Below are 72089 nucleotides of genomic sequence, written 5' to 3'. Positions count from 1 at the left end.
TTTGTTGTTGTAAAGGGGAACAGAAGAATGGGGACAAGAAGGTAACTCTTTCAGATTGCAGGAATTACAATATGTTTGTATAGAAAGATCCAGGAGAGGAAAAAAAAGTTGATGATGCAGGGGTTGGGGGTGTGGGAGATTGCTGGAGGATGTAGATGAGGGGCTGGACTCCAGTGCTGAAGTAACAGGGCTGCCTTGTGTAGATTCCCTGTAGTAACGGGAGAAGGTACAACAGATACATACGAATACAGGTGGGCGGTGCATACAGTGTGGGGGCTTGAGGCAGTTCTCTTCCAAGTGCCCTCCTTCAGACAGCTCAGTCTGTTTTCCTTGAGCATCGTGCTTACAGGCTCCTCTCTCTACACATGCCTTCAAAGAAAGCAAACTGGCCTCAAAGAAAATAAACAAGGAAGCAAGCAAACCAATCCCAATCATCTACCCCAGTTGCTTTTTAAAATAAATTCCACTCCAAACTGGTCATTCTTTTACTCTGAATTCTTTCAATGATGTTATTTATTTCTACGTTATTTTAAACTCTTTCTTAGATTTTATTATTGAAGAGTAATACCTGCACAAATAAAATTCAAAAGGTACAGAAAGCAAATCTCTCTCCTTCCTCTGTCCCTAGTCCTCCTCGAGGCCAGTTACTTTTATATCCTCTGAGATAATTTATGTATATGAAAGTGTATGTACATTTGCATATATATCCCTCATCAATTTTTTAAACCACAAATGGTATCCAAACTTACTCACTGCTCTGCATCTTGCTGTTTTCACTGAATATATATCTTGGAGACTGTTTCGTATCAGTACATATAGCACTGACTCATTCTTTTTCATAACTGCAATGATGTGACAGTTTTAAAATATGTTCACAAAGTCTTGATATTCCCTCCTTCAAGAAGTGGAACTTGATTCTCTTCCCTTTAAGTGTGGGCTGGACTTAGTGATTCACTCCTAATAGAATATGACAGAAACAATGTGTGTCCTCTTGGACTAGGTCATAAAAGGAGAACAGCTTCCTCCTTGTTCTCTATCTCTTTGATCACTTGCTCTTGGGTGAAGTGAGCTGCCATGTCACTCAGGCAGCCCTATGGGGAGAGGAACTGAGGCCTCCTGCCAAGAGCGATGTGAGTGAGCCGTCTTGGAAAGAGATCCTCAAGCCCTAGTCAAGCCTTCAGATGACTACAACCTAATTACAGATCCTGACCCAGAACCACTCAACCAAACTGCTCCCAAATTTCTGACCCACCAAAACTGTGAGATAACAAATACACGCGTTTGAGACAAATGTGTTCAATCTCCATCATCCCATTTCAATATGAAAAGTCTCTTGCCAGCCATAAAGCATATCACGAATATAAAGTATAATGCTTTCTTGTCCTATTGTCTCTCCCCATCTTTCCAACGGTGATCAGCATACCTCTGAACCTGCTCAAACCACGTTGCTCTGCAGTAAGATGGTGTGGTATGTGGGGCTTTGAACCAGATCTGTGCTGGCCCATCTCTTGTGTTCTCAGGTGATGATTTCCCCTAGAGCAGTTAGTATTTTCATCAGTGCTTCCACCAGCAATTCTCTGGGTCAGTGTGAGAGCCATACAATTTTAAGTTTTTAAAATGTTTCCACTTTGTTCAGAAAGTGAAGTCAGCTAAGAAACAAATCCGACTCTTGGGCTTTCCTGCCTCTGCTCCTGATCCGGGCAGGCCTCCCTGCAGTGCAGAGAGGACCTGTCAAGTGTACTCTGAGGATGAAGATGAAAAAAAGAATCTAGTCTTTTCCCTGGAGTGGGAAAGCAGCTAATAGCGTTCAGATATTTTGAGATGAAACTGTTACCATGGGAATGTTTCCATATCTCTCCCTTATTAATGATGGGTAGAAACAATGAACAGTACAGCACTCAGAATTCTAGAAATAAAGGAAACAAGGAAAGGACAATGAGGATGGAAGAACAGGTCCCAAAGAAAGGATTGATTAGTTGAGTCAAAACTGTGTCCTGGCTGCATTCCAGAATGGGGGGAGTTCATAGGTCAGCAGTTTTTCTCCAAGGGTCAGGGTTCCCATAAAGGCCGGATGTGGGTGATCCTAAGGTGGGTGGAGGGTGATTCTTCAGCAATGCTGTCAAGGGGGCTAAGTTGCTCTTTCCTTCTGGGGCTTTGTGTGGTGGGGACAGGAGATGGGAAATGAAAACTGGAGACCTAACAAATCCTGATGCTTCTTAAACTTTTCCATCTCTGTCCTGACAAGAGGTCAAAGTGTTTGAGATCCCTCCATCCCCAGGGCCTCAGATGGTACCCTGAAAGCAGAAGCATGCTGGCGTATAGACATTTTCATCTTGCAACCCAGAACTGCCTATGCTGTACTGCCCTCTGCAAGGGTTCAGGAATCATTTCCTAACCAAGAAGGGACCACTGCCTTGCCCTCCACCCTAAACTACCCACTGCTGGAAGCACATGCCAGCTGGGCTCCTGTTTCTCCAGGACCTTGAAAAGTCAAAGGACAGATGACTCACTGATGACCAAAATAGGTTATCTTTTGTGACAGGCATTTTACGCTGATCTGCTATAACGCCATACTCTCTCAGAAGGATCTGTTGCTTTTTTTGTTGTTTCTATCTTTTGAGAAGGGGCTCCCTAATAGAGCCATCCTACCTACAAAATGAATGGGAATCCAATCTGCTAGCTGAGAATTTAAGAACTCACATTGTAAGCACCTCTTAAAGATGGCACAAAAAACAAAGAAATGGATTACCCCCCCAAGCACCCCTGTACATGTGAAACTGACGTAGGGTGAGACAGGATGCCAATGGATGGCTGCTCACCTAAATCCTTATCTGTCAATTCCCCCCTAGACCTACGTTTGCTTAGAGTGTCAGAATCTAGGGATTTCCTCTCTGTTCTTGAGATCTCCAGTTAAAATACAACTTCAGCAGCATTTGAACTGTTCCTTGGGGGGAACAAGTGGAAGCTAATCCTCAGAGGAATGCAGCTTACGCACCAGAAACCATATTGGGCTGGATGAACAACCAGAGGACAGTGTCTTTCTTCTCTAAACAAGCAGCCAGTAAAGCAACACATACAGCTGTCCCTGTCTCTCACACCTTCTAGAACCAGAGATTGTCTCTTCTAAAATTCATGTTTCACAAAGAGAAAATCAGTTTAACAATTTGATCTAGCATAAACAGAAGCTCAGCAGAGAGTGCAGAGGATCTAAGGATGGGTGCCTCCATTGGCATGGAAACTAGCCAGAAGACACCCAAAGGTAAGCTTCCTTCACCGACTTCCCAGGTCCCCTGGTTCTGGGATCTCCATAGTCCTGGCCGCAGAAGGCAGGCTGTCTCTGGCAGGTGACATGCTCTCTCATTCCTTCTCCCTGACTGCTGGGCAGGCCAGGCCTCTTCACTGGGGTTTGGAAGGTCATTTCTGGTAAACAGTAACTCTAACTCCCCAAATGTGAATTCTAAAATGTGGCAGAATCCTGATGGCAACGTAAGATGCTACATCTGCACTTGGCTTATAATCTGGTACAAGTTTCAGCTGCCACTTATACCTAACAGGTGAACACAGCTCTCACACCGCTTGAGACGAAGACCTATTTTGTTCCAAGTATGTTATTACACAGTATATTTTTCAAATTCAGCTGCTACTTTGACATTTTTACAGAAGTGTGTGTCTAAATTTTCACATACCACGCTGGAAGAAATTCCTCCGAAGCAGGGACTGCTGGTCTCCAGCCCCAGAAGTCTGAGGCACACAAGCACTTGAACTCCTTCAGCCTAAGTGAAGCTAACTACTTCTTACGGATGAATTGTTCCCCTTTGCTTGAATAACCGTTGCACTTTTCTAGTTCTTATCATTTCTCTACCTGCAGTAGACACTGATTTATATAATACCTCTCCCCAAAATCTTCTAATCATGGAAGTACCCCTCCCCCCATAACTATTTCACCTTTATGTTTCTTAACACTCACCCCAGCACTTTATACACAGGAGCCTCCAAACACACGTTTCTGAACCAATGGATGAATGACCAAGCAGTGTGGAACCCCTCCTGATAAACTGAGCGCAGCAGCAGGAGAGATCGCTGAGCTCAGGCCAAGGAGCCTCGTTGACCAGGTAACTTGAAGAAAAGCTCAGAACCCAATTCTGAGGCCTACGACCACTGGATCCGAGTCCCTGCCATTCTGTAGTCGATTTTGCTGAGGCCTCTCCCAAAAGCTTGGTTGTCAGAGCCACCTCAGCAGGAAATATCTGGGTTTCCCTTTCGTTTTATTTCTTCACTCAGTCCAGTAAGCTGCAATGACTTCCATAGAGTTTTAAGGCAAATAGCCTCAAGTTTGCCTGTTCTTTCATTCATTCAAAAAATACTGAGCACTGACTACGTGCCAAGTCTTGTTCTAGGCCCTGAGTGTACAGTGGTGATTAAGACAGACAGGGCCCTACTCTCACAGAGCTCACAAGCAAGCAATGAGGAGACATTCAACAAATGAAGGAACACACCAGAGGAAAAAAAAAAAAAAACACGGGTGGTGAGATGGTGAGAATTCAGGGTGATGTTAGAGTAAGTTTCTGTGAGCTTTTTTAGATTAGATGGTCTGGAAAGGTTCCTCTGTGGGGAGGTGACATTTAAACTGAGATGTGAATGACAAGAATGAGGCAGCTTTGCAAAAACCAGAGGAAAGAGCATTCCAAGCAGAGAACAGCCAGTGCAAAGGCTCTGAATGAGGCACATGATAGGTCTAGAAACAGAATGAGGTCAGGAAGCAGCTCAGGGAGGCTTTACAAGGAGGGCAAGGAGTCTGGGTTTTAAGTGTGACAAGAAGACACTCAAAGAATTTAAGCACAGTCATGGCAAGATGGCTGCTGTAAAGAAAATGGATGTTAGAAGGAAAAGAACACAAGTGGGAAACCAACAGTCAGGAAGTTAACATCCATTTAATCCAGGTGGGAAGTTGTGGTGGCCTGGACCACGTGGTAGCAGAGGAGAGGGAGATAAGTGGACAGATGGATGTTTTGGAAGTAGAGTCAACAAGACTTGTTGACAGATTACATGGGTGGGGAGAGCAGACGATAACTTCCCAATTTTTGCCTTAGGCAATTATGTAGATGGTGGTGCACTCTGCTAAAATGAGAAAACTGGGAATGGGGCAGTTAGTGCTGGATATTGAGGGCTCTTTTTAAGGTGCCTCAGATATCCAAGAGGAAACAACAGGCAGGAAACTGGGAATAGCAGTGGATTTCTGGAATGAGGTCAGGACTGGTAATACTGATGTGGGAGTCACTGGAGGATTTAAAGTCGAGGAGCTGCTAGTACTGATGAGCTCTACCTAGTGCCAAGATCTTGGTTTCTCAACACCATTCTCCAACAAAAAGGACTAAGGGTTCCTTGCAGAAATGGTTGGGTCAGGACTAGGACAGGGAAAGTACAGGATGACGCCTGGGAAGTACCCAAGTACACAGGCGCCTGGAACATCGCCTGGGGCCAGAAAGTAAGGAGCGCTCAGAAAATAATGGGCACATGCTGAAAGGGCACATAAGCCACACTGAAGGAACTCCCAATGGCCAAATCTGGGATAACAACAGATGAGCAACAAAATAAACAATGAAAAGAATGGATTATGACCCATAGAGTAAATATCCATGTGTCCATACTGATGTACATAAATAACTGAATCAATAAATGAGGGAAAAGGCATTGTTCTCCCTTATAGCCCAATTCCAATTAATAAATGCAGAAGAAATGATAGAAGTAGAAAATATGGCAAATACCAAAGTAATAACTATTCTGGGCAAGATCGGTAATAGTCAAAATCAAGAGATACCATTTCACACTCACTAGAATGGGTACAATAAAGACAGACAGAAAACAAGTGTTGACAAACTTGTGGAGAAACTAGAACCCTCATACACTGCTGGTGAGAATGTAAAATGTTGCAGCCACTTTGGAAAACATTTTGGCACTTCCTCAAAATATCAAACAGAGTTACCAAATGATCCAGCAATCCCATTCCAGGTATATGACCCAAGGGAAGTGAAAACATATGTGCATACAAAAACTTGTACCCAAATGTTCGTAGGAGCATTATTCATACTAGCCGAAAAGCAGAAACAATCCAAATGTCCATCAACTGATGAGTAAACAAAATGTGGTCTATACATACAATCGAACATTATTCAGCTCCTCCACCCAAAAAGAATGAAGTACTGATACACGCAACATGGATGAACCCTGAAAACATTATGCTCCCTGAAAGAAGCCAGTCACAAAAGACCACATATTGTATGATTCCATTCATAAGAAATGTCCGGATAGGCAAATCCTATTATTATTTTTGCAATTTTAAAAATGTCTCAAATTATTTCAAAATAAAAAGCTAAACAATGAAATCAAGGTGTTCAATGAGATCACCTAGAGACAGAGTACAGATAAAGAAGATAAGGAAACAAGACAGAACCTTGGGGTACTCTAACATTTTAGAGGTTAGCAGAGGTCGAATAGTCAGCAAAAGATTGAGAAAGAGAAAGTAACCAGCAAGATGGGAAATTCAGCTATTTGTGCCTCCTGCCAAGCCAACAGCAGTGAGGGACATTTTGTTGGCCCCAGTACCCAAGACAGCTTAATCAAGACATTTCTCAGATACATGCAGAAAAAAAATTTGCTGTCACCTATGCCTCTCCAGCTCGCCCAGTTGCAGTGGTTCAGCTCTGCTCAAGTGCAGGGGCTGAGGCTGGGCCAGCAGCAGGGGCTTGCCACCTAGTGGTGCTTGCTGTGGGGACACGGACCTCCTATTCTCCTGGGGAAAGAGAAAGGTGAAATACCCACCAGACACAAATCTCAGTGAACTTGCACAAGAATCCTAACATTCACTTCATAGAGGGGGAAACAGAACCAGAAAAGTAATGTAATTTGCATAATGAATGTGGCAAAGTCAGGATTCAAGCTTGGGTCTTAGCTCTTAAATCCATGCTTTTTCACTCCTCCACCCACAATCTAGTGAATTCCCAATACCACTAAGAGATCATTTAGTTTCCGGGGTTGCTAATCAGTGTTTCCAAAAGGGCTGTAGTGACTGAATAAAGTTGCTTCTCAAGAAAGGGTTGCATAAATCAAGAATATTAAGTTGGAGAGATAAGCAGATTGACATGCGTCCCCTGGGTACTTTAAGAGAAGGCGGGCATAGCAAAGATCCGGGACTCAGTTCACTGTCAGGAAGGCACAGCCAGGCAGGATGGAGACTGGTCAGCTACCCCAAGTTCAGTTCCTCACGGGCAGGGGAAAGGGCAATTTGCTGAGACTTGCCTAGCACATCATTTCCCTGCTTAAAACCTTTGCGGGCCGGCCCAGTGGCCTAGTGGTTAAGTTCACACACACTGCTTCAGTGGCCCGCGTTTGTGGGTTCAGATCCTGGGTGCAGACCTACACCACTTATAAAGCCATGCTGTGGCAGCATCCCACATACAAAATAGAGGAAGATGGGCACAAATGTTAGCTCAGGGCCACTCCTCCTCAAACAAAAAGAGGAAGACTGGCAACAGGTGTTAGCTCAGTGCCAATCCTCCTCAGCAAAAACACCCCAAAAACCTTTTAATGGAATTTGTAGAGAGGGTAAAACAGAGGGTCTCTGGACAAAGCACAGGTGAGGACAGGGGTGCCACGCTGCAAACAGGGCGATGAGGTGGACAGAGCCCGCTGAACACCAAGGCTCACTCCTGGACCCTGGCAGCCTGGCCTTGACCCTCCTGAGACCTGAAGGATGAGGAGCTGGGAGGACGGAGCTTTAGAGAGAGGGAGGATCTGCAAAGCACCCAACAGAGAGTGAGCAAGGTGCCTTCTCAGAATGAAAGCAGATCGCTATGACTGGAGTGTGGTTGGAGGGAGGGCTGCAGATTTGGCTGCAAAGTTCTGGAGGCAGGTCTACAGGGCCTTGCCAACCACCTTAAGGTTTGAATTTTATAAGAGGAAAGGAAAGACATTAAAGAGTTTGTTCTTTTTTGACCAAAATTATGCTTACGCATAATTTTTGTTTTAAAAAAATTAACCACTGTTAACTTAGTTATCCAAACAGATTGTGACCTCTTTGAGGGCCAAGACTGTGTATTGAACTACTTCGACCCCCCCTCCCCCTCAATGTCTACTGCAGTGGTTCTCAAATGTGGGCATGCATCAGAACTATGGGGTGGGGGGTTGTTAACACAGATTTTGCTGGGCCCCAACCTCCAAGTTTCTGATTCAATAGGTCTGGGGTGCGGCTTGAAAACTAGTCCTTACAAGTTCCCAGGTATTGTGACTACACTTTGAGAAGAAGGGGAAAAGTAAGAGATCTGAGAGGGAATCAGGAAAAAGAATAAGTGGATGTGTGAAGACACAATCAGCCACTTATGCTCTACAGTCTACAGAAGAGGCTGGGATGGAGGGGGCTGAAATGACAGAAATCCCAAAGGCAGATTAGAGAGCTGGGATAGAGGGGGCTGAAATGATAGAAATCCTAGAGGCAGATTAGAGAAGCAGAGATAAAACGGTTAAGTTAGTAACCAAACTTTATTCTAGAAGTTTTCCCCTCTATTTAAGTCTCTGTTCCAAGGCATTTTTCCATTTATAAATAAAAAGTGAAAGGTTTTTTTTTTTCAAAATTAACAATTTTGGAACAATTAAACAAAAATCATAAAGAATGCTTTTAAAAGAATAGTTATATTTTACTTCCTTCGATGATCTATATCTGAAATAAACATAACCACAGAGCCTGCATTCCTCTAAATAGACACCATCAATTACCTAGTGACAGCCACCAGAAGCGAAGGCAAAATGCCTTGGAGGAAGTGAAAGTCTTCCAGAAAATTTGCTTTGCCAACTTTAACCCTTTTTAGCAATAGAAATGTCAAACTTTTTAGTGTTTTTTCCCCCTTTTTTTCTTCTCTTTTTTCCTAAGCCAGGCTTTTAAAACTGAATGTACTGTGAATTTACCAAAAGTATAAAATCAAGTCAAGTCACTAAGGGCTGACCCCTGCAGTGGCAGGAGTACTGAGCTGGAGTTAGGACACCTGGGTTCCAGTCCCGGCTCAGGTACAGACTAATAGTGTGGCTTCAGACAAGTCACTTCTACTTTTTGTGCTGTTTATGCTATGAGAGTATGCAGTTGGACAGATGACCTTTGTGGTCTATTTACGCTCTGAATTTTCACTTTAAAATCTAAAGAAATAAGAACCATTATCACACTGTCATGGCACAAGGGGGTAGATTCTCCAGATAACTAGAGTCCAAACCAAACATTCTTGTGGGAGTCTCTCACCCTCCAGGTGTGTCAATTACACAAGTGGACAAAAACCAAAAACCAACATGGATGAAGTACCAAAAGAAGAGCTCCAGGCGAATGCTCAGAGGAAGCTGGAATTAATGTGAGCCACAGCTTGGCCAGGGCACCATGTTCGGGTGAACACCACCATCAGTAAAAGTGGAACAAATCCAACACCTCCTGCAGGTCTGGCCTTAGTCTCCCTGCATACAACACATGACTACAGCAGTTGTAAGTCCTTCCTAGTTATTATACTTTTTCAAATTCCAAAACAATCAGGTAAAACTTTTTAACCACTAGTAAATGCTGCTATGCATTTGCTACTATAATTTCATCAGTTATCCCAGAGGTTGGTCAAATCCAGCCTGTTTTCGTACAGTCCGTGAACTAAGAATAGTTTCTACATTTTTAAATGGTTAAAAACATCAAATAAGAATGCTTTGTGACGTGAAAATTAAATTCACATTTCAGTGCCTACAAATAAAGTTTCATTGGAATGCAGTCATGCTCATTTGTTTACATATTGTCTACGACTACTTTCTCACTATGATGGAGTAGCTGCAAAAGTCTCAAATATTTACTATCTGGCCTGTTACAGAAAAGTCTGTGACCCATGAGTTACACTACTGCATATATACCCATATCATTCTAATAATAAACACTTCCAAAGGCTATCTATTTATAAAAGACTCATATGTAAACTATGAATACGAAAATACTGAAAGAGAGTAAGTGTTCTTGTGGAATCCGGATTTTTCAACCTATGAAGATAACACTGGCAATGCCTCCTTGTGTGCATGCATCCAACAAGCAGCTTTCAAACCCAGAGGGAACGACAATCTCTCAATTTCACTGTCCAGCTTCTGTAACTGTCTGCACTAAAGGAGAAGATAAAATCTACAGAGCTGAACCCTATCATTGGAAAAAATCCAGCTAGGAATCAGAATGGCACTATGAAGTTCAGAAGTGTTTCCTAATGATGTCAAAATCTCACCCTCTAGTAAGGTGCCCACACTCTGAACCACAAATAACTGGGACAAATGGTCTGACAAGGGCGAGTGTGCCATGGGAGCAAGGGGACCAAGTTTCTGAACTTGGGATGCACTAGAGAAATCTGAGGTACGTAACTACGATCCTCACAGGTCAGAGGAATCCACAGAGCAGAGGGCCAGACGAGTTAACAGACATTTGCTCTCACTGATGGAGACTTTTGATAAACACAGTTACAAGACGAGAATCATTTGCAAGCTGAGGGGAAGTGGGTTACTGGGACTATGAATCTGGGGATCAAGGTTTTGGAAAGGTCAGCCTACCTGCCTGGAGCATTCTCATACTGTAAACATCATATAAATTTAGCATCTTGATGTATGTTTTCTCAATAACTACCTAGTCCAGAATCAGCTTCCTAAAACACAAGGACTATTAAAAATTAAAGGATGATGTCAAATAAATAAATGTATCAACGAAAATTAGATCACATACTTATTTCTAAGATTTGCACATATATTTCAACGACGCTTTTATACTGACTTTTACTAAAACAAGTCAGACAAAAGGAGCATCAAAGCTAACATCAGTTGCCTTCTTACTGCCTGTTGCAGGAAGGATTTATGCTCTACACAGAGTTTGAGCACTTACCTCTATTTTCCCTCTGCTATTCATTATTCAGGTGCCTTCTCTCAGGTCAGAAAAGCTCTCATTTCATTCAGGACTAGCTCATCAGTATACTTTCTCTTTGGTGGCTTCCCCTGACAGGTGATGTACAGATATGCACAGATATCCAGTCCTCCTAGCTCTTCTTCCATAGGCCATTTCAGAGTGGTTACGTGCTTCCCAAACTCCTAACATCAGAGCCCACTCCTACTGTACCATTTAAAAGCTCCAACAATGCGGGACATTGCTCATTTTTCAGTCAGACATGAAAGAGAAATATGCAAATGGCAAGAAGCAAGAGACCCTTGATGTGCTAAGTAGGACTAAGTTACTACACTACGCCTTAGGCCTTCAAACCTTCCAGTGATGTTTCTTCACATGGCTGTCTCACCATTCATTAAAACATTGCAGCAAGCAGCCTCAGAATTGTCCATTTAAAAGATAATGCAATTGGGGCAAAGTGAAAGAGTTCCTTTTAATCCTCAGGTTGCTATTTTCCTCATTTTTCCTTACTACTCTTATAGCTTGCACCTTCTGAATAAATTGTAAAGCCAGAAGAAGCCTATTACTGTATTCATTCACATATTTCCCTACATTAACTAGTCCCTAAGGTGGATGTGAAATAAAGAAAAACATCTGCATGTGCCCGTAGGTTAAAGAGGAGAAATCAGTGAGCACTCCCTCTGCTAACCAGCCTGCCTGGACTGACTGACAGTTGAGAAGGCTGCTGGGCTTGGCGAGAGAGATGTGCCAAGAGCAGGTGAGAAACAGGGCAGCTGCCAGTCTGTCTTCTTGTGAATCAGACACGTAAGCTTCAAATGAAAAGAGAGAAAATCTAAATATATAGACACACCACTTTTCACCTCTTGACAAGTTACCTTCTTTCCTCTGTTTCTCACAAACACAACAATCTATAAGGCAGATTCATTTAAAATAATATTTTCGTCTGAACAGCGAAGAACTAGGAAGGAAAGAATTTACTGTCATTAGAATCTGTATATCGACAGATTTATTTGGTAAATTGGAAAAATCTAAGAAAATAATGGCAATGAAGAGTCCCCAGATTTCTGCTTACTTATCATTTTCCTCAAATTTAGAATGAAAAAGTGGGGAGGGAGACAGGGAAGTATGCAAGTAAATATGGCACATAACATTTTACAAGCTTATTGCTGGTAAGTTACGCTATTAGAGCTGCTAAAGGAGTACAATCTTATGAGAAAACGTCCCTCAGAACAGCAAAGGGGAAAAAGCCACGTTAAAAGAGAAAATAAACATGTAATCATTGAGAAGCCACATTAGTTAGGTAGGTGTAGGGGAAAACAACCGGCCTTTTCTAAGAATAGACTTCCTCACAACTTTAAAATAGATTTCCTCATATATACAAATCACACTTGTCTTCTTTCCTAATGAGTACTATCTTTTTGTATAAAAAATAATTTTCAAGGTAGAAAGATAGAAACCAGAGGATTTCACTCACATATGTACAGAAATATTTACTTTGTAAGACAAAAAACTCAAGATCACAGTATACAGTAGTTATTTATTTTAATACTTGAAAAGGTCGATGATGGAAAAAATAGGTTTATCATGAGAGTTTATATTGATTAGATTTATTTTACCATTTAAAAAAGTGCTGCTTCTAGGTTATCCTAGCCAGATATAGAACACTTCATGACACATGCAGCTACTGTAATGTACTATAATAAACACGGCCATTATAGACAGATTTACGCTTGGGAGGAAATTCAATAGTAGCAATGGTGACTGTTTATTTAAACTAAAAACATTGATAATATACAAATCTTTTTTCTCATTTAATTGAAAGGGCTATAAAATTCAACATACTGACCAAGGAAGCAACATAATCACTTAGGTCACGCCTCTGCTAATTGCCTTTAGTTTACTCTTTCCTTAAAGGAGAGACTCACGCTCAGCTATACAATTCTCTAGACTGCACGATGGCTTCAGGGCTGGCCTACCACAAGTGACTGAAGTTGTGTTGGTAAGCTGACACTGACTCGTTTTGTTTTTAAAAACGGAGAGAAAATGGCAAATTGTGCCTCATGTACTTAAAGAACCCAAGGATCATTCAGAGTAAATGAAATAAATAAGTGATCCATGGGTAAACACAATCTCTGCGCTGACGTAAACCTAGGAGAGTGAGCCAACTGAGCACTAACAATACCACGGAGAAACGTCTAGAGACATCATTTCTAGAACTCAGTTTGGGAGACCATGTCTTGCCTGAATATGTACATTATTTACAAAATATTCCCTTTTGGCCTCTGAAATTTAGCCATTTTAGTTTGGCTGTTAAGCTGTTTCCATATGCTAGCCAATACTGCAGTTATAACTATCATTAAAATACTCTTATGCATGAATTACAAATATTAATAAAGTAACTCTGCATGTATAAATATCTTAATATTTCTAGCAGAATTTAAAGCATTCAGAATGTACATAAAAGTATTTGTTTTTGGTAGGGTCAGTATTTTTGTATTTTTAATCATCGTTGTTTCAATAATGCTTTGTACATAGCAAAGCCCAAAACTGCAAAAACAGTAGCACCAAAACTTGCTCGAAGCCAAAACGTGGAGCTCTTGAGGTCAGCTTGTGTCACGTGCCTGTAGTCAGAAAATATAATTAATGTTTAAAACATGATTAGTATGAAAATACCAGCTATATTAACAGTCTACTTTTAGGGAAGTATTAGCACACTTGTCAGGCTAATTGCATACAGTAATGCTTACCAAAAACATTTATCAATAAAGCCACATGTACAATGCTTAGATAATCATTATCTTAAGTCAGAATGCAGAAACTAATAAAGACAAATGTCTTTAAAATTAGCTACTATTTGAGAGTAAACAACATCTGAAATTTTATACATTTTCTTCACATGGGAAACGGAGAACTTAGACAAATCAACCTACCACTTTTTTAATACCACCACAGTCCTTCAAATGAGAGGTAACAGATATCTCACAATTTTGAGAGTCAATTTCATGGAACTTCATGTGCAATCTCCTGTCCCCAGGAACCGAAAGCTATCTTGTAAGCAGTTAAGCGACAAGTGACAATACTTTTCTAAGAGCAATGCTAAAATTCCACTTTGGAAACATTCAGCCCCATAAAAATTTACCAAAAAATTCCAAAGGGGGAGGGGAAGGTTTACCAATTTGCATTAATTTGGTTACTGTTGATTCAAGAAGGAAAGAAAAAAAAAAACCAAACCCTGGTATTAGTCAGACAGACAGGCAGTGACAATGGTACCAACTAAAGGACATAATGTAACATGATGGACTGAAAGGCAGATGACATAAAAGAAGCTGTATTATGCATGACAAGAACAGGGACAGCCTGTACCACAAACTGAGTTTGTGAGCATGCTCAGTTAATAACACTGCTAAGCACCCTTGAGAGTCTCAAGTATGACAGCTTACCATGAAGAGGATAAAGCTTTAAAGCAAAGGTTGGAACGTTTTAGTCAAGCGTCACTGAAGTTTTAGTTACGTGAATACAATTGAGGAGTTGTAGAAAACTTACAGAATTAACAGCTTAGAGAGACTGTCCAGTTTAGGTTATTTTACAGCTAAGTTAAACAAACAGATTTGAAACAAAAGTCAGACATCATTAAAAGACCAAGACACTGCCATATGCAAAAGAGTTAAGGGCCAAGAATATAAATTGTACAAAACTACTCGCCTCAGTAATAGTCGAAAGAGTGAACAATCAGATTAGTTATCACAAAATGCAATGTGCACATCCCTAGAAACAAGTCGACAATGCAAGCCAGGGTGCTCCATGCTTACCACCACGGCAAAACCACACACGGCACTCCAGTTTCTTATCTTCCTTGAGCTATTTTTTTAAAAAATCACTCCTTACATAATTGCTATTTTACAAAGCAAAGTGATAACACAGGCTCATTCCACCTTGCGAGTTAGTTCTTCCAACAGGCAATGTTTTATTTTTTTCAAAGTTAGGGAAGGGAATACTTAAGTTTCAGTTTTTCCAGCTGGAAAAACTCCAACAAGGCCAACCTACTGGTTGTGAGAAGTGTTACCTGGCTTCAAGAAAAAGTGGCCCATGAGATGACTCCATGAAGATGGAATCTTCTACAGAGTGGACGGCGTGCACCTGGTGGGTAATACTGCCTTCGTCGTCTGCCAACAGCATGGCACCCCACTCAGCTACCCGGGCTCTTAACCTTTATGCACATGCACACAGTTTGCAGTTCATAGCAGAGCTCACAAAAGAAGGGGACTGAAAATAACATCTCTCAATTAAATATCCCACACACAAACTGAGCTGCCACCTTATACGATGCATCTCATGCTTTCTATATTTAAAATAAATGTATTCTATAGCAAGCTTCCAAACTTAAAAAAAATCTCTCTCTATGTACTCTTTTAAGACTCACATACAGGCAAGGAAACCTAAGGCTCCTACATACATTCTCTATGCATCCCTCAGAGGCTGGTCTTGGTATATCCGAAACACTAAGAGAAGCCCTTGAAACCAATACCACAAGCAGCCCTAACAATATGTGGTGACCGTAGTATTCATTCAAAATGAGGCTAACAACTATTAGCATGAAGTTTATAGATGCTTCTAATTTCAGACTACCAAAAACTACAACAGACATCTGTAAAAACTTAAGTCCGACACCCCAAACTCCTAGACTGTCATGGACCTATGATGCGAGTCTCAAAGTTTACAACACCAAGTCATTAGAGACATACAGAATTTAAAGTGAGAACACAGCCTAAAAGTGTGTAAGAGGTTTTGCCTCAGCTTTGGTTTCTCTGTGATTTTCATGCGTATTCACTGACAAGATTTTTTTTTAAATTTTTAACATTTATTTTTCAATTTAGGGGAAGGAGAAGGTTAGGACTAAACTAGCTGTAACCACATTAAAATCAGGCAAAACGATTTCTCATAAATATTCTTCAAGTATGGAATCTGTTTCACACAGCTCCCTCTGTTGTATTTTATTAAGTATTACCATCACGAAATAATATATTCTGACTGACTTTACTGCTTACTTTTCTTTTGCATTTCCAGATAGTAATAATTATTTTCCCCAAGCTATAGTACAGCCTTCAATAGGCAAAACAACAGTTCCCATTTATCTAATACATGAGAAATAATATAGACACATGCTCAACATAGAGCTAGTTTAAAACTTAAGGCAACTATTAACTCATAAAATACATTTCAATGACTCCATCAACATTACAGTAGTTGTTTAAGACACTTTTAGACACGGAAAGCTACCTAGAGAACTATTTTATGTCTTCACCATGAGCATTTAAAAGCTGCACTGACCAGGCTCCATTTATAACAGAGAAAGCATCTATAAGGGACGGCTCATTTGCCCGTCCTTGGCTAAGCCACATTTGCTAATTAGCTAACTGACAACACCTGAAGAGAGAATAGTGCAATCTTAGGACCCTGTTGTCTGTAAGTATCAGGAACTAAGCAATGTTTGTCATTTCAGGTCTCAAGCAGAAGCAGAGTAACAGTTTCATAAAGCTGCTCCTGAGTTCATTTCTAAACCTCAAGCAAAAATAATTCTTCTACAGTTCAAAGTATAATTCTTTCAAAATGACTCATAAAATATCATCTTAGAATAAATTATAATATTTGACTGCATACTTTTTTGTTCCTCTTAAAGTTTATTTTTCTGACCATTAAAAAGGTAATATATGTTCATTATAAGACGTGGAAAATAAAAGCAGGAAGGAAAAAAAATCACCTAAAGTTCTATCACCTAAGGCAACTAATTAAAATTTGGGATACTTCCTTTTAGACTTTTTCTATGTATTTCTTACATACCTGCAAACAACATGCACAGTTTATATCATTTTACATCCTTTCAAAAACTTACTATTACATAAAGGCTTTTCCATAAATTATGGAAACATCATTTTAAATAGCTGCATTCCATTTCATTCTTCTATTGGTGGCTATCTCCATTTCCTGGTGACTATAATGAAAGTGATGAATATCTTTCTTCATAGGATTTTTCTCTGTGTTTAGCATAGTTTCCTTAAGACAGACTTCTCCAAAATGAATATTACAGGGTGAAAGATGTGTGTGTAAATTTTTTTTAATCTATTGATATACCAGAATCACCATATTTTCCCACTCTATATGGAAAGATAACTTAGTTCAGCAGTATCTCTTTTTAGAACATAAGACACAATGACTAAATACTAGAATATAACCTTAATTAAGCTTTTGAAGCTTTTTAGAACTTTTCAAGTTCCTAGGTGGAAAATTCCTGTGTGTTGGATGCTGGCTTTCCTTCTTAGGAGTGCTGAGGGCCCATATGTCAATCAGATGACAAGTGCTTCTCGACACAAGTGTGGGTGCCAACCAACATATTTGGACTTGGGTATTATTAAGGCTGCTCCTTAATAAGGCAGAGAGAAGGAGATGTTTCAAAATTCAGGCAATAAAGAGTTAAACTAAAAACTGTTCACGTGAACAGTTACACAAGGTGTATAACAGACTGACCAAAATTCCTATGAACCTTTGCACAGAATGCCTTAAAAGAAGGCATACAAGATGCTTTTGATTAACTCTGCAATTTATGGTGAAGATAAGAACAATGAACTAAAATATTTATTGGTTCAATGTATTTCACCAATAATAAGGAAATGTTACCAATCACAATATTTAGAAATATAAAATAATCAAATTCTAAAAGGCTCACTGGAATTAAACCTATTCTAGCTATTACCAAATAGGGTATTTTTAATATTGTTTTTTATGTGTCACAGGACTTTATATCTGGGGTATAAAACTACATTGCAGAGGCCTAAAAGTTTGCAAAACTTAGAATTTGAGGAAGGGGGAGAATTCAGAAAGGTCCAGACAGAAATTAACCTTGACTTCGACTGCAGGCTATTATGCAGAGGAAAGAAAAGTTCAGTAGAGCATACTCAAAAAGAGCGAGACTAAGAGACTGGAGAAAGAGTAGCTCCACCCACACAGTCACTTCCCACACTTTTCAGAAATAAACTTGAATTTCCTATTTTTCATTCTTCTCCTCTCACCGTTTCATCCTTTTCAAACACAACTCAGAAGTGTACAAATGCACTAATACAGTCTTCTAATTTTATAATTCTATCTATATATGTATCTCAGGTATGAATTTTTAAGTTAACACTTTGAAACAGCTTATTTTACTGTAATGCATGTAACCTAAAGTTACAAGGGCTTATAGATATTATATATAGCTTTTTCCTATTTGCAGTTACATATCTCAAGTTGAAAACTGTACTGAGGTCACCAAAACTATAGTTAAGTTTTCTGGTTTTAAATATCTCATTTTTTAAAAAGTCTCCTGGATCTCCCTGCTTTTATTCCTCAGTGTTTCAGCCTGGTGAAGTATTTTTTTATATTTATTTCTAATAAAAATGCCATTACTCCTAATAAAAATTTTACTAATAATTCTCCTAACTGAACTAGTAGGCATATTTTAAATAGATATTTCTCAAAATGGGCAAAGAAATCAAAATACAGTGTCCAAAAAAGATGAACTGTCACACAAATCATAAGAAAGCTGTTAACTGAGCATGCCTAACTAGTAGCATGATTTGGAAAAGGACACAGGTGCACATCAATGTCAAGAAATGCTTCACCAAACATTAGAAGATCAAAATTTCTAGATGATCGTAGCTACATGGGAAACACATAATATCTACATGTTAACCACTGATACTTAAAGATCTGAATAGGCAAACTTCACCTTGTCATGTCCTTTAATATACTAATATACTAACCAAATGGCAAAAATTTTTCAATTATAAGCAGCAGCAGCTTACTTAATGAGAATCTATAACACAAGCTCTTATATAATTTTAAACGTATGACTATGTATCCAAATTCAAAGAAAAGCCTTGTAAGGACCTTTATATAAGAGAACATAGCAGTTTCATATGAAATTAAAACACGGGACAGACTTCCGCGGATACAATATTTTACTATAACACAGTATCAGAATCTCTATAACATTAAGATTTCTAGGAACCTATCCTCTTCATAAGGCGATCCTATGAAAAGGCAGTTCATTTAGGTGTGATGATAGTAAAATCCTTTCTTCAAAAAAAGGGCTCCTATATTAAGTAACATGATTTAAAACTATGTAAAGGAGCAGCTTAGGTGATCATTAAAGCACTACGGGCAAAGGAAGTAAGTCATTAATGAATGGCTTAAAATAAATGTCACATACACCCAATTTTAAAAATACGTTTAAAAACACAATGGGTATGATGACTGTCCATCACCTTTGGGTCTCTGCAAACACTCAGTGTGAACTATGCACATGCTTGCCAAAGTAAAATGCAGCTACCAAACTTAAGAAGTAACATGAACAAATAGTTTATATGGTTAATGCAAATAATACAAATGGGATGAAAGAAATCCTAAAACTAAAATATGCATCAAAGAAAATCACACCAAAATAATAAATTATAAAATAAACATCCAGATTAAATTATAGGTTAGGAGAAGTGGGAGGATTATACACAGAAACCTAGCTGGGAAAAGGATGGAGAGGAGTTAAAAAAATGACTAAGCGGCACAGACAAACAAATGAAAATGAACACCTAAAGGAGGAGACAAATTAAATTTCACAGCACACTACAGTATAGCGACATCCTCATGCAAAGTAGGAGTACTCTAAGGTCAGAATAATAAATACTTAATAAACCAAAATCCTGGGTAGTTCAAACCAACAATCAAGCTCACTCCTACATAATCATTTTAACACTTTCAGATTAAAAAGTATTTACATATTAAAAAAGTTATTTTCCCCAGCAACATGATTTACACTATTTGAAATAAAACATTGCCAAAGATTAAAATCATCTGACCACGTTAATCATCTTCCAAATGTATTTAATTCAAATAATTCCAGTTATTCAGAAATTATTCTCAAGAAGAACATAAACCTATCCAGATCTGAAAGGTTAAGCGATAATTACTAAAGAACAAAAAGCTACATGTCAGATACAGAGTTTCTCTCTCACATGTTGAAATCAATATACATTCAATTAAATTGGAAAGAAAAAAAATTTTATTACTGCTTTCTACCTAAACTATGTAGTGTCAGCAAATATGCTCAAAAAAAGGGACAATCTTTTCTGGTGAAAGACAGATAGCTAGGGAAAAAAGGAAAATTTCAGGAATGAATCTGCTGTAACTGCCTAAGTATAACTTAATTAATTAGGCTTAAATTTTCTCATGATCAGGTTATAGCACTTCCTTTTTTAGCACAAGGGACTACAGTAGTTGAAAATATAACCAAAGTTTAAAGAAAAATCTTTAACAACAACACATTTAGAAAGATACTTAAAGGGAGGTCCATATCTTCCTCATCTTCACTATTTTGCCCCAGCTCACAGCAGGATCCTATCTAAAGCAGGTACTTAAATTAAGTATTTGAGTGAATAAATCAAAGGGGGCGGGAGAGGTAAAGGGAGAATGTGGTCTCAAACATGTATTATCTCTGGAAGTAGTTTCTAATTCAGTGACAAAAATGTTTACAAGCACACAAAAACAATGTGCTAATTTGAGACCAACATGTGTGCACCAACATTTGTCTATTAATATCCTTGCAGATATTTAATAAAATGTTTTGCTTAAATAAAAATTTTAAAACTGCTGTTTTAACAAACAGTTCTAAATCGAGAATTAAATAAGTTCTAAGTCACTAGGCATGACAGATTTCTAAAACCAAAGACTTCAGAGCTAGTGTTGAGTGAGAATTCTCCCCAGTGAATTACAGTGAAAATTTCTTAAACGCCTCTTAATCAATCAATCCTTTTTCTGCTTACATAACAGCAAGATATCCCCAGCATGGCAAACCAAAGGTCCAACCAGCAAAGGCTGCCAAGCCCGAAAAACAGGAGGGAAAGGTGGTTCCAGCCTTATCCAGCCACTCCGTAACTTTTTCAAATTTTTCAGGAGAAAGGAGTAAAATTGGAGGGGCAAAGGGTCTAAGAGACATTTTCATTGCTTAGGTATACTTTTTTTTCCTTCATTTTCACAACTCTACACTATATCTAAAGACGGAGGTTGCAAACTGGTGGCCTGTAAACACGCTTTGTTTGTTCTGATTAGTACTTTAAAATTTAATTGCCATTACTCAAATATCAGGAAATTTCACATAAAAATCCTGATTTCTAGCGTCTCATAGAATCAGAAGATGTGGTAACACCAGGCCTGGACAACAACAAATGGCCAAAGCCGAGTTGTGGCTGCGTCTTTCGGGCAGGGCCTATCATAGTCCCCACCTCCCTTACTTCTTATCGTTAGCCACCTTCATTCATTTACACTATTCATTCAGACCTGGCAGGCACGTAAGTTTTGGGCCTCCACTCCACCCACCTTATCTACATCCTTTTGTAAACCAGAAGAAACTTCAATATAGAACTCCTAAATTTCTACTGTACTTCTACAAAATAAATTATTGAAATACTCCCAGGGATCAGGAAGGAGTCCTTTGAAAGGTACACTAGTTTCCCTCCTCTGTTTCATTCTTTCCATTCTTGATTACCAGATGTCAGTGATGCATGCTGACATTACGATTACATTACTTCTAGCTTACAAATGGATATGACAAAATGTACTGATTTCGAGGATCACTGTACAGAGTAATTCACTATGAACAAGCTCATCCATTAATGCACACCCAACCTATTTCATTGGGAAGCTGACTAAATCAACCCAAGAATAAAATTATCAAAGATGCAGACAATGAATCAATCTGCAATTATGGACAATTAAGAGCTTCTAGAATAAATTAAATAGTTCATGATCAGCAATTACTAGGAGCCAAGGTGGGTTCACCAAGAATAAGACATCAAATAGATACCACTTCCTCATTAGGTAAAATTACTACATTAGCACATCAGAGGAATGTGGTAATAATTATATATTGATTTCAAAAAAGCCCTCCATGAAATCTCTTGTAAGATAACAAGGTAAAATATGGGCTGGATAATAAAATATTCTTAATTGACAGAATAATCTTTCCCCAAGAATCCTGAACCCGTGTCACCGGGAAAAGGGTTCTCCAGTGGAGAAGAGTAGGGCTTCCTCACTTTAGTTCTCTCTCTCTCCAATCTCTGAGTGTTTAATATTATTTTTTATCAATAACTTGAAAGATACAGAAGACAGATCTACCAAATTTGCAAATAACACAATGCTGAGAGAGAGAGATAATGGGACAAATGACAGAAATAATGTTTGAAATGACTGAGCTAGAACAAATGGATCAAAAAGAAGAATATGACATTTAATAGAGATACATACGTATCTGCATTTAGATTCAGAGAGTCAACTAAAAATGTTAAATACACAACTAGAGAGGAAGGGACACTGCCTTAACAGCACTTCATATGAAAAAATTTGATTTCAATTAACCCCAAGATTAATATACATCAACAGTGGGAGGGGGCTGCTGAAAAGTTAATTCATACAGTAGACAGGTGCCGTCCTAACTGTGGAACATGACTGCCCACCGTTCCAGGCTAGTCAGACCACACTTGGAGCACTGTTCTACATTCTCAGTGGCACCTTTTAAGAGGTACTCTGAAAACCTACGGGGCTTTCAGATGAGGACAACCAGGAATGATGAGGTCACTAAACCATCTAATTTAAGAAAAGGCTGGAAGAAATGGGGATGTTCTACCTGGAGAAGAGAAAATTAGGGGAGACATGATGGCCGTCTTCAAATGTCTGAAGGATTGCTATGTTGAAGAGGGAGTAGAATAGTCGTGTGTTGTTCTAAAGGGCAGGACTAAAACTAAAGGAGAGAAAGTTACAGGGAAATCATTTTAGTTAAAAAAAAATAATGAAAAGCAAAGCAGAAGCAAAACCCCTCTCCAACGAGGAAAGCTATCAGCAGATACAGAGCACTCTCTCAGAACAGCTTGAGGAAGGCAATCGAACGGGAGGTCAGGCCAGATGAATTCCAGAATCTCTTCCAACTCTACCATTTCCGACACCAGAGCTCCTGAGTGTTGTTTGGTTTGAACTAGCCTTACATTTTCTCAGACAGTTGTCATGAGAGAATCTGCCTGTGTCACACTACTTTATAAGATGCCATTCAAAGGACAGAGGCAGAGCTGTACAACCAAATGAGCGTGGTGATCCCCTCAAAGCAGTCACCTGAGATGGCTGCATTCTTATTCCAGAGCTGCTAGTGCTCAAAACGTCACTGAAACTCTTTTAGAATGCCTTCAAAGTCAGTTTCTGACTCATGGACGACAGAGTCTCATTGTTTCATAGCCACATCTGCTATACTGCTGGTGGATACAAACGACTCTACTCAGGTGGTATAGTCGGAGCCTAGCCCTCAGTGAGAGTCCAACGGTAAACCAAATAACTGAGCCATTTCTAATCAAAACCTATTTAGCTTGATCATCTGTCTTAATCAAGCCTAGCTCCCAATGACATCTGAATGAGTTTAAAAAACTAATTTATCCTTAGACACATAAAAATTTGACATCAGGTACAAATTAATATTACATAAGTTCTTAAATGCTCACAAAATGTAAAATCAATTTGAACAAAGGTAGCATGACCAGAATAAAAATATAACCTTCCAAGCTCATTGCTTTGAGGGGATATATACCTCCTATTTCTCTGTTTTTCTTTCTTTTTGAAAAACATATTATTTTCTAGGCATATTTCATGTTTTGGCTCAATCATAAAAACCTCAAAAACTAGGACTACAGATCTTTTTTCTTTTCCATATTCCTTTGAATCTTTAAAGTTGCTTATTATCCTCATTTCCAGAACCTAGTTTCTTTCAAATAAACATTCCAGGTCCTTATAATAGAGAATGTTTTCAAACCTAAGATACTGTTCACATTGGTATGGTTTTAATTAGCTGTATTATGTGAATGTCAGCTGAGTATACTATAACATTTGGGATCAACATTTCTTTTCCTTACTACCAAAGTCCTAATTTGGTTTTATAAGTTTCAGCCAAAAGATTTTAATCTCCCTACACATATTATCCTCTAATACGAAAGATACCTTAACTCCTTTAATGAAAAAAAAAATCCAAAAGCTTATTTCATAGTCCCCTAAATATATCTATTAATTTAAAAACATTATCAAGGATGATTCCCAAACTAAACATTGTCACCACAGTGAGAATTTTAGTGGAAGTTAGTTGGGCATCAGTCAGCTTGTTGTCTTTGTAGTGAGTATCTGTATAATAAACAGTTATCCACTTTTTTCTTTTGTATTTTAACAGAATGCCTGGTACCCAGTAAATAAAGTTAAGAACCTGTTAAGAACTGCAGTGAAGATTTTGTTCTTTACAGATTGCAGCAAGTCTGAGTTGAGGAAGTTCTGACAGATGCAAAATGTACACCTGTTGCAGGTGCACATACAGCGTAACCGGGCATGGCTGCGAAAACACACAGAAGGACAGGAGTTGAGTTCTTACTTACAAATATGGCACAAGTCAGGGTGTGCCAACTTAAAAAAATAAATTTAGGCATAAGCAACACTAAGGAAAAGGATAGTGTGGGGCATGCTAAAGTTGTGCAGAATTCCACATTTACTAGAAACAAACAGCAATAGCTCCCTCATCCCTCCCTACAGAAAATCTAAGGAAAATTAGCTAATACTTTTGCTATTTTGGAGGGGGGATGGAATTACTAATATAAAAGTGGAATTTCAGTGGAATAAATATGCACAGCAATAGATGGCACCCTCATCTAAATTAATGAAAAGAAAAACTGAGTAAGCCATAGCACCCACCAAAAGGACAAGGTTTGCCAGCATTTAAATCATCATTCCCTCTTCCTCCTCCTCCCTCAGCATACACACATGCCTGAAAACCAGGAAGGAGAAGAGTGACAAATACACAAAAGAGTCAAAAGACAAGTATACTCAACCCTGAGAAGATATGGACATCGTGTTTAATTCATTAAGCACCCTGGCTCCCAAAGGAAAACAAAGTGCTTCAGAAATTTCCACTTGAATAAATTATGGGGTTAATTTCATCTGCTATTATAACACAGCAGCCAAGTATGATAGTATGAAACTCTGGGTAAGGATGCAAAAATCAACAATGGATCCAATTGATAGTAGACAGGAAATTTAGGGAGGCTTTCTGACTCCTTTCTGGTTGAGCGGAGTTGCACTAAGTTGGTACAGGCACACGGGCAACCCACTTCACCTCCACCCTAACAAACAAAGTAGGGGTCTCCAATGACTGCTCAGTGGTCAGAACCACTCAGACATACAAAGCCATCACACCACCCCTGAAGGGGTACTGGCGCAGAACCCATTCAGAAGAGCGCCACCTGATGAATCAATGCCATCACTTCCTGTAACACCTGAACATTTTTTAGAGGCTTCTCAGTCAAAGGACTGGCCCAATCTGACTTGGCTTAGCTTGTGAGATCTGATGAGACCACAGCGCACAGTGGCACGGTTGTGGAGATTAGCAGCATCCCAATAATGCCTAATCCCAACATGAAGAAAAACAAGAATTAATTTTTTAAAAATACTCTTATTGGCTTAAGACATTCCTTTTTAAAACTTGACTTGTGATGATGAACATTTCACTGCTACTAAATCACTGCCAGCTGTCATACTGGAATCCATCTGCTATTTTATAAATTGAATCTGACTCTTCAACATACACAGGCTCCACCCACCAAAAAGGAGGGATGCAAAGTATGCTTAGCAACAGGGAGATGCTTCATGAGAAGTCGTTTGGGATTAACCATATAAACAAGTGTTCATGTATGTACATTTATTATATACACACACACACATACACACACACAAATTGCAGTAAAATGTTTTAAAGATGCAGATCTAAAAACACTGCTGCAGTTATTTACAAGATCAAAATAGTGCACTTACATAGTAAAAATAGACACCATAATATACAGTTAGGCAGTAAGCCTGACCAAGCAGTGCGTTTCTGGATAGTTACTAAATGTTAATTATGGCAAGAAAGGAGATTTGGTCATCTATAAGAAAACGTCAGCAAAATCCCACAGAAGCCATAAAGAAAAAGTAACTTACAAAGCAGTTTTTAGAAAGACCCAGATTTTTCTCAAATTCTCTATTCTATCAGTGTGGCCCATGTCTCGGGAGAGTCTGTCTCTGTATTGATCCTCTCTGTAGATAACATACATGAGAGTTTTAAAGCAACAGTAAAACATAAATCAGGTTTTGCTTATCTTATAGTAACAGGAATGACCTGTCTTCCGATACAAACAATTTCAAGAGTGTGCTGCATTTTTTAAGAAATATTAGTTAATGGAATAGCAGTCAAGTTAACCCTGATTTGAAAAATCTGTACAAATTAACAGCTTTCTGAAAAACCTGTCAGTTTACAGCAATGTGTGATTATTACCCTAATTTATACTGTAATTTTCATAAGAAAAATAATTTAGAGACTAATATAATAATAAATAAACTATAAAGTTCTGAGAAACGCACTGCCTGAAAAACTACCTTGTTACAAAACAGAATTTATACAAACACAGTACTCGAGGAGAACGCCATTAAGAAGCATGCAATTTTAAGGCAGTTAGTAAATCAGGAAGATGGCCACAGTTACGTGCTTGTGCATATGCATGTATAGATATACAATAAATGTACATAAAAGTTGTGGCTCAAAACACAATGTAAAACATTTATATAGTGAGAATTCCAATTACGACTGCTTTTTACAGCGCTTAAAGACAGTTTATCCTAAACTCAAACATACCAATAATCTAAACATAAATTCCTAAAAGATTTTAGAATCCCTCATATACTCAAGATCAATTAATCAACAGGAAAATATAAAAGTGAACTTTTTTTCATATGGAACGCCTTGTAAGCACAAAGCAACATGATGCTAACCCCATTTTATTGAAATGAGACTATCTTTTTTAACGTTGAATGGGAGGCTGAGTTTTACTGTACTATCCTATTAAGATAGTTACAGCCTCATCAAAAATATATAAATATTATCAGAAGCACTGTTTATATAACTTTATTATGGCACCCAAACCAAACTTGCAGTTACTCATAAATTTGTACCTTCTCATTACAAAGTGTCTTTCTGTTGCTGAACAACTTCTATGTGACATAGAGTCCACCCGCATGGCTAAGAATGGCATGCAATGTTATTATGAACCATGCAACATGAAAATGACGGCAGAGTAAGTACTTACGGGTACATGGCCATTGTTGTCAATTTAACAAAGATATCTTTACTGGGTGCATCAGCAGTATTGCAAGTAAAGGCTTGTGGTGGAGGCATTTTGTGTTTCCTGCAGAAATCAGCAGGTGAAATACTATATTCTTGTTTAACTTCATGCAGGTCTGACTTTGCAGCTATGATTAAGCAAGGTATTCTGCTGTCCATAAAGTGTTGCTATGGAATAAAAAATGAAACAACAATCTGATAAGTTCAAAAATGACTAAATTTAATTAAATGTGCACTAAACATTTTCTCTAGATAGGCAAAGCATCAACAACTTCAAAGAGAAAGTAAACTAAGAGGCAAAGACTGGAAGAGGTCCAGGTCAGTCTCCTAAGACCAGGACCACTTTTCTAATGCTGGTAACAATACAAACCTATGATAATTCTTCAGATTACTAGAATTTGAAAAAAAATGTGTTTTTATAACAAAGACAATATTTTGAAATAAAAAGAAATCCACTTAAACTTCTCTATCCTAAAGCACACTATTTTCATACTACCTCCAGTCTTCAAGTACATGCATTTATATATATATATATACTTATATAGTTGTAGTCATGCTCGACACTACCATTTAAAAATATAATACTGACTCTTTCATGTTTTCAGAATTCCAATCATTACTTTTAGGGGGTACAGCTCAGTGGTAGAGCATTTGACTGCAAAATCATTACTTTTAATTGCTGGCTAATATTCCACTGGATTATTTTATCTTAATTTGGTAAATCATCCTCCTATTCTTACACATTTGGATTATTTCCAGTTTTTTGCTATTAAAAATAATGCTAGATGGGCTGGCCCAGCAGTGTAGCAGTTAAGTCTGCACACTCTACTTTGTCAGCCTGGGGTTTGCCAGTTCAGATCCCGGGCACAGACCTACGCACCGCTTATCAAGCCATGCTGTGGCAAGCATCCCACATGAAAAATAAAGGAAGATAGGCAGAGATGTTAGCTCAGGGCTAATCCTCCTCAAAAAACAAACAAAAAATGCTAGAATAAATTCCTTTGTACATATAATTTTTTTACTCCTATTGAATCTTGTTGATAATCTCAAAGTGACTGATAAATTTTCAAGCCTCTAGTTTCTTCCCTTGCTCTGGCTATTATTATTCTTGGTGTAACTGGCAATGTATAATCCATGAACATTCGTAACAGCCAAGAAGACCTTCCATTAATGCAGAGGTTCTTAACCAGGAATGTACATGAGAGTCACATGTGGAAAAAAATGCTTTTAAAAATACAGACGCCTGGGACTCTACCCTCCCAGAATGAAACTAGAACCTTCAGGGACAGGACACAGATGCACCTACTTTTAAAAAGTTCCACAAGTGATAGTCTTGCATTTCCCTGGTTAGAAAACACCACATTACAATTCCATTAAACTCCATATAAAGTTAAACTTAGTTATAGACCAAAAGAGCAACAAACCTTAAAAATCCTGGCACAGTATTCAAAGGATTTGGGGTTACTGACGTCATATACCAGGCACACAACATCACAAATGATCTCAGCCTCAGTTAAAAATTCCGATTCTGAGATATCATGCAACTTGTGCAAAGAAAAAGATAATGAGAAACATAAGTATCATAACATTGATGTATAATTAAAGTCATGATGTTTTATCATTGCTTAACTTGACTTCCTAATAAAAAATACTAGTTAAGTATAACTTTTCAGACCATTTTGAAAAGTGAGAAGTGTAGATAAACAAGTAGCTTCTGATTTTTTGGATTAAAAATGGTGATTAAGGGCCAGCCCGGTGGGCTAGTGGTTACGTCCAGCACGTTCCACTTCAGCAGCCTGGGTTCGGTTCCCAGGTGTGCACCTACATCACTCTGTTAGCTGGCAGCTCACATAGTAAAAAACAGTGGAAAACTGACACGGATGTTAGCTCAGGGAGAATGTTCCTGAGCAAAAAAGAAAGGTGATTAAGGTTCTACAGAAGCTAACATTTAGTGAGTGACTAAAGTGCTGGGCAGGCCCCTTACATGCATTCTCTACAATCTAAAGGTGAGATGGTAGGCTAAAGAGATTAAGTCAACTGCCTAAGATAACACATCTAATAGGTCATCAGACGAAAACCGGAACTCAGATATGATTCCAAGTCTATTTTCTTTCTACCACACCATCTCTTCTCCCATCAATCAGAAACACAAAGCAAAGGATTCTTTATACGAAGGTCATTCTGTTTTACTTCACTGCCTACTCTTTTTCAATGTTTATTATAAAACCTCTAATGAAATATCCCATCTATGATATGCTAATGATCCAACAAGAGTAAAATTCAGTACTGAGTTATATAAGACAGCGCATCCTTGTTGAAGAGAACAAAGGGGAAGTGTAGAGTCAGAAGTGACTCAATATATTCCAAAAAGAACACTATTACAGCATGGATATTCAGAGACATGAAAGACATCAATTTATAAAGAATGTATACAGAGTAAGAATAAAAAGAGGAAAACTAACAGTCAGCAATATTTACTCAGTATTCAATAAGTAGAATTATACTTATAGGAGAAGACTGGGAGATAAACAAGGTTTAATTAGAAACTAACAAAGAACTTTAATCATAAAGAGTGAACTAAGTATAAAATTCAACGTGATCATCTGTCCGGCAGAAAAAACTATTTCCAAAAAGAAAGCGAATAAACTTCTCCTAGTAGCTATTATTTGTTAGGAATTTCTCATATTAGCTAACCTAATAAGAAATAGACTCAGAGAGACTAAGCTACTTGCCTGAGGTCACACAGCTCATCAACGGTGGACCACGTTCAAACTAAAATCTGACTGAATCCAAGAAGAATATATGATCTCTTTCTATTGTATTTCATAGTATCTTTTCAGGCATACCCTTCTTTCATTCATTTTTTACGCTAACATTTCTTAACTATACTCCTCCCTGCTAAATAGATAAAACTCGATTCAGATTATAGATAAATTACCAAGCACCGGCACTAAGGTTTCATATTAATTTCTAGTCAACAGTAAAGGACATCATTTATTTAAATAAAAGTAGAAGAAAGAGTAAAGAGGAGTTAATTTTTTTTCTTTCTTATTGTGGTATAACATAATTAAGCACACAAATAGGAATTTTTACACATATCTATAGCTGTGTAATCACCACACAAATCAAGGGAATTAAATTAATTCCAATGAATAAACCACTGAAAAAAAAAATCACACAAAAGTTACACATACAGCCATTAAACTAAACCCAACTGTGTTTTCAAAGAGTCACTTGAAAGTGTACCTAATAATTAATAACTTTTATATGCCAGAGATTTTCTTACCAACAAGTATTTCTCTTGTCCATATACATAAACAGTGTTAATCGCATAGTAGGACTTATGATCATCACGAATTTTCTTCTGCCTCTGAAAACAACCAGAAATCTCAATATTTACAGTAAGAAATTACAGTAACTAGTTTTCATCAACACACATACTCTGCATGTATTTGTGGGTGTGTTATAAATAAAGGGGCATTCATCTCTACACTATGTATTATTTATCAGTACAAAGGGGATATTGATTTTATGTTTCTAAGTTCTTAAAGTCTAAGACAAAAGACACATTTGTTCTGCACAAAGTGGAAGCTGCAGCTGAAGAGGACTATATCCTTGAAAGCACGTACTCCAGAGCCACCTGCTGGCAGTTCTCATTATACTATAATTTGGTCTGATATGAGACTCATCTGGAAATATGTCAATCTCCCTACTCAAGGCAGCACTCAGAATTAGTATTCAATTTGAAATATTTACTGTACATTTACTTCATGCCAAGAAATGAGATAGATGCTTTCACGTATGTATTCATTTAATCCCCATCTGAACGCTGGTTAAAAAAGAAAGACAAACGATAGCTAACATCAGTGAGGCAAAGATAAAGCCAGTTCAACGGGATTATTGTTACACTTGAGATTGTACTTTACTAATATACAGAGGTCACTGAGTTCTAGTAAGCATCTAAAAAGGTGAACGACTATGAGAAAACTATGTAAACTCATGACTATAAAAACTTGTTGGATAAGGTTTATTTTCTGAGAACTCTCACCGATAAGTTTCTTCCAAGAAGAGCCTGAAGAACTCCACTTTTCCCACAGTTTTTCACCCCAATTACATTACATCTGAAGACATTTCTTTGAGTCTGTTTTTTCTGAAGGTCTATCTTTTTATCTCTTGTTACTAAAAAGAAAAAGAAAACTAATTGTGTACCACTTAAACTCACTGAGCCTCCATTTCACCTTCTGCAAAGTAGGGTAGTGCTGCTTATCACATTTATTAAGTGTTTCATTGACAAACAAACATACTGTGTAACAGTCAAGCTGTACGTGAAATAAAGTACTAAATATAATACAGAAGGGCCTCACTTAGTGGAAAAGATGCATTTCGGAAAGTTGGCTCTAAAGTGAATTTCTAGTAATCAAATAATACTTATTTCATCATAAAATAAGTAGTACATTTTCCTAAGAAAAATGATGTCCTAAAAATGAATGAAAATTACAATAAATGTAGGCGACACTATAGCCCATCTATTTTGTTCCGTGATAAATCACTGTCATAACAAATTACAAACTAAAAGAAGCTATCTCAAATCTGTATTCTTGGATCAGTAAATAGGAAAGGGATAGGCACTCTGGGGTTAACCGGCCTTCCAAAGGTAACTCTGTAAAAGAGGCAGGCCAGAAAACAGTGCTGTGTCAGCAGAGCAAGGGGGCATCTCGTCCTGAAGTGAACAGCCTCCTTAAGCTGCTCCCAAAGATTCAACTACAACAAAGCTCACCAGAGGCACTATTTATGGTAGCAAAAATCTGAAAGTGATAAAACACACACAATAATCATGGCATAGTTAAATTACAGAACATCCATATGATGACACATTATTTAACATTAAAGATGTATAAAAGTACACATATTGATATAGAAAGATGTCCACGATATATCTTGTTGAGTGAAAGAACCTCACGCTGGCTAGCAATTAGTTCCTTACTCTTTGGTGCTGAATTAAATGCTGTCTGAGTTGTTAAGTAGTTTAAAAGATACTTGCTCTGTCAATTTAAGACTGGTTGTCTTCTTGCGCTGGGGCTTCCTATAAGATATGGCATTTTTTCCCACCAATTAGGATTTAAGAAACTCTTGAAACGATCAGTTCCCTAATTTGTTAATTCCATACCTATGGGTTTTCTTTAAGCGGAGCACATTGCTTGGCAAGAATTACAAGATCTGTGAAAAATTTATTAACGTGGAAAACGGTTACGAAGTCGAGAGACATACAATTAATTCAATATGAGGATCACGTTTTCATCAACATTGTTCTCAATGTTTGAAGAAAATTAAAACACAAGATAGGCTGGTAAATAAATACTTTTAATGCCCATAGCCCTCCGTGATTTTCATCAGTTGAGTACCCACAGTAAACTAGAAGTAAGACCTCTACACTTCCTTTATTGATAAACAATAAAATGAAGCATCTCAATTCAAAAGAAATTGCCAAATCATGGGGAAAACTAATAGAGTGTAGACATGGAATAATAATGAATATGAATTTATTTTCACATATGAAACTGGAATCTTAAAATATTTTTCTAATCATGAACTGAAGAGTATTCAAATACTTACCTGTAATGGCTGAAGCCTGAGACTCTTGTTCAGTCAATATTGAATAGCCCAAATAGCCCAAATACTCTAGGCACCGCTGTACATCTAAATAGGTCGTGAGCCTAGGAAAGAGTAGAGTTTAAAATGTGGAAAGTTCCTAAATGAGCATTTATAGAAAAAAAATTCCAACAGCTCAAATAATTTCACCACCAGATCCAGGTAATTTTTGTCAGACTGCTTTAATTTCCCATGCGCCCAACCATGATTTTTCCTACACTACCATTCTTAAGACAGAGAAGAAAGGGAGAAGGCAAGATGCGGGGGGATTCCTATAACTCCTCCACCTGCCCAGAAAGAGCAAGGCCACAAGATGAGCAACAAACTGCTGATAAAATCTAGAGCCGGAATATTTTCTATTCTCTGCTCCCCAGTCACAGAGTGTACTGCAAACATAGGCTAGCTGAGGACTTAATGATAATTAAGTCTGAAGAACTTTGTGAAAGGTGCAAAAATAACTCAAAGGCACTTGAAATTAGTCAGCCTTTCTTACGATTTGAAAAACTAAATCCTGGTGTTGAGAAAGTTAATCTCACTAAGGTTAAAGTAATTATGTCATCAGGTGTGACCAGAGGATTTCCTCAGCACCCAAATACAACATCAACTGTGCTGCAACTAGATTTAGACAAACCCTCCCTGAGTCTGACTAAGACTGCATTAAAAACAAACAAGCCTCAAAATAAGTCTTCAGTGTCAAGCAAAATATGCTTTCCCCATATTCTGAAGGTCTAAGAACTGTGCAACAGCAATGACGTTTCTACTTCCCTTAATCAAAAATATTAAAATTTAGCTCAGTTTTGATGTAAGACTTATTACTTAAGTCTTTGATGCAAGACTTATTCTTCTTTGGATGATGTCCCTGTACATCCTCCAAAAGCAAACACATCTCTTCCTGATAGATTTAGAGAACATCTCAAGTTCATCTTAGAGATAGCAGCAGTATTGTAAATCCTGCTTACAGGCAGTTACGACTGAAGCATTTTGTAAGATCTGGCAAACTTACAAAATGAGGAATGTGATGCACCATAATTTTAAACCAGCTGTGACTCTAGAGGAAACAGGCAAGCTCTATACTCACGTCCACTGGGAAAGGAAGCCCTGGTAGGTTATCCAGCCTCTTTCATTTGTACAAACTGTGTTATTCACATCTGGCCCCCAAGGTATGTAAGGGAAAACTTTAAACAAATCTTTAAGCTCATCAGGTGACAAAGCACAGTCTCTATCCTGAAAATACACAAGGAAATATACAAAGTGTCTAGATTATCTAAGAGAATAATCCCAAACACAAGAGCCCACCAAGTTTAGTAAAGCTATGCTTGTAAAAACTAATGACTGAAAAGAAATTTTACACTTTGATAAAAATTCCTTACCTGTGTATAAAAAAATGTACACAAGAGTCTATCAGAAACTAGACTTTTCCTTCTTGAGAAAGCAATAAAAGTAAATAAATAAAAGAAAGTATGTTTGCTAATTTAATTAAGAGAGTTTGGGTAATTTGGGCTATGTCTCATAAGCACCCCATAGCAAAGGGAACAGAGTTAAATCATTCACAGAAAAATATTTTATCATATATCGTGGAAAACTGCAGCTAAAAGCTTACCAAATCATGCTTGTCAAAGGTGCTTTGGAGAAACAAATATGCATGATGATTTAATTCAGTAGTGCAATCAGGAGGTATTTTTAGCCTGTTGATGAAAAAAATTTAAGAGTAAAATAAAGCATTAATCAAATATTAAAATTTAATTTAAGAAATGAATACAAAATTGCAACAAGTCTTTTTGTGGGATGACATCCTTTACAAAATATCTTTGCTGGAGCCATTTAGACTTTCCCAGGGAAAGTCACTGGAGTGGTATGGCGATCCTCAGAAGAGGCATCATAATGGTCATTTCGAGCTGACATATAAAGTTTTTCTAAATATCTGAAGGGCAGGTTGAAAAAAAATTTACAAATAATACTGATTAAACTTTAATGGGTTTGTTCTTCCTATAAACAAGTTCTAAGTCATAATTATGAGCTTTGTACAATGTCAACACTGCAATGAGTTGAAAATAATGTGAAGAGATGTTATTTCTGCCTAAGTTGACCTTTTTGACTCACCCTAAATTCAGTTCAATGAACATTTATCAAATGCATGAGCTAGGTATTAGGGACACAAAAACAAGACAGGCTCCCTATCTCTAAGGAACCACACACAAGTGGGAGACGAACCACACACAGATAACCTCACTATCGCAACAGAATGAGGTGAGTGTTGAGTACGCATAAGCTAAGGATGCTGGGGGGCTTTCCATGAAAGGGAACATCCCTGGCCTGGGGATGGAACCGTGTGAGTGCTGCTGAGAGAGACTGTCACCTGAATTGAGACTAGAAGAATAAAAGGCATTAATTAGGTTGGGGGCAGAGGGAAGGAGAGAGTGAAAATACCATGGGCAAAAGCCTAGAGTGAGAAACAACATATGACTGGTGGACTATAAATAATTTAGTATTTACTAGAATGAAGGCAAGGAGCGAGCATGAGGAGAGCAGATCATGAATGACCTCACAGACCACGTAAGAAGCTTGCACCCGGAGCCAGCCCCAGTGGTCTAGTGGTTAAGTCTGGCGTGCTCCACTTCAGCAGCCCAGGCTCGATTCCTGGGTGTGGACCTACAACCACTCATCTGTGGCTGCGGCCCACATACCAAAAGAGTAAGATTGGCAGCAGATGTTAGCTCAGGGCGAAGCCTCCTAACCCAAAACAAAAAGAAGGTTGGGCTTTATCTTGCCTTGAAGGGAAGTAACATGGCCAAATCTGTATTTATATATCTATTAATCCAGCAGCAGTGTGAAGGACAGAGGCAGAGTTTAATAAGAAGGCTAGAGAGATTCAAGTGGTGGCTCTAAAGGGCTATTTTGCAGAAAATTAAAGGCAGAGAGCATAAAGAAATTGAAAGAGATGTTAGTGAAGTTACAAAGCTGTAAGAGATGGAGGTTCCTCACTGTCATACTTAAGCAAGTGATAAGCAACCTCCTGTACAATTTATCTACTCATATAAATGGCACAAAAAAGAAAACTCGACGAAAAGGTCCCAGGACAAATTCATTCATTCAATATATATTTATTGAAAAATCTGGGAAATTACTTGAGCCAGGATTTAATAACTTTGACAAGAGAAGTTTTAACTTAGAACTGATTAATGGACCAGGAATCCAACCAGAAAGAACTCTCCTTCCTCAATGATGGGGAAGGAAAAAAACAAGTCTTTTTGATCCTTTACATAGATATGAGGGGTGCTTTGCTAAAATAAAAAGGGACAACATGAAGATAATGTGCTACTGAAAAAGTGAAGAAAGGCTGAAGACTCAAAGGCCAGATCTCGGGAAGTCACGTCCCTGAAAAGCCCACTTTCCTGGGGTACAGGAGAGGCATCCTACAGCAAGGCGGCCTTCTATTTTAGGGCGATACTGGGTCCATTTTTAAACAAAGAAAACTTAAACACAGAATTATCTAAAGGAAAATAACCATAAAGAGACTGGTTGTTGCGGAAAAATACTTATTTCATCCTGACCTAAGAACAGTCTTTAAAAGTTAGGGAGGAAAAGGACTAATGAAAGGAAAAGAAAAACGCTAACCAATATATTTCTGATCTCTTGACTCTAAAAGCCAGTTTGTCTAGCATCTTTTATCTCCCTCCTCAATAAAGTGAATTTAAAAAGATACTTGTATTTGCCACGAGAAGAACAAGAAAAGTTTGAGCCATCCTATAAATCAGTGGCTCTCAGCTGGGAATGATTTCACTCCTGAGGGAACATTTGGCAATTTCTAGAGATAATTAGACATTTTCGGCTGACATAACTGGGGGAGGAGGTGTTACTGGCATCTAAGGATGTGCTAAATATCCTATAATGCGTGGGACAGACTCTACAACAAAGAATTATCCAGTCCAAATTGTCAATAGTGCCAAGGTTGAGAAACCCTGCTAGAAACCTCTCTATAAATCTAATTTATTCCTGAGTAGCTCAAAGCCTACCCAACTATGTGCTAAACAAAACTTAAAAATACTTGGCAAGTGAAATCAATTAGAAAGCCAAAGGTACATACAAGGGGAATAAATATTCAGGTGTCAAGTCCAGATCATCATCATAACCAAATCGCCGAAGCACAGTCCAAGTAGTTTCGTGTCTCCCTCTCTGGATAAAAAGCGTGTGTAAAAAAAGAAAACCTGAAATAAAACAAATTAGTAAATACAGTTGATGTGGAAAAGGGTACAGAGTCACATGGGAGATAAGCACGTAAGCTAATGGTAAGAGCTAGGTTCACGGACACAGGCACACTAGCTCTGCATACTGAAGATCAAATCAAAACAAAGTTCACAAGTGTCTCAATGAAACAGAGCTGCTTTCAGAACCATTTCACATATACACCCAGGGCAGCAAGAGACAGCACTACATGAAAGGGCCAAAAACACATCTCAAGGAATCAACACACCAACAGTCACAAAGTTATACAATACCAAGTAAAACCACTTTATAGATCTCTGTGCAGAATGGAAAATTCTGGTGTTCAATTCCACCTCTTATTTCACCGTGGCTCTATAATGTATTCTACAGGGAACATTCTGTACTTGGTAAATTTGACTGGTAGACAAAATGTCTTCCCTAAAAATAATTTCTATTTAAAGAAGGCTTATGAAAATGAAGAATTTTAAGATAAATTTGTTCGCTCCAGAAATCTTTCCCTCAGATGGACCTCTGCATTCCTGAGATCCAACCAATTTCCTTATCTGGAATTTATGCTGGCAGTCAGGACAATCATCCCCACCGATGGCCTCTCTCTTCCAACTCTTAAATATCCAAGTTGGATTTATACTACCATTCCCTTAAAGTATAAATAATGCTCTAGAGACCTTCACCTTCTGTCAAATTTTGAAAATATTAAGTTCAAAGGGGGAAAAACACCCTTCACCTACCTTTCAGTGTCAATCCACTATCAGCCACACCATCACTTATGTGTTTTCTGACTACATTCTTGACATCTTCCAGAGCTTGAGGAGCTAATGGAGTGTTGAAACAAATTCTCTAGCAAAAACCATAAAAATAAATTTAAAATCAAATCAGCATTAAAGCCACAAATAATATAAAACATTAATCTACAAAACAACATTAAACGAAAGAGTTGCAACCAAAAGAAACAAATTCTAAATTAGGATAGTGCCCGCTGTGTCTTACTTGAGTAAAACATGGCACACAGAGAAGGAAAGAAACTTTTCCTATCCACTCCTTGGAGTTTCTAAAACAAAGAGCTCTTTGTGTAGCTAGGTTACACAAAAGCAAGAAAGAAAAATAATTCAGAGTTCAGACTTCAAGTCATCCTTAATACACCCACCGTGCACCATGAAATGACACTCTCAGAGTCCCCTCAATTCCTATGGGTAAGAGAGTTTCATACACTAGGTAAAAACTTAAATAGCTTGATGTGAAAGATAGTTTTACACAAAAGAGACACGTTTATCAATGTCATTGTTTAAGCTAATAAATTTTTTATAGCTTTTCTCAGCCAAAAAAAAAAAAAAAACCCAAGATTTGCAAACATCTGAAAATGAAGAGGGCTACCTGAAAGAAGTTGAGTTCAGCATCATTGAGAGTACCATCATTATCTTGATCAGATATTTTAAATATACGAGTAAGGGCTTTTATACAGGCTGGTTTCATCTATAAATCATTAAGAAAAGAAACAACTGTTTTAATTAAAATTGTTGGGATTTTTAAATATGATTTTCCTAAGTAATGCTAAAGATAGTTCTGATCATTTTTACTGTCAAATACGTAACATCCAATACAACCCACATGAAAAGTGAACTAAGGCAAAGACATTTACTTTTATACTCAACTCTTTTTAAGTAAATGAGGCAATATTTACTTGGACCAATATTTGGAATGGTCATACTCCCCTCATGACCATGAATCCTCCAAGAATGGGCAAAAGAGAAGTTCATCTTTAGAGAAGATTCGTTCATCCAGTCATATAAAGAAGAAATATTTATTTATTTAAGCCCTCCTTCATTCCATAAAGAATTGGAGCTGACTTATAAAACGACTAAGGACTTTGCTTCCCAACTTCTGATTTTTTAAAAACATTTCAGCTCTCTTGAGGTATAATCAACTGCTGATTTTTGATCATCAATCTTCTGGTACCAGAATGGGACTAAATGTTTTGATCTGTCACTTGTGTATGTGTGTATGTCAAAGTTGGGATATGAAACGTGCTTATTCACAAAAAGGTGGCAAAATGGCACTGGTTGGCAAGTGTAAACGCTTTTTACTAATTTCCTATTATGAGATAAGAACTACTTACATTTAAAAAAGAACCTTGCCTTTTGTGACTCTAAAATTTTCCTAAGTAATGCTGCTGGAAATATATTTTGACAACTTCCTTAATTTTTATTTCAGGATTTATAACGGATAGAACAAATATTTGACTATTTAAAAATAAGGCCCACAGGCTTCTAACTTGCATAATTGCTATAGGATAATCACTGTCAAGAATTTTGAGAAAATAAAACTTTCAGGAAGATCTTTGAACATTGTGTACACTTGGAGGTAGATCTCTTATGGCACAACTGAAGCAGAGAAATGAGACAGCAAAGGGAGGAAATGTGCACTTATTAACTTCTTAACTTCAGTCACATGGCTATCCAGAGCAAACAGCAGTGATGAGTTTTGATCATACGGAAAAGCAATTCTTTAAAAAGTTGAAAAGGAAACTGTTATTTTCCCAAAATACACACAGATAATCCCTTCTTTTTTTGTTTTAAAGGGGTCTCCACGAGACTAATTTGATCTAGTGAGAAAAAGATAAAACCTAAGATATGAAGAGATTAGAAAGAACTGAAAAAAATAAGTCAAACATTTAGAGAGCACTGGCTAGGGCTTCCTTTACATAAAATGGTACTAAATGGTCTATAACCTATAACATCTACAATCATGGGTGATTTTTTTTAAAAATAAAGAACAGTAAGATACTGTTTCTATAAATGTGATCCTAATATTAGATAGTCAAGATTAATAAATAAAAATTACATTGTTATATTTTATTTACTTTCCTTTTAAAATCTGTTATATAAGTTAAATGTTTCAAAAAGTAGTAACATCTAGGATGGAAAAACAGAATCAAAAAGTAACTTTTTATTTTGTGCAAGTGGTTTTTGCTCACATCATAAAAAGCTGCACAAGGGCCAGCGTCAGTGGCCTAGTGGTTAAGTTCAGCACGCTCCACTTTGGCAGTTTGGGTTTGGTTCTGGAACCAAACCCAGACCTACACTGCTCTGTTAGCGGCCACGCTGTGCTGGTGGTCCATACACTAAAAAACAGAGGAAGACTGGCACAGATGTTAGCTCAGGCAAACATCTTCCTCAGCAGGGGAAAAAAAAAAAAAGCTACATTAAAAAATAATTTGAAGAAAAATAAACAACGATGCATTTTTCATTAAAGCTTGAAATGCATCAGAAGCTAAGTGTTCTAAGGTACTGGCTCAATGTGATGTTTAAATATTATGCACCTTAAAATATAACGTCAAAAAATGACTACTTTAAAAAAATTTTTTAAATTATACCTCAATAAATTATACTCAAAATTTTTTACAGTAATAATATAAACTCATTTGCATATGAGTAACCTAAACTCTCAGAGACTAACCATTATTATTACATAAAAGTTACACCTTTTTCATTCTTAGGTCAGCAGAGGACTTCATGGGTCATACAGTGTCCATCATCACTGAAAACGTATTTACAGTTCAAGCCTCAATTTTTAATATGATCTTTTTCATGATTCCACCTCAAATCTGTGTTAAAAGCTTATTATTGTTGTCTAACTAAGAGTCTGTTATTAGCTTAGACTCAAAGCTTGTACTTGTGGTAAAACAAGGTATAATCTCTAAAGTTTCAGATTCTACCTCAGGCAGGTACACCTAAGAAACAAGTAACAGATGGTGGCAGATGTTTTACCCTTATGGGATTGGGGGAGGGGCAGGCATGATAAGCAGATTAGCAGAACTAATAATAGGCCTAAAAAAAGCGGCAACTAAAGAACTGGGAACAAAGTAATAGAGGGGATTTAACGTACCGCTAGGCTAAGGCCTCAGAGGAAAATCTCTACAGTAGCAGACCATTTCCCAAATTTGCTTGATTATAAAATACAGCACCTGGTTAAATCAGAATGCAATCTGTGTTTTAACAAGTATGAACAGCGACTATTGTGAGGCAAATTTGGGAAATACTAGATTACGTTAGAAAGGAGCATTCCAATTATGGAACAGTAAACCAGGATGAAGGAAGGGTCAGATTAAGGGATAGCTCAGATTAATCACTTACAGCAGGGGTCAGCACTTTTTCTGTAAAGGGTCACACAGCACATGTTTTAGGCTTTTAGAGCCAACAGGTAAAATCACGAAGATCATGTAGGTACTTACATAGCAAGAGAGAATAAAATTTCCACCAAGTTTTTATTGATCAAATTCAAAATATAATAATAACTGAAGCATAAATTTGCTATACATGTTTACTAATGAGAAGAATGGAATTCTTCTTGGAGAGAGAACATTCTGCTAAATTGGGGTTCAAAATTAGTGTTCTTTATCACAAATATCGATTGCAAATGTTCTCCTGCCAATGCTGATCTGTAATGAGATTTTACATATTTCACCTCTGAAACCGTCTTCCTGCACAGACACATACTGCCAATCCTGACACACATCCATAAACATATAATTTTAACCAAGCACATTCATTGCTCAGAAGGTATTTACAGAATTATACGAGATTCTTTTCTTGAGTTTTGCCAGTTAGCATGTCATTACACTGCAGATTAATCAGTTCCAATTGAAGGTTAGGTGGAAGCTCCTCAACTGCATCGTCAAATGGATTATAAAATATGGAAACTTCCTTTGCACTTGCATCAAGGTCCAAAAAAAAAAATGATGGCGGAACTGTAGTTTGAGCAGAAAATATACCTCCTTCGCCAAGCAAAAATCAACTTTTTTCTTTTCTTGTTGTGGCATGACAGGTACAGCACTGATAATAAAAAATAAAATGTCACAGTACAGTGATACACATGGTACTCGAAACGCTGTCCAGTTACAACTCTGTCAGTGCACCGGCTGCACTCAGTACTTCAGCTGTGCACTTCAGCACTGAGAAGTGACGACAGCACCACACACAAGCTCGGCTGCAACTACTCATCTCTGCCTTTGTAGCGTGAAAGCAGCCAAAGACAAAGAAAGACATGAGCGCGGCTGTGTTGCAATAAAACTTTACTTACGAATGATGAAATCAGAATGTCATATAATTTTCCCACATCACAAAATATTATTCCTTTTGATTTTTTCAACCATTTAAAAATATGAAATGTATTCTTAGCTCACAGGTTATACAAAAACAGGTGACAAGCCAAATTTGGCCCATGGGTCAAAGTCTGCCAACTACTCACCTATACTATAAACTTTTCCTGAAAAAGAATCTGCAATTTTTTATTCTTAAAAACTCAATAATAAAAAGACAAACAACTCAAGAAATGGGCAAAAGACTTAAATAGACATTTCTCCAAAGAAAATATACAAATGGCCAATAAGCACATGAAAAGATATTGAACATCATTAGCCATCAGCGAAATGCAAATCAAAACAACGAGCTACCACTCACAACCACTAGGATGGCTATAACAAACCAAAAAAGAAAAAAATGGAAAATAAGTATTGGTAAAGATGTAGAGAAATTGGAACCCTCATACAGTTTGGTGGTTCCTCAATGAGTTAAACATACAATTACCATGTGACCTAGAGATTCCACTTCTAAATACACACTCAAAAGAATTGAAAACAGGTGTTCAAACCTGTGTCCGAATGTTCACAGCAGCTCTATTCCCAGTAGCCAAAAAGTGGAAACAACTCAAACGTCTATCAACAGATGAATGGGTAACAAAATGTGGTACATCCATACAATGAAGTATTATTTGGCCATAAAAAGAGATGAAGTGCTGACACATGCTACGACACAGATGCACCTTGAGAACATTATGCTACGTGAAAGAAGCCAGACACAAAAGACCTTAAATGATTCCATTTATACTAAACATCCAGAATAGGCAAATCCATACAGCCAGAAAGTAGATTAGTGGTTTCCAAGGGCTGGGGGGGAGGGGAATGGGAGTGACTGCTTACGGGTACAGGGTTTCTTTTGGGGACATGAAATGTTCTGGAATTACACAGTGCTGACAGACAGAGAACTGTGTGAATATACTAAAAATCACTGAATTGTACACTTTAAAAGGGTGAATTTTATGGTATGTAAGTTCTATCTCAATAAAAAAATTAATTTTAAAAGTCTATGGCAAAATATTGTTAAATTTTAGATATTTAATTAAGGAATTACTATGTCTCTTAGCTATGAACCAAAAGAGAGTATTCAAGTTGTATTACATGTTGTACCCATGTCAAACAGCTATACAGGTTTTTCGTTTGTGTGTGTACGTTGTGGTATTTTCCCCCCTCAAAGTCCCAGTGCATGGTTGTATATCCCAGCTGTTAAGTCCTTCCAGAGCCGCCACCACAGCATGGCTACTGACAGATGAGTGGTGTGGTTCCCTGACAGGGAAGCAAAGCCAGGCCACCGAAGTGGTGAGAGCACTGAACTTTAACCACTAGGCCATCAGGGCTGGCTGTGTGTGTGCTGTTAAGTTTGTGGATTTTATAGGAGCAAAGCAAACAGACCATTAGCTAAGTCTTTGGATTTTTTGTTGTTATTGTTGCCAATTCTTCTGTTTTAATAGCACTTCCTGAAATAGTATTTGATCTGGAATACTACTCTGAACATTTAATGTGAATGTCTTTGAAGAAAAGTATCTAGAAAACATGACAGTTTAAAAAGCAATAAATTTAAATTTCAGCAGTTTACAAGGATACTTAAGAGTTACTAAAAATCACTATCATACGAGAATTACTACTTACACATTTCAGCCCCTACTAACACAGACCCGGGGGGCAAGAGGGAAGCAGGTTACCTCTTTCTCCTCTGGACAGTACAGAGGCCCTGTAGGATGAAGAACAGCTTTCTGTGCATAATAAAAGAGCTCTGATATGTTCTTCAGGTTTTTTGCTGAACACTGGAAAAAAAGTTAAAACTTTTACACTCTGAAAGTAATTACGAGAGCTAAAAACAATTTCTTTTTTTTTTTGAGGAAGATTAGCCCTGAGCTAACACCTGCTGCCAATCCTCCTCCTTTTGCTGAGGAAGACTGGCCCTGAGCTAACATCCGTGCCCATCTTCCTCTACTTTATATGTGGGATGTCTGCCACAGCGTGGCTTGACAAGTAGTGTGTAGGTCCACACCTGGGATTTGAACTGGTGAACCCCAGGCCGCTGAAGCGGAACATGCGAACTTCACCACTATGCCACCAGGCTGGCCCCCTAAAAACAATTTTTAGACTATCAATATTAAGTAATAACAAGACTCCTTGAAGAAACTGAAAAATGCATTTTTCTTAGTGTATATCACAATATGACTGTCTACAAAGAGCTCAGAGGCCAACTCCAAGTTCTCTGTTTTATTTGGTTTACATGACTTCACAAACAGAATATTTATTCCATGCCTCACCTCCCCTCCTATTCTGAACCTCAATTTAGTGAGAATTCACCAACAGTAAATTTTTGAAATCAAATAATAAGACATACCTCCACACAGGTTTCTATTTCTGTGTACTGGTTCATAATAGGAAGAATGGTCTCCATACTACTATATTCCACCAGATCAGATTTGTTCCCAACCAATATCAAAGGCAGCCTAAAATAAACAAGGCATATTGTAATAATAAGAAAGGCAAAAGACATTAGATTTATATTTTAATTTACCTCAGAACCCATTCTAACTAATAAGCTTTACTTAATCTCCCCAACATGAACCCTCTAGGGGTTCATGAACCAAGGCCCCTAGACAGCATGTTCAGATTCAACAAGTATTTATTGAGTACCTACTATAACCAGGTGCTGTTCTAGGCATTAAGGACACATGACGGACAAGGTCCCCGCCCATTCTAATAGTGAAAATAAAAAAATGGACAATAAGTAAATAAACAAACAACCCTCTCCAATTCTGTAAGTGCTATGAAGGAAATAAACAGGGAGATACAGGATAGAAATGGGAAGGAGCTAATTTTATATGGTGATCAGGGAAAAATATCTTTGACAAGGTGGCATTGGAGCCAAGGAGTGAAGGATGAAATGGAATTTGCCATGTGGAGAGCCAGGGAAGAGCTGGCTGGGAAGAAGGGACACCATATGCAAAGGTTCCAAACTGAAAAGACATCCTGATGCGTCCAAAGAACAGAAAAATGCCAGAGTGGCTGGCAAGTACCAAACAAAGGGGAAGAGGCATGAAATGCGGCTGGAGACAGGAGCAAGGGCCAGACATGTGAGGACTTACAGCTCTGGTGAGGAGCGCAGCTTTTATTCTAAGAGTAAATGGAAAGCTACTGAAGGGTAAAAAGGCGGGGGGGGGGGGGGGGGGCTGTGACATGATCTGACGGACATTTTTAAATGCAGTCATTTGTTATCTTTTAGAGATACATATTGAAATATTTACAGTATGATACGATGTCTCTATTTGTTCAAAATGATCCCAGTGGGAGGGGTAATAAATGAAACAAGACTGGCCACGAGTTGATCTTATTGAAGCTGGATGACAGATGCAGAGGGATTCATCATACTAGTCTCTCTACTTTTGCATATGTTTGACTCTTGTCAATAATAAAAAGTTTTTAAAAATGTGGTGGCTTGGATTAGGGCAGTGAAAATGGAGAAGAAATATTCACAAGTGAGATATATTTTAGAGGTAGAAGTGATACGGGTAGCTGCTACATTAAGATATGGACGTTGAGGGAAAGGCAGAAATCAAAAAAATACCCAGGTTTTTGGCTGGATAAAATGGGTATATCTCCTAAGACAGAAAAGATGGGGGGGTGGTGAGGGTAGGCATGGAATTAAGGATTTTGTTTCAGACAAGTTAAATCTGACAGGCCTATTGGAACTCTAAATGCAGACATTAAGAAGAACCAGCCAAGTGAAGAACTGTTATCTGCACACCCTGCAAGAGAGGTTGGAGGGAAAGCAAATCACCCTGGTGGACTCCAGATTGCAACAAAAAAACTTGCAAGCATTTATTTACCCCGTCTAGTGTGGTCATTATGTGTAAAAGGACTGACCCACTATATAACACAAATATAGCTTCCTAACAGAGCCAGGAGGGTTTCCAAAGATGTAGTGGTTTGCAAACAAAGGTGTGCTCAGAATAACTTAAGGAGCTTAAAAAAATACGCATATCCAAGTCCTGCTCCAAACCTACTGATTTTAAAACTCTAGGGGTGGGGCAAAGGCATCTATATTTTTTTAAGAGTACTTCAGGTGACAGTGACAGGCACCCGTGATGAAGAACAACTGTGACAATGGTCCAGGGAAGTTCAAGAAGAATATACATGTAACAAATATAAACTTAAGGTATGAGGCCCAAGGAAGAAGGTACCGGAAAGTGTAAGGGCCATACAACAAAGAAGAGACCAGCTTGGGACATCTCAACCACAAGAAAAATAAGTATGCTCACATGATTCAGGGAGGAAAAAATCCAGCTACACCTGAGGAAGCTAAATTAGAGCTTCAAATGTTAAAAGCCACTTTCCGATGGTAGTAAAAGGGCCACAAAACTAGGGACAGCATTTTACGAAGCTGTCACAGTAAAATCAAAAATTTTTTTTTTTTTTTTAATATTGGCACCTGAGTCAACATCTGTTGCCAATCTTCTGTTCCTTTTTTCCCTCCTTCTTCTTCTCCTCCCCAAAGCTCCCCAGCACATAGCTGCACACACTAGCTGTAGGCACTTCTGGTTGTGCTATGTGGGACACCGCCTCAGCATGGCTGAAAGAGTGGTGCTAGGTTCGCGGCCAGGATCCCAACCAGCGAAACCCTGGGCCGCCGAAGCACAGCGTGTGAACCTAACGGGCCTGGCCCCTAAAGCCAAATTTTTAAAATTCAGTGGTCCAAGCTGCCTCTGGATGGATCCTGGCAAAACTGCCTTCTCTGAAGAGTCTCTCTTGGAAACTGCTCAAGTAATCAGCAAGAAGAGCAGGTGTCAGGAGTTCCAAGGCGGCCCTATCTGATACACTCTCTCTGATGATAGAAATGTTCTTTATCTGTACTGTCCATTACTGTAATCACCAGCCACAAGTAGCTTTTGAGCACTTGAAATGTGGCTAAGTGTATTCAAGGAACTGGATTTTTGGTTTTATTTAATTTCACTTAATTTGAAGTTAAACTGCACAAGTGACTAGAGGCTACTGTATTGGACAGTGTGGCTCTAGAGGGTCACTCTCTCCTTTCCACCTTGTCAGTAAGTCGCCACAAAGTTTAAAACCATAATAAAGAGGAGCTATCAGAGCCACAAGGCACAGCATATACAATACCATCTCAGTCACAAAGTCTCCTTCCGTAAAGATGTGAGACAGGGTCAACGACCTCGTTCATCTGTTTAGAATCAGATCTTCAGAGTTTCAGGGCACAAAAATGCCCAACTAAAAGAGAAGTCTAAAAAATTAAGTAAAGGACCAGATATGTCTAAGACATAAAATTACTCTGATTTCCTAACATTTAAAAAGACTCAAATGCTTCATAAATATGTTCAATTAAACAATACTGCAAGAAAAATGTTTTGTTTCCATTTTAACTTAAAACCCAAAGTATTTATACCCAGAACTACCATTCTGCTCTGAAAATTACAGAATGTGTGTTCTCTTGCTTTCCCCCATCACACATATATCTTCCAAAGAATTTCAAAGAAATTTCCCTATATGAATTCCTAAACGAAGATCTCGAGGTTTTTTTAAAGAACTTATAAAGCACTTACACATGCATTATTTCATTAGACTCTCAAAATAATCACATGTAGCCAAGACAGGCATTATCTTCATCTTCACTTACAGATGAGGAAACTAAGGCTCAATGAAGTCAAAGTCTTAAAGCTCCTAAGTGGCCAAGCCAGATTTCAAAGGTCGTTCACTTCCTCCAAGTCCTGTGCTCTTATATACACCACACGGTGAGCAATCACTGACAAGAGGAGATGCCATTCCTCCTCGAAAGGGCATCTCAAGAGAGAGGGCACGTACAATACAGGTGAAGAGGAATTCTAAAGCTGAGACTTTTCAAGCAGCGGTTTGAGAAAGAGAAATGTAAGATTAATTATCAAAATATTTAATGTCTGAAATTGTGTATCATCAGAGTATCAGAGCTCTATTTTCTGCTTTGCTCTCAAATATATATGCTACCTCAAATAACTCCTCCCCAAAAAGGTGTGTGTGCATACGTAAACAGAGAGAAAGATCTATACAGTAAACACGGTAAAATGTTAACGACTGGTGGATCTAAGCGAAGGGTTTACAAATGTTCTTTGCATTATTTCTTGCAACTTTTCTGTAAGTTTGAAATTCTTAAATATACAAAGTTTCAGAGAAAAAAATACCTGCTGTCTTTGTCTGTTCTTTCATTTATGAGAGGAATCCATCGACTTGTTACCTAAAATGAAAATTAACAAGAGCTAAGCCACGATAAGGATCTTCTGTGAAAAATGCTGTGCCTTACGACACCAAAACTCTAAATTGAACATCAATTTTGAAAGTGCTCCCACGGAAATTTAACTAAATATAGTGAAAAAGTCACACATTCATACCTTATCAATAGAATGCTTGTTGTTAACAGCATAAACTATGCAGATGACATTAGCCTGCAAAAAAAAAAATTAATAGCGTTTTTAAATAATAAACAGGTAAACAGTAGCATTTAATTACCAACTAGTTAATATATTTGGGCCAAAGAAAAAACAAAATTTGAAAACTAAAAAAAAGAAAAAAAATACTTAGCATTCCTCTAAGAGGAAAAAGTTTCCAAAGACTTAACAACAAAAACACATACTCAAAGTCAGGAGTAACAACAAAGAATTGAAAAAGCCCTCATGGTGAGTGGGAGACTGAAAAACGGAGACTCATAGAATCGTGACTGATTTCTCACAAAAAAACCCTACAACTATTTCTTTTAACTCACCTGTGATATTTCTTGATGAAGTTGTTCATCACTCTGTTCTGCTTCTACAAATGACAAAGCCAAAAAAAGTTTCACATTTTAAAAACAGTCATAGAAACTAATGGCCAAGCTAAATAAAATCTCTGCGACATCCATCTAACATTCCTCTAAACATCCCTCATCCCTCATGTCATGGTGTAGTGCCAGATTAGGTGGCAAATACAAGGGCAAGCCAGGGGAAGGACAGAGTGGAACTATGATAAGGAAGCTGGCTGACACTAAAAGACAAGTCTACAAGAGGATAATTCAGGCACCAAAGAGCAGAAGGCATTGTGTGAAAAATCTAGGCCGGCGTCTGATCCAGAGTTGAGAAAGGTCAGGCAAAAGAGATCAGAAACCCAAGCTAGAAGACAGGGTACTGAAGAGTCAGAAGCCCAGACAAAGAGCTTATACACAAAGGGTCAAAAGGCCAAGTGAGAATCTGGGCAATACAAGTTCAAGATCTAGATAGCAGATATGAGTAATAGTAACCAGGCCCAGAAGCAAAACGGGAGCATGATAATGAAAAGTCAAGAATTCCCTCTCTAGCACGTATCTCTGGCTAGAACTGGTCTCAATGGGTGGATGTGCCTATAAGCCCAAGGTGCAGGGGATACGCGTGATATAGCTAGGATGAAGCAGCACACAAACGATAAGCAAAGCATTTACTGACATATTAATTTAGATCACCTTACATTAAATGTGTTTCCCCCAAAAAATGCCTTTTATGTCTGACAAACTAGTATCATAAATGAGTTCAATGGTACTTATATTATGCTAAATAATTGGTCATATTTTTAATATCTTTTCATATGCTGCATAATCAATGGGTTAACGTCTCACTTCTAATACTGAAGTGAATCCATTTATGTGGCTACACATACTGAAAAAAATAACTCTGTAAATAAAGCTAGTTATGAGACTGATTTTAGCAGAAAGCATCCAATCCCCTCAGCTTCTAGTACAGTGTTGTCCAGTAGAAAGATAATGCAAGCCATGTATGCAATCTTTAATTTTCTAGTAGTCACCTTAAGAACAGGAAAAAGGAACAGGTAAAATCACTTTTTTATTTAACCTAAAATATCAAAAATACTAAAATTCCAACATGTACTCAGAAAAATTATTAATGAGATATTTTACATTCTTTTTTTTCATACTAACTCTTCTAAATCCACCTGTATTTAACACTTATAGCACCTTTCAATTTAGACTGGTCACATTTCAAGTGTTTGATGGTCAAATGTATTGGACTACACAGTTCTACTAACTCCTTTTTAGGACATACCCGATACCAGCTTGCAAAACAAAGAATTACCAATGTAGCTATACCCACTTTTTACAGGAGATTTTACTGTTTAGAGCAGTTTTAGGTTCACAGCAAAACTGAGTGGAAGGTACGGAGATTTACCATATATTTCCTACCCCCACACAGCTTCCCCCTCTATCAACATCACCCATCAGGGTGGTATATCTGTTACGATTGAACCTTTAAAAAAAAAGTCATCCCAGAGTAAAGCAAAACAATTTAATGATTAAAAAGTAAGCAGCAGTGTATAGAAAATTTTTTAATTACTAAAAGCAATACAGATATGTCTCTATTATCATGTAATATAAGCAAGCTGACAACTGTTTTAACCATTATTTTATTTGGGACAAAAGCTGACAAACTAAAGAAGAAATTTAGAACCCAACAGATTCTCAAATTCAGAACTCTTTCTATGTCATCACAGCATGCCTGAATGCCTAATAACAAAACGAACCCAGAACTTCTCTGCAAAGATGCCAATTCAAGGAGGGTAATAATTTATCTACTACTTGTCATTTACCATTCCTCTTTCCTTTTCATTATTATAGAACCCACCTTGTAAATTAGGGACAGAGAACTGCAAGATGGAAGCTTGGGGCAGGGGGAGGTGGCAGTTGGCAGGGAGATATATATGAGACAAGAATAGTAAATGATCATTTACTGCTGGAAAAAAAGGACCACCCCTCTTTCAATATTTTTTAAAGCTCAGTAAGTTTCTTTTTTTGAGGACTATTAAATTAACCCTACACCTTTACCTACAAGAGGACATTCATTACCTGAATAATCTACAATGTGTGTTGGAACTCTCTCAGGTGTAACATCCGCTGGAATGGTGATTTCTTCTGCCCGGGGAGGAACCTTCATTTGAAAACAAGTATAGAAAACAAAAAACCCTTAGATATTATCAATCAAACTTGTTAATAGATGATGTATACATATCTACATATTAGTCCCTTTCACCCATACCTGTCCTTACAGATACTTGTTCTACTTTTAAATGCTTATTTTTGTGTTTTACCACAGATGCAAATATACATTAAAACTATATGATAAAACATTTAAAAAAAAAAAAAAACCCATTTCTACTTGTGTGGGCACAGGTTGTATTAAGGATACTAGAGAGCTGATGCAGCCTAAAACAATACTTAAATTAATTTGGTGTTTCAAATATTAGATTTTTAAAGTACACTGTTTTCATGCTATTTTGTTGAAGGCTTAAGAGACTCTATAAATGAGGAGCTATGTTAACCCAAAACAATCCTCAAATAAAACAATAAACTATCAAAATTAATTTCTTCTACAAGATAACTGATTGGCCACATAAGCCTTATGCTTAATGATTCCATTTTCTGGGAAGACTGTATGATTGTTTAACCAACTAAAAACCCCTTATCCTCACCCAAGAGGACTATGCTAAAACAACAATTCTAAACTAAGTTAAACTATCACAGAAAACTTTTAGGTATTACACCCTGAACGATCACAAGTAATGTTACTGATTTCACAAACCATACATGAAAATACACTTCATTTCACAAATTAAGTAATTTAACCATCTTAAGAGGAAAAAAAAGCAAAAGAAACAATGAATGATCGTATAACCACTGTTGAAAACACTACCACATAATACACCAAATTCCTATCTGAACAATGAAATGACACGGATATTCCTAACCAAACAAGAGTAAAGAAAAGGTAAATGCAAACTGTGGCACTAACAATACCTACTATGTGAAGAAAGAGAATAAAAAGAAGTCATTTTCATCCCATTTGCAGTGATCCCATTCCCCATACTAATATCCTAACTTAACAACAGGCCTTAGCCAGCAGTCCCTCATACCGGAACTTCCAAAACGTACATAAATATATTGCCAGTAATAATCAAACCACCTTACTTTTGGTGGCACTCTACTAGTATTTAAGCTTACCTCATTTGAGATTCACAACAATTTTTGAAGTAGGCAAAGGTGGAATGAATTAGTTTCTTCATGTGTAGAATGATAAAAGTGGATACTATTAAAGGTTTTCAAACATGTCTGTCAGAATCCTAGTGGTTCTAAAGCCTCAAAGACGAGAGCGGCAGGTGGAAGGCAGGTGGGGATCAAGACCTTTCACCCTAACCTCAACTAAAGGAATACTCATCTGTTCTATATTTTGGGCTTACGAGTAACATTTTATTTTTAAGAAAGGATTACACAACTTAGATAATCTCTAACATCCCTTTCAGCTCCCATTTTACAGATGAGAAAACTAAGGCACAGAGACGACAAATGTCTTAGCCAAGGTCAAAAAGTAGGAATGAAAAGCAATTAGGTGAACTCAGATCTAAGTTAATTCTTTCTCCTATACTGTATTTCAGGGACGTCTTATACAAACTAATATGAGCCCCTTTAAAAATCTAAACTGTCAGAAAGGAAATACATACAAAAAAGGACAGAATTTATTTTATTTTAACTCAGTTTTGAATAAATTTAAAAAATTTTAAATATAAGAAAGAAATCAAAATGTTTACCTCTTCTGGGAATTCTTCACTGACCAGAGACATAATCAGTGATGTCTTCCCAACTCTAGCTGTGAAAAGAAAAATCATTACTTTAATAAAGTGTTTAGGTTATACATAAGAGCAAAGTCAGCAACCACACAGGAAAGTCTATTACCTGTTAGCTAAAATCAGAGGCATCCAAATTAGCAAGTTTTAGTACAATACTTAAAGTATATCTCTTTTTTTTCTGCTTAGAAAAGTTTCAAATACTACTTAAAACAAAACATTACCAAAATATACAAAAATAAAAATCTCCCATAATATCCCCATTAACAACTTAATTTATGGAGTCTCTCAGATTTTTCCTAAACTTATATTAACATGTTATAATAATTTACCACAGTGGAATCACAGTATTCATACTATTTTGCAATCTTCTTTTATCATTTAATTATCTATTTGGGCAGTATTCCATGTCAATATATAAAAACCTCCTGGGAGGGGCCGGCCCAGTGGCGCAGTGGTTAAGTGCGCACATTCCGCTTTGGTGGCCCGGGGTTCACCAGTCCGGATCCGGGGTGCGGAGATGGCACCACTTGGCATGCCATGCTGTGGCAGGCGTCCCACATATAAAGCAGAGGAAGATGGGCACGTATGTTAGCTCAGGGCCAGTCTTCCTCAGCAAAAAGAGGAGGATTGGCAGCAGTTAGCTCAGGGCTAATCTTCCTCAAAAAAACCAAACCAAACCAAACCAAACAAAAAAACCTCCTGGAGGGGAAAGGAAAGTTATTATTCAATGAATACAGAGTTTTTATTGGGGATGATGAAACAGTTTTAGATACACAAAGAGGTGATGGTTATACAAGATTCTGAATGTACTTAATACCCCTGAATTGTACACTTATAAATGTTTAAAATGTTAAATATTGTTTTGTATATTTTATAATTTTTTAAAACAGCAAAAATAAATCCATTTTATATTAACATTAAAAAGCCTCCATTAGTTTTGATAGTTATATGAGAATCTATTGTATGATGCATCATAATTTATTAATGTAATTCCTAACAATAAACATTGTTCACGTTTTCACTTTAATAAACAATGCTGCAAGGAGGATTTCCACAGGATAAATTTCTAGAAGTGGAACTCTAGTTAGCATGCATCATCTTTTTTGTTTTTAACAGATATTGTTAAATTACCTACAACAAAGAATAATTTACATCCTCACCAATAGAAGATCAGCGTCTATTTCTACACATCCTTATATTCTCTTTTTTTTATGGTATCATATTTAAAGGGTTACAGCTAAAAAACTTCCCAGTTACATTTTCTAATCTAGACATTTTTTAAAGGCACAAACTTAAAAACCTTAATTTTCATTCTGAAATTTGACTTCCATTCCCATCACTTTCTGATCATACAATTACTACTGTTAGACATTCAACTGCTTATCAACTAAACCCTTTTGTGATTCTAGAGGGAAACAGTCCACCTGCATATTAATCTCTGTCATAATAGCAAATTAGTTTCCAAAAGTAAAGTCTAAATATAAAAGAACTGGAAAATTTAAGTTAAGAAAAGTCATATTCCTTTCTTAAATGACTAAAACAAAGGGTGACTAAGAACACGAGTCCAGTCTCCAGAAAAACAATGAATGGCTGGAAAGGAGAACACTGGTCAAAACAACGTAGCGGGTGTGCTGTGAGCAAGTGAGCACTGCTGGTGGAGGGACAGAGCAGACGGCTGACAGGTGGCTTCCAGCTCTGATTCTGCAGATCTTTTCAACGGACTTGTGTGAGCAGGCTTGGGCCTTGTCCAAGTGGCTGATAATCAGATAACATTTCCGAGTTCCGACCATGTCAGTGAATCCAGAGCCCGTCATCACAGAGCTGCTAGCACCTAGTCATTGACGTCAGCTTGTCCAGCTCCCCAGAAAGCTTTCAGATGAAGAACCCGGAATCTAAAAACAGTGATTTTCTCAAGGTCTCAGTGAAAGAGCAGTTGCAGACCTAAGAGAATAACCCATCTCCTGATGGCTAAGTCAGTGTTCTTTCTCTCTCTTATGCTATACTTTAAGAAATACTATGGGGGCCAGCCCCATGGCCAAGTGGTTAAGTTCGTGTGCTCCACTTCGGGGGTCCACGCCCATCAAGCCACACTATAGCAGCATCCCACATAAAATGCAAGAAGACTGGCACAGATGTCAGTTCAGGAACATTCTTCCTCCAGCAAAAAGAGGAAGATTGAAAACAGATGTTAGCTCAGAGCCAATCTTCCTCACAAAAAAAATAAAATAAAAATATTAACACGACTAATACAAAAAATGAATAGTGACCCCTAAAGTCAGCAAGCACTGTATACACAAATACTATGTAAGTTAATTAAATATTCACTGATTCAGTGGTGACTAATCCAGCACCTCCTTTTTTTTTTTAACTTATTTTGAGAAAATTTCAGACAGAAAAATAGCAAAATAATACAAAGGAGTCATGTCTATCCTTTAAACAAATTCCCCAAATGTTAACATTTTACCATATTTGCATATCATTTTCTTTCTCTCTTAATACATATATTTTCAATCATTTGAAAGTAAGCTGCAGACATGATGCCCCTTTACCCTTAAGCACCTTTGTGTGTATTTCCCAAAAAACAAGACCATTCTCTTACATAACCACCATGCACTATCAAGATAATGAAATTAACCCCAATATAATACTATTATCTAACTTACAGACCTCATTCATATTTCACCATTTGTCCCAATGTTATCTTCTATAAAAAAGAAAAATATTTTTTTTTCTGTCCAGGAGCAGATGTTGCAATTAGTTGTCCTGTCTCTTTAGTCTCTTGTAATCTGGAGGAATTCCTCAATCTTTTTTATCTTTCATGACCTCAACAATTTTGAAGAATCTAGCCATTTAATTTGTAGAATACCCCTCAACTGGGTTTGTATGATATTTTCTCATCATTAATTTCATATTTTGCATTTTTGGCAGGAATACCCCAGAAGTGATATTTTGTCCTTAGAGCATCACAGCAGGAGGGAGAGGATGTCATTACTGGTGATGTTAGCTGTCATCACTTGGAGGAGGTGGTGCCTGCCAGGTTTCTCCACTGTCAAGTTATTATTTTTTCCTTTGTAATTAATATGTATCTTGTGAGGAGATACTTTGAGACTATGTAAATATTCTGTTTCTCATCAAACTTTTGCTTTTTGTTTTCCTTCTTGTTTTAGCATCCATTCATGATTCTTGCCTGAAACAAGGATTGCTGTAGCGGTTGCTAGGCGGTCATTTTCTATTTCTATCAGTCCTTCTACATCACTTTGCATTTTATTGTAAGGAAAAACTTTCCCTTCTGATTCATATCACTATGGTCTCATGGATTCTTTTACTATTCTATGAGTTAAAATCCATTACTCTTGGGGGCCGGCTCTGTGGCTGAGTGGTTAAGTTCCCACGCTCCACTGCGGCAGCCCAGGGTTCGGATCCCGGGCACGGACATGGCACCGCTCGTCAGGCCACGTTGAGGCGGCGTCCCACATCCCACAACTGGAAGGACCTGCAACTAGGATATACAGCTGTGTACGGGGGGGTTGGGAAGATAAAGCAGAAAAAAAAAAAAAGATTGGCAACAGTTGTTAGCTCAGGTGCCAATCTTTAAAAAAAAAACTAAAGTATTTAAAAAAATCCATTACTCTTATTATTTGGAGGCTCAAATTGTCCCATTTTACTTTGAAAAATCACATTCATGCAGGTATAAATCAGCATGTACAATATGATCCCATTTTATAAATAAATATGTATTTGCATAGGAAAAAAACTGTGGAAGGATATATACACCAACAGTGGTTATCTCTGAAGTAAATGTAACTGTAACTTACTTCTTTGTGCTTTTCCACATTTTCCCAATTTTCTACAATAAACATATATAATTTTTGCTACTAGAAAAGGTTAACAGTATTATTTCAAAAGTCATTTTTTTCGTAGTAAAAATTGGCATGTTCTAAATTTACAGATGGCAACTGAAATTCACCTAAAGGCTGACATGTTAATTGCATTCTTTCATGCCTTCAACAAGCACTTCTTTATGCCAGGCACTGTTCCAGGTGCTGGAGATACCAGTGATCAAGGCACTAGGTCTTCCCTACTTTTACGTTCACGGAGATTATGTGCCAATGGATTTATGAAATTTTCACCAATAAGGAACACTCTTTCTACACATTGGGATAAAAAGCAAAAATTCAAAACTGTAGCCCTCTTTGATGCATCCTTTCTCTGTACTTAGCATTCAAGTTCTGTCAAATTTTCTTTTGAAATTTTTAATCTTCATTCCTTCTTCTCTTCCCACTTTTCCCCAATCATAGTGCTTTTACTGAATGAAACATCTCCCAGTTCCCAACTTCCTAGCCCCTCCCCAGTCTCTCCTCTTATTAATCTATCAACAACACAAAGGCCAGTCCATCTTTCTTACACATTGGTTTCATTTTCCAACTCACCCAATCAAAGCCTTCCTTCACTCTCAATTACCTACCAGATCAAGGCCAAACTATACTATGGCCTACGAAAATCATGCACTATTTAACCCCAGCTCATGGATCTTTGCTCATTTCCCACTATTCCCCACAAACAAAATTTGCTGAAATGAGGCCATCCTGCTCTGTATAAACACAAATGAGCCATGATGAATCCTGCCCCTCACATAGTTTTCTTCATCTAAACTACCATGTCCTCTCCCCTCTACTTTTCCAAATATTAACCATCTCTCAAGGACGGCTCAAATTCTACCTCCTCCCTAAAGACATCTCAGAGCTACTATAGCCCTCCCCTTCCTCCTTTAAACTACTCCTGTGCCACAGAACTTAGATCAAGCTGTTATGAATATAAGGTACATACTTAACACCTATGAGTCTACCTTAACCCAGTAACCAAATATTTGAAAACCCTTGGATAATTGACTGAATTTTCTAATTTTATATGAACAGGAGAAGGACCTCTAGCACATCAACCCCAGACTGAAATATCTGACTTGACTTCACCTTGCCCAAGCACAACAGCACTGCTACAGCCATTTGGGAAATTAGTCCCACCTCCTGGAGCTTTTGGAACTCTCTCATTCACAGCTTTTCTTAAGAGCCAAGGAAGGGGCCGGCCTGGTGGTGCAGCAGTTACACGCACACGGTCGGCTTCGGTGGCCCAGGGTTCGCCGGTTCGGATCCCAGGTGCGGACACAGCACCACTCGGCAAGCTATGCTGGTAGGCGTCCCACATATAAAGTAGAGGAAGATGGGCACAGATGTTCGCTCAGGGCCAGTCTTCCTCAGCAAAAAGAGGAGGATTGGCGGCAGATGTTAGCTCAGGGCTAATCTTCCTCAAAAGAAAAAGAAAAGCGCAACTGAAGAGCTGTGAATAGTAGGTAACTGCTGAGGCAATCAAAAAATAATGTTGAAATATCAGTATTAAAGGAGGGTGTGATATAATAAAGAATACATGTAGTCTTTGTCCCCAGTTCCTGGCACAGAGCTTCAAAATCCCTTGGAATCTCCAGTGAAAGGAGTGTCTATTGTTATCGTCTCTTTCAACATACTCGGGTTTATCCTAATGAGGTGACTCAGACGGAGGGGAGGACCTACATAGCTTCAGGATGGGAGCTGGTCACCAGAAAAGCCAACCATATGATCAGAAGGTCAGAACTTCCAGCCCCATCCCAAAACCTCCAAGGAGGGAGGTGCGTGTGCTAGAAACTGAGTTCCATCACATGGCCAATAAGTCAATCAATCATGCCTACGTAACGAAGCCCCACATAAAAACTCAGGACAGCAAAGCTCAGGGGAGTTTCCTGGTTGAACATATCGATGTACCAGGAAGGTGGTGCACCCTGACTCCACGGTAACAAAAGCTCCTGCTCTTGGGACCCTTTCAGACCTTGCCCCAGGTACCTCTTCATCTGGCTGTTCATTTGTGTAATCATAAGTACAGCTCTTTCCTGAGTTCTGTGAATCATGCTGGTGAATGATCGAACCAAAGGGGGGTGTGGGAAGCCCCAAATTTGTAGTCAGACAGGAAGAAGTGTGGGTGGTGTGGGGACCCCACTTGCAGCTGGTGTCTAAAGTACGCGTAATCTTGTTGGGGTGCTTGCCTTTTATCTTGTGGGATCTGATGCTAGCTTTGGGTAGTTAGTGTCAAAATTGAAGTGAACTGTAGGACACCTACTGTCAGAATACTGTCAGAATGCAGAGGGCCAGGAGTTAAGTGTTTATAAAAAGAAGTGATAGCTCAAAAAACTGAGAAACACTGTAATAGACCTTCTATCCAAGAGTGTGAGTTTCACTCTGGCACACCTGCCCCCCCCGCCCCCGGACCAAACGGGAAAAACACACAGAGAATTAACTTCTGCTTCTAAATGGGATCTATCTTCCTTGTGCAGACTCCTACTATCAGTTCATTTGATAAATATTTACCTGATACAAAGTTTAGTCTTAGATACTCTGTGGGGATAATATGGAAAACGTATTAAACAAGATAGATAAAATTGCTGTAAGAGTATGGATCAAATGCTATGTTCAATCACTCTATTAACAAAAGGGAAGGGGAAGAGGAAACGGCAGGAAGAGAAGGGAATATGTGCTTCTCCCAGAAGTCTCTAAACATAGTAGGAAACCAAAAAGCTCATAAAAGCAGCCTATACTTTGGTCTCTAGGAGGAAAAAATGAACAATCAGTTAAGACACGTGGGTTCTTAAGACAGTATTGTGCCTGTGTCATATCTAGACAACCTGCCAGCATACCACCAGTGGTCTCCTGAAGGACTTCCCGGACCTGCTTGGTGAAAACCTGACATTTACCACCAGCTACAGAGCATCTCCAGAAAGACTAAGGAACAAGTATCTATCACCCACAGAAAACTCCACATGGGCAGGGAATGTGTCTTTTGTGTTCACTGTTGAATCTCTAGCCCCCAGCAAATGCACTTAGTAAATGGAGCTGTACAGCTTAGTGCCTAAGAGCACAGATTTGAAATTCAGCAAAGTGGCTGGTTACTTCTGAGGAAAATGCAATGGGGAAGGGGCTTCAACTGATTGGTAATGTTTTACTACTTAAGCTGGGTGACGGGTATTTGTTACATTATTCTTATACCTTTTATATAAATATTTCACCAAAAAAAGAATACAGGTTTTGGAATCAGACACAATTGGACTGAAATCTTAGCTCTAGCACTCACTAGCTATGTTTCCTCAAGCAAGTCAGCAAGTCTCAGTTTGCTCATCTTTAAAATATAGTGAACGGTTTCACAGAATTGGTAAGGGGATTAATTACAACCACAGATGTCTAATGCTGAGGACAATACCTGGCACACATTAAACACACAAATGGTAGTTGTGATGATGCTGATGGTGAGTTTGAATGAAAGGAGTTAAGTGAGCACTGGAACGGACCCAAAAATTTGGACTTGGGAACCAGCTTTGCCATCAACAGTATGACCCTGAGTTGTCAGTGACTCTCTCTGGGCCTCAATTTTCTCATCAGCTAAAAAAAAAAAATTGGACTACATGCTATTAATGTTTATAGTTTATGATTAATCTAAACGATCATGTAGCACACCTAAAAAAGAGGCCAGTAACAGATGAAAAAGTGCATATTACATTAGGTAACACACCCTACACTACCCTCGAAATGGCAGACAGATCCTCAGACTGTATCTATTGCCTGTATTAATTGTGTATGGGAAAGTGATTTGGCAAGAACATTCATCTACCTATAAGAACAAAGTGGAACTCACCAGGCCAATGTGGAGTCCAGGAATTTCTAGAACTTGCTAACTTATATTCAGCATTTCGTAACTCTTTTCCTTAAATAATTCCTTCATCATGGCCTTGCTTAGGGTCCCAGCAACCCCAAACCCTCAGCTAGCTCAAGGTAGTATTCATCTCAACGGCCACAGCAGCCCATCCTAATTCCAAATGATTATGCACAACGGAGGCAAAACAGTTATCTTAAAACGAGCCAAGCCACTGTCCTCTTATTAGAGCATCGGGAAACCCAGAACTTGGACCTCCTGTCTATTTTTCACTCTTGGCAACTGATGCTGCAGAGCAAGAAGAATACATTTGGGAGAAGGCCCTAGCAAGGTTCCTTGCAAAGAGTGGTGATGTCTGATTTACGACAAGTAACACACAGCAGAGCTCTCTGTGGATCACTAGACAGAAGAACGTCCCTGCTGTGAAGTCTGATCAAGCCCATCAGACCCTGTACTTACGTAATTTATCTTAGTGAGCAGTGTAACTCCCAAGTACCTAAAGCAACAAACCTTTTAGAAAAGATCCGATGCCTGTACAATTCCTGTGACCTTTGAACTTCTGGGCCTTTCTGGCCCCAGTAGAGATGTCTGCTTTTTCCCTAGTGTCTCCAAAATCCCACAACTACCACGAGCACAGATGTTTCCAGAAACTTCCATTTCTGAAGAACTCTCCTGGATACCTTACACATCTCTACATTCCTTATCCTTGACCTACTATGTGAGAAATGGGAAAGATAACTCAGATACTCAGTAACCCAGATGCTCCCTGGCAACCCAAAGGAAAACAAGTCTCACTCTTGCGTAGTCCTCGAGAAATCTGCCAACCTTAAAGCCCTTAAGACCTTCATTCTTCCCTGTTCAGAACATAATCCCCTGTTGAGAAATACCTTTTTAAAATCTTCCTGTATCCCACCATTCCAAGGCCCTCACTAGTTTCAGAAGAAACTCAGACCTAACTTTTAATCCACAGCTCAAAATATTAAACAAAATGATCAAAATTAAGTCAATCACCAACTTTAAAAGGCCTACCAGTTTCCAAGAAAGTTAAGGATTTGTTGCTCCTTAATCATAGCAAAACTCAGGCCTTCAACAGGTATCCTGTGTTACCTTTAAAGTCCCCTCCCTCACCAAAACCCTTACAATTCACCCATTATTCCTCATCTCTCTTTTTTTTTTTTTGAGGAAGATTAGCCCTGAGCTAACATCTGTCGCCAATCCTCCCCTTTTTGCTGAGGAAGACTGGCCCTGAGCTAACATCCCTGCCCATCCTCCTCTACTTTTTATGTGGGATGCCTGCCACAGCATGGCTTGCCAAGCAGTGCATAGGTCTGCAACGGGGATCCAAACCGGTGAACCCAGGGCCACCAAAGCGGAACATGCAAACTTAACAGCTGTGCCTCTGGGCCGGCCCCTCATCTCTCGTCTTAAAACTCATTAGAACACTCTTCCTGGCCATTGCCCCTTCCTGCTTTTCCCATGGAGACCCTATATCCCCAGGGATATTTTCAGAAGAGAAAGACCAACATTCTGAGGAAATTCAGATTTCTTCACAAGCTCAGCTCATTGGGGCAGTTCTGGCTGCCTGTGCTGCAGCAGGCTCTTGCCAAAGGACAAACCTGCCACCAGGTCTACTCCAACAGGGCAGGCTTCAGAGACAGGAAAGGAAACACCTTGGCAGGAGAGGAGGCGTTGTAAAGACTATAATGATTCCAGAGCTTTACTTAGGCTTGATCATATAGATACACAAGACAGTGGTACCAAAGAGTGGGAATAATTCAATTTAAGTTGTTTATATCAATACTACCTTTTAGAGTGTGATATTTTTATTTATTTATTCATTCATATCCTGCCTCATCTGTTAAAGAATCTGAGGCAGTTTAGCACTCACTATGATAAAACTATGTAATTCCATCTAGTTTCTGAAGTCATAAAAATAAAAAGCCATTTAAAAAGCAAAGAACAGGGGCCAGGCCCGTGGCCAAGTGGTTAAGTTCATGCACTCCAGTTTGGCGGCCCAGGGTTTCGCCGGTTCGGATCGTGGGTGCGGACACGGCACCGCTCATCAGGCCATGCTGAGGCGGCATCCCACATGTCACAACTAGAAGGAACCACAACTAAAAATATACAACTATGTACTGGAGGGCTTTGGGGAGAAAAAGGAAAAATAAAACTTAAAAAAAAAGAAATTAAAAAAAAAAGGAAAGAACAAGAGCTGGCCCCATGCCTGAGTGGTTAAAGTTCCACGTGCTTCACTTTCCCGGCCCAGGTTGGCCGGTTCAGATCCGAGGCACAGACCTACTCCACTCACCAAACATACTGTGGAGGCATCCCACATACAAAATAGAGGGAGATTTGCACAGATGTTAGCTCAGGGAGAATCTTCCTCACCAAAAAAAAAAGTAAAGACCATGAATCTCTTCCACGTAAAAATCCAAGAGCAACTTCCTTTTTAAAAAAAAGTTCAAAATTAGAGCGAAAGAGACAGATTACAGTGAACTTGGGAGAAAATGAGCACTTTTCCACTAGTATCATTTTGGGTTTCCCTTTGGAAGAGCAGTGAGATGAAGCTACTTAACTAACAAGGATTACACGGACGTGATTCCGTTAAGAAACGCTTCAGTGAATCTAAACCAGGGCTTTTTGCTTCCCTCAAGGTCTACCTGCCTAACCTTGAATAAGACTATCAAATAATGAAGCAGCAGGTTTAAAATTAAAATAGGCCACTTCTGAGCTAATTTTAATTGAGAAATAAATGAGTCCCTTAAAGATATGGGAAACATTTTAGCATATGAAATTTAAAAAATTATTTAAATAAGCCTACAATCAAAAAGGTCCCTTAACAATGGCAGACATGAGTATAAACACTATACATTTTTAACTGCTTCGGAAAATAAGAATTATTTCCAGAAAGGAACAAAATCTCAAGCTCTTCTCTAATTATTGTACCAATTAAATTTTATATTTAATACAAATATATAATAGATATTTTATAATATAAAGTTTAATAAAATATTATATATGTTTTAATATAAATATATTTAATATAAATTTTAATATGGAAGACAAAAAATTATCCTTTGCTGGCCAGCCATCTGAGGGTCTCTATTTCCTCTATTTCACCTGAGAAATATTGAAGTGATCTATAAAAACAAAAAGCACAGCCACAATTATCCCCAAGGACAGAAGGCCTTCTGATTCAGTCCAATACAACATGCCACAGTTCTGCCTGAGACTCCAGGCTTCTAAGTAGGTCATCCATGGGAAACATAATTCACTATAGGACAAATTATCTAGACTAACAAGGCGAAAACGTCTTTGTCTTTGCACCACATCTTTTGAACAGCTAGTTCTAAATGACAGCAAATTCCTAATATTCATGAAGTGGAAATAATATTCTCTGGTTCCAATCACCACCCTACCAGCCATACTGGCTATTTTTCTTGATAACAAACACCCCATACTTCAAGTGGCAAAGAGACTTACTCCTTATTTGTATCTGCTTCTTTATTAAAAAGCTTTGTTGGCTCTTCTTAAGTTATTGTAATTAGAAAACACAGGGAGAAGGAGGGTGACTAATGAGTTATATTTTCAACTGGAAAACTTCATATTTTTAACTGGGAAAATAGCGGAGCATTGTTCCAAAGGAAAATTGCACTGACCACATGTGGACAATGCGGACTGCAGAAGGACAAACGCTATAGTCTATCCCTCTCCTTCAAACCAGATCAACAGTAGTGGAAGAGGAACAAAAACGACAGCAGAGAACTGGCCTCGATACATATGTGAGGACGATGCAGAACAGACTCTCGAAAGCCGAGAATGCTAGAACACCCTTGGCCATAAACTATCACCCAGGTACTACACACAATATAACAAACCGGAGCAGTTTAATCTTCAAACATCCTTCTACGAAGACCAGAAGGGAGACCAGCATGGCTTTAAAAGGACTGTAGAAAGTTTTTTCCTAAAATAAATGCTAGTTTATTCCTGAAGTCTTTTTGACTCTTATGCCTAGTTTATACCTGAAGAATCTTTCCCCAGTCCCTTCAAACCTCTATGATGACCTCTGGTGTTTCAAGGAGAAGCTGACTTCTCTTGGCAAAGACTATAATTTCTGGCAGCCAAGACATGAAACAGACTTGGCATTGCCATTATAAGTCATTGGTCTACTTTACTGCCAGAACACAGGAATCTCCCAGACAAAGCAAAGCTGAGGACACAGAACAAGAGACCGAATGGATGCTGCCCCTTCAAATCCTAACAGTAACGACAGCAGACTGGATTTAAGAAAGGAGAATGATTACAATTTTAGGACTGAAAGAAGTGGTTTGGAAAACATGGAAAGTCTAAATAAATGGAACTAGCTTGAACTCACTCGTACTTTCAACTATCTGAGTGCCTACTTTGTGCCAGGCCTATTCTAGGCTCTGGGCATGCAGCAATCAACAAGACAAACCAGCTGCCCTCACGGAGCTTACTTTCTAGCCCAAGTATCAAAAAATCAAGTGAACAAATACGCAGGTGAGTGCGATACCGCCCAGGTCAGGGCCTTCTTGTAGAGAAAGCAGTGAAGGAGAGAGCAGTACAAGGAAGGGCCAGATTGTGAAGGGCTTTGTATGCCCATGTTAAAAAGTTTGGACTCTATTCTAAGAGAAAGAAGAAATCATTAGAGAATTTTAAAAATGGGTAACAGGATCTGAGATATTTTTTAAAGATGACTCTGCCTGAGACTCGGAGAATGGACAAAATTAGAAGCAGGGAAACCAGTTAAGGAGATATTACAAAACCCTAGGCCAGAGCCAATGGAGGCTTGAACTAGTTTGGCAGAAGTTTCGATGATAAACTAATCAGAGTTAGACAAATCAGGTAAAAACTACCAGATCCATTTAAAAAGGGGATAACAGTTCCACTTAATTAATTTGACCAGTAGAAGACAAATATATCTCAACGTAATTTAAAAACAAGACTTCATTAAAACTAAAACTATTTCGTGTACTTTTAATGTAGCTGTAAGATTCATTCAGACAAAAGGGTAATAAGGCTTGTGCTAATTGTATTGTAACAAGGACATCTGTTAAGCATACTAATGCAAATCTAATTAAATACAAATTCTGGCCAACGAATCAGACCACGAAAAATTATAACCTGAAGAACTAAGTTTGGTGTGGTTGCATTTTTAAAATTTTGTTTTGTTTAAAGAATGGTAATTGACTTTTGATTTCGCCTGAATGGTATTCAACATGTTCAATAATTAAGACAAGGTGCAGATGATATTTAAAGCACTGTGGCTTTCTGCTCAAAGAAATACGTTAAAATTTATAGACAGCCTAGCTTCTCTGATCTAAGCACTAAATGGACATTAAGGAATTAGCATTAAAGCCTAGATGGATCAGAACCCAGATTCTGGACGGGCCAAGTAAAGATCCATTTCACCCCCCGAGTACAGCATAGGTTTAGCCAGCAGAATGTTGAAACCATTCACAACTATTTCAGAGCTTCAGTGAATGAAACTGCTGCTGTGTGGTTCAGGGACAGACACTAAGAGCAATAAAATATACTAAAGTGACAGAGAAGGAGCAGACTTTACAACAATACCAGAGATGATGCTCCTTTTTCTTTGCTTTTCCCATTCCCCTTAGTTAACCATCTTAAAACTACAACTGAATTACTACTACTTTTTTCTAAAAAAGTGGTTTTCCGATAAATCTGTGTATCGGACCAGTATTAAAATAGCCTTGGTCACACCTACGTTTATCTAGCATTTAAAGTGCCACAGCTAGGCTGACAGCTGTGAAATATTTACATGAAATCTCAAAAAGTTAACGCTTCAAACATTTCCCTCCAGGGGCTGGCCAGGTGGCGTAGTGGTTAAGTTCACGTGCTCCACTTTGGGAGCCCAGGATTCGTGGGTTCAGATCCCAGGTGGGAACGTACACACTGCTCATCAAGCTATGCTGTGGTGGCGTCCCATATACAAAACAGAGGAAGATTGGCACAGGTGTTAGCTCAGCAACAATCTTCCTCAAGCAAAAAGAGGAAGATTGAGAACAGATGTTAGCTCAGGGCCTATCTTCCTCACCAAAAAAAAACAAACAAAAAAACCATTTCCCTCCAAAATACCAGCCTTTAACATAAGTAATTAAAATAACATGTCTCAAATAAGTATAACTCTAATATTCTTAAACGTGAAAAAAAATACATACATGTGTGGCAGCTGGCCTAAAGCTTTTGGTATCACCCTTTTTAAGAAAAACGTCTTCCTCAAAAAGTAAGGCTTTCTCTTGTGTCAAGTTTCTCCCTATGATCAAAAAACTCTTGAGCCAGCCCTGATGGCCTAGTGGTTAAAGTTTGGGGCTCACTGATTTGCCGGCCTCGGTTTGCTTGCCGGTCACAGAACCACACCACCTGTCTGTCAGTTGCCGTGCTGTGGTGGTGGCTCACATAGAAGAACTAGCATGACTTACAACTAGGGTGTACAACCATGCACCACGGCTTTGGGGAGGGAAAAAGAGGAAGATTGGCAACAGCTGTTAGCTCAGGGTAGGGAAAAACCCTCTTGTATATACACTTTTATCAACTCTCTTATTCCCTTTCATTTCTGCAGAACATGGCTTGTAATTTTTCTAACAAATTTTTATTCCTTTTATGTACTTCTAAATAAGTAACATTGTTAAGCTTTTAACTTAAATGTCCCAAGGCTGACAATATATCTTACATATGTACAGTATTTCTATTTAGATGTTTTACAGACTAATGATTACACGTAATTGCTTCCTATATTCAAAACTAAAACCAAAATACGGGATTTTTGCTTTTAAAAAGTTAGTATTAAAGATTATCCTATAAAACTATTTTATGACACTGTTAAGGACTTTTTTTGTTTTTTTCAGTTTTTTAAGCAGAACATCTACTCACTTTCTCTACCTTGTTCCAAATGCATCAGCGTGAATCATATGTTAAATAACACCTTTCTAAACTTTGTCAAGGAAGTCCATCCAAAATACAGATTAAGATAACGTTATAAATAAACACTAACATTCACAACTGCAAACCAAAAAGTAAACTGGTCTGGCTAAGCTGACTTTTAAATTCTGATTCAAAAAGATTTCTCCAAACAGCAGGTGAACAGAGATGTCAATAAACATCAAAGAACACTACAGAAGAGGGTAAAAAAGTGTTAGCTTTCTTCCTTGGGAGTGCATTACAGTGACCTGGAGGGCTATTCTAGAATGCAATGGGGTTTAGAATAGAATGCTTCAAAACAGCAATGGTAGAGTATTAACTAACGTTCTTTAAAACAAACAACACAGTCCTCGCCAGCCCACTTTCTTCTTATTTTAGTCCTACCAATTGAGTCATGTAACTTGCACATGATATCAAGACGTCCCTGCTGTTCTGTCCCCAAGTCAGCGAACAGAAGGCATTTCTCCTTTATGGTATTTTCAAAAGGTGAAATCTAAGATTCTTCAGGGGGTCTCGTGGGTGTGTCTGTTTGGAACTCATGAGTGCCTGCTGTTATTTATAAATCAATTACTAAGTAGCTATGGAACAAATAATGCTTAAAAAGAGGAGAAGGAATTAAGCCTTTGGGTAACAATACTTCTCTCAACTAAAGGACCCTCCCCAGATAATTATCCACTCACTAAGCACTTGTGTAACTTGCATAACTGGAAGTTGAGTAAATTTTTGAAGAAACATCGAGTGTACCAGGAGTTATTCCAACGCAAAGCAGGAGTATCGCTTAAAACGTTCCATACCTTAACGTCCATGCCTAGAGAGAGGGAAGATCCCGGGCGCAAAAAAATGCAGAAAGCTGACCTTGCCCGCAAGTCAAATAGTTCTGCACCCCTCCCCCTAGCTTCCCCGGGAGCCGGTTCACGCCATCCCAATTGGTCAGTCTGCCTGTTCCAGCACCTGCCTGGCAGTGACAAGGGAATCTCCACGGAGGACGAGAGGGTCTGAAAGGAGGCGGCCTCGGAAACGCTGAGGCCCACGAGGAAAGGATGAGAAGAAGAAAAAGAGGAGAGAACCTTCGGAGGGATGAGGCTGAGCGGTCAGAGGCTAACGGGGACCTGGCTTGGGAGGACGACTGGGGGACAGGAGACGGAGGTCTTAGGAGGGCTCAGGTGAGATAAGAGGTGGAGAGCCGCCTGCAGGCAGCCGAAAGGGGAGCGCTAAAGGGCTGGGAGGCCTGGGGGCGCGCAGGGAGGAAAGCGGGGCGGCGCGGGGCGAGCAGGCCCGCGGCGGCAGGGGCTGCGGAGGCTCGGCCGCCCGGCGCGCGGACTCACGTTCTCCCACCAGCAGGATCCGCACGTCTTTCTTCATGTCTGCGGCTCGCAGGGGCCGGGCTCGGCCCGCACGCATGGAGCGGACTCCTCTCGCCGGGAGCGCCCACCCCGCGGCGCCGCTCTCCCCGCGCTGCCGGCGCCGCCTGCCAGCCTCCCTCGCCGCTCCGCCCGAGCCTGGGCCGCCCGGGCCCGCCGCGCCGCCTCCTCGGCTGCTTCCCCGCTCGGGAGCCGGGACGGCGCCAGCTCCGCCTCCTCCGGCTCCGCGGGCGGCGGCGGCGGCGGGCCGACGGGGCGCCGCGAGGGACAAGCGCTTTCAGAAAGCGAACGCGAACGCGCTCCGGCCCTGAGCAGCGCCCCCGCGGTCAGGCTCGCCGCTGCGCAGACCACGGGGCCTCGCCCACCCTAGTCTGGGCACACAGCCTTCAGAGGTTACGCTTTTGGTCTGGAAGTGAACGGCAGATTCGCTAGTGAGATTCGCCAGTGACATTCGCCATTTATTTTCCAAAATAGGGGCAGGAGAAATTCCTCGTCCAAGGTCACATAGCTAGAGCTTGGCAGTGACTCAGAGCGGGAATATTCTCATCCGACTATAAACCCCAGGTGGGCAGTGATCTGTCTACCTCGTTTTCAGCAGTATCTCCACCTTATTGGACGGAGCCCTCGTTAAAGCCTGGTTGAGTAAAGGATGACGTGACTCCCAGGATGGAGCTCTTTCCACTACCCGAAGCCCACCACCCGAGCTGCTTTTTACCTGTGATGCTTATAAAATACAGTTCTAAATTATGAGATTCGTTTTTACACTATCTATGTAAACAGATTCATTTCTTTACAGCCAAACTAACTGACTTTCCTCTCTCTACTTGGTTTACTTTCGGCAAGGTCTTCTGATGCTTCTCTTTACATGGGCCTGCCCAACACGTTGCTGGACACTTAGGTGGCACTGGATAACAAACTCTTACTGACTTTCCTAACATTCCCTTAATGTCCTCCTGACCCTCTCAATCTGGAGGAATTTTTTGCTATATCCCTAATGCTAGAACAGTGCTTGACACACAGTGGGAGACAGACAGATAGATACATAGATAGATATGGAGATATATACAATAAATGATAAATGAGGAAACACTACCTGTGCATAATGTGCCTTTTTTCTGTCTTAAATATTACATAATGAATTTTTTTTTTGCAGATTTTCCCTAAGCTAACATCTGCCAGTCTTCCTCCTTTTTTCTTCCTTTTTCCACCCAAAAGCCCCAGTACATAGTTGTGTATAATTGTAAGTAAGTTCTTCTGATTCTTCTCTGTGAGCCACCACCACAGCATGGCTACTGACAGAAGAGTGGTGTAGTTCTGCTCCTGGGAGCTCAACCCTGATTGCCTGGCATGGAGCCCACTGAACTTTAACCTCTAGGCCATCAGGACTGGCTCCATAATGAATTTTTAAAGGAAATAAAATGTGCATAATACCAAAACCCCTTTCTCATAGGAGAATCCACATGGTATGGTGCAGCAGATAAGAGCTGCTGACAAATTGCCTGTATTTGACTTGAGCCCATCACCTAATAGTTGTGATCTTGAGTAAGTTCTTTTACTTCTCCAAGCCTGTCGCTTCTTCTGTACCATGGCGGTAATGATGACAATACCAACCTCTTCAGGTAATTGTGAAGAATAAATAATACGCATCAAGCATTTGGTATAGTGCCAGACTCACCATTGTTATGTTTGCAACAGTATTTCACCATCTTAGTTATAATATGTCTCTCAGGAGCATAGGGGAGGAAGCCCTTCCAAAAAACACTCTCTCTGTGATATAAAGAGGGAGACAGGAAAGACACAGTCCCTGCTCACTGAGAGATAATGAAGTCACAGTCCAAGATGGATGCAAATCAGATGGATGGAAATGTGAAGTTCAGGAGGCTTGATTACCTGATCTTTCAGGGAACAGCAGTCCTCAGAATTTTAGTATCACGAAATGTTTGAGCTGAAAGGACCCTTACAGAGCACCTCTCCCAATCCCATCACTCTGTAGGTAAAAAAAGCAAGACCCAGAGAGATACTGTGACTTGCCAAAGGCGGTACAGCTGAGATGCAGGCCTGGCTCTGGCGTCCCTAGAGCCTGACTGGGCAAGTCTCATCACCTCACTGTGCCTCAATTTCCTCTCTACCAAACGAAGACTATAATCTCCTCCCAACCCTGTACTTTGTGGAGTCGTTTGGAAGATCCCAAGAAATAATGTATGTGAGAAAGCTTTTTATTAAAAAAAAATAAATTACACAAATATCAGGTCACAAAGGACAAAGGCCTTTCAGAGAAGGGCAAATTCTTTAGGGCACTGCTCACTCCCAGCAGGACTTTGCAGGGAATTTTGATCCCAAGAGCTCTGGATCAGCATTGCCAGCGGATGGCAATGTTCATTCTGTGGGACTTCTCCAGGAGTGTAAGAAGAGACAAGGGCTTTGTGGAGTTGTGCATGAGCCCTGGGTAATGGCTATGGCATGGGGAGATGTCTGGAACGGAGGGGACTGGGAGGAAGAATTTATTTGGGGGGAACATCACAGAGATAATACTGCACACTCCTTTGTAAATAAAACTTACTTAAAAATGGAGACTCAAGGGCTGCAGAAAGGAGACAACCAGCAAGCACCTCCAGCAGGCAACAACTAACGGGTTGGTACAAAGGGAGGCCAACACTCACCAAAGCTGGAGGCAGGGCGTCCAACATGCAGGAGTGTGCCTCCCGGGCAATGTAAGTTTCTTTTGACAGACCCTCTCCGTCTCCTGACCAGCTGTACTTCTGAAATTTGGGCTCCCTGCCTTGCCTTGAGCTTTATGCCCTTCTCATAATGTTAGCAGACATGCATCAGGGGTCACTCTGAAGTTTTCTGAAGCTCAGGTGGTGGGCTTTGGGTAGTGGAAAGGGCTCGATCCTGGGAGTGAGACATCCTTTACTCAACCAAATGTTATCGAGGGCTATGTCCAACAAGGTGGAGATACTGCCTAGAAGAACCTCAGGAGTGGAGGTCTGACCTCATCGGGCAAATTGCTTAAGTTCTCTGTGCCTCATCTGCCAAATGGAAATAACACTTCATGGGGTTGTTATGAAGATTCAGCGAGTTAATATAATTGGAAAACATATTAAAGGAAATAGTGCCTGGTACATGGTCCGTGATGTATAAATGTTGGGTAAATAAAATAAATTGTGAGGGAAGTGACTTCTGTACACCTCTCTGAGCCTGAGA

The 72089-nt window shown here is 38.8% G+C and overlaps 1 protein-coding gene across 8 annotated transcripts; it reads right to left on the bottom strand.

Moving 5' to 3' along the window:
- Positions 1 to 12465: 12465 nt before the first annotated feature.
- Positions 12466 to 69187, bottom strand: RHOT1 (ras homolog family member T1). 8 transcript variants are annotated; one of them, XM_046675286.1, is made up of 22 exons: positions 68850 to 69187; positions 52795 to 52849; positions 51059 to 51140; positions 48959 to 49002; positions 48588 to 48641; positions 48381 to 48433; positions 44552 to 44660; positions 43881 to 43982; positions 38439 to 38537; positions 37796 to 37904; positions 36928 to 37048; positions 34444 to 34528; positions 33922 to 34067; positions 32808 to 32908; positions 31243 to 31373; positions 30481 to 30564; positions 28619 to 28738; positions 27160 to 27362; positions 26018 to 26113; positions 24258 to 24380; positions 15006 to 15149; positions 12466 to 13563 (listed from the first exon to the last, which is right to left on the bottom strand). In XM_046675286.1, exons 2-22 carry the CDS (start codon positions 52825 to 52827, stop codon positions 13446 to 13448), a joined length of 2157 nt encoding a protein of 718 aa, XP_046531242.1. In that variant the 5' UTR covers positions 52828 to 52849; positions 68850 to 69187; the 3' UTR covers positions 12466 to 13445. The 8 variants fall into 8 exon arrangements, with proteins under 8 accessions (XP_046531242.1, XP_046531236.1, XP_046531244.1 ...); XM_046675280.1 differs by having other exon boundaries at positions 52795 to 52853; positions 68850 to 69074; XM_046675288.1 differs by lacking the exon at positions 68850 to 69187 and adding an exon at positions 57855 to 57982 and having other exon boundaries at positions 52795 to 52853.
- Between the last annotated feature and the right edge of the window lie 2902 nt (positions 69188 to 72089).

Source organism: Equus quagga, chromosome 11, assembly GCF_021613505.1.
Source record: "Equus quagga isolate Etosha38 chromosome 11, UCLA_HA_Equagga_1.0, whole genome shotgun sequence".
NCBI lineage: Eukaryota > Metazoa > Chordata > Mammalia > Perissodactyla > Equidae > Equus > Equus quagga.
The sequence above is the reverse complement of the archived record's forward strand: the minus strand, read 5'-3'. Positions and strand labels throughout refer to the sequence as shown.

Coding starts and splice junctions, on each gene's coding strand:
- RHOT1 (XM_046675280.1), bottom strand. CDS start 68,925: ATGCGTGCGGGCCGAGCCCGGCCCCTGCGAGCCGCAGACATGAAGAAA. Junction 48,642..48,958: donor TTCATCAAGAAATATCACAG/GTGAGTTAAAAG, acceptor TTTTTTTTGCAG/GCTAATGTCATCTGCATAGT. Junction 43,983..44,551: donor AAATAGAAACCTGTGTGGAG/GTATGTCTTATT, acceptor CTTTTTTTCCAG/TGTTCAGCAAAAAACCTGAA.